This window comes from Cryptomeria japonica, chromosome 10 (assembly GCF_030272615.1).
Source record: "Cryptomeria japonica chromosome 10, Sugi_1.0, whole genome shotgun sequence".
Classification (NCBI taxonomy): Eukaryota; Viridiplantae; Streptophyta; class Pinopsida; order Cupressales; family Cupressaceae; genus Cryptomeria; species Cryptomeria japonica.
This window is the reverse complement of record NC_081414.1, coordinates 823,463,332-823,535,420: the sequence shown is the minus strand read 5'-3', so window position 1 is coordinate 823,535,420 and position 72,089 is coordinate 823,463,332.

The following is a 72,089-nucleotide window of genomic DNA, read 5'->3' as shown; positions in this document are numbered from 1 at the left end:
GGAGGATATGATTGGTGTCTTCCTCATCTTCCTTGCAAAGAGGGCATCTACTAGGGCCCTCACACCCCATTCTTTTAAATTTGTCCATAGTTAGGAGCTTGTTCTGAACTGCAAGCCAAGAGAAGATACCTTCCTTAGGCAGACAATATTTATCCCAGCAAAGTTTCAAGGGAAGCTCAGTCATAGGTGTTATAAATGATTTCAAGATGAGAGAGTACCTATCCTTTGAGTTGTATTCTCCACTTAGGGAGCCATCCCAGATGAGCTTGTCCTCAACCTAACCTAAGGCAATGTTCCTTGATTTAAGAATTGCCATAAGTTTTTGTTTATCTATTACCGAGATATTGTCATCTTCCTTCTCGATCCACTGCCAACAAGCCCCATCCTCTGAAGGGGAGATATAGTTGTTTAATAGGGGTCCTCTATGAGATTCAAGAAGGATACGAGTAGCAGCAAAGTCATGGATATTATCAATAGCCTTATATCCACCCCATGAATCCGACCAAAAATGAGTATTCCCAAAGCACCAAAGTCATGGATATTATCAATTATGTCAAAGCATTCCTTATATGAAGTGAACCACCTACTTATTGAAATCGATGGTTTAAAATTGGGGAGAAGAATGAAGACTATAGAATTAATCGCTTAAATTTTATTAATTTTAAATAAGAGATCTTTTATAATAAAACTAAAATATATATATTTTAATATCATTTATTAGGAGTTAATTTTTCATTAAGTTGAAAATTTATTTCAATTAATTATGTCTTTTTATAATAATTAAAAATTATTATAATTTAATCTATAATTATTTGTCTTATTAAAATTTTAATAATGATAGTTTATAATTATATTTTGAATTAAAGTCTTTCTTTTCTTACTAATTTATTTTAATATTATCTTCTTTTATTATATATTCTATTATTTTTTTATTTATTCTAATTTTTCTACTTCTTCTTTTAAGGGTTGATTTTTTATAAAGCTTAAATTGTATTCTAATTATTTGTGTTTTTTAATGGAATTAAAAATAATAATTAAAAGATATTAGAATTATACATTTTCTCTTATTTAAATTTTACTTATTATAGAATAATTATATTTAAATCTTATTCTAATTTATCTAATAAAATAAATTTTAACTTAGCACCTAAATTAAATGTGTAGAGTGAGAGAGAAAGAAAGAGTAACTAACTTTTGATTACTCATTTCATGCCAATAATTTAAGGATATCATATGTCCTTGGAGAGTTATGTTGATGGCAACATGTAATTTGATTATTATCACCATCTCCATCTCTCTCCTTTATCTATATCTCCCTATGTCTCTCTCTTCTCCCCTTCTATCATTTCCACTCTCTCTCTCTCTCTCTCTCTCTCTCTCTCTCTCTCTCTCTCTCTCTCTCCTTCTCACTCCCTATTATTTATATCTCTCTACTTCAATATCATCTCTCTCCCTCTCCCCCTATCTATTTTTTGTATATTTCTTCCTCTTTATATCTATCTCTATATATCTTTTACTCACACACATTTTGTCTTAAACTCCCTTCAAATCTTTATATCTATATCTCGCTCACTCACACAAATACATACTCCAATCTATTTCTCCATCCCTATCTCTATTGTATCTAACTATCTCTAGATATTACACACTCATCTTCCTTCATTTCTCTCACTCTCTCCATATCCCTCTCTACCTCTCCATATATCACTTACTATATCTTTATCTTTCTATCTCTCTATCTCTCCCTCTCTAATTATCACCATCTTTCTCTCTCTATTTCTCACTCTCCCCCTTTTTCTCACCTTCCATCTCTCCCTTTTTCTCCTCCCCTCTATATTTTATAAATTATATTTACTCTTTACATCCTTTCGATCCCTATATCTATCTCTTTATATCCTTATATATTACTTCTCTCCCTATCTCCCCATTGGTCCCGCTTTTTATATTTTTCTAATTCTTCTATCTAATGTATATACACACACTCCATGTTTTTCCCTCTCTCTTTCTCTATCTCTATATCTCTATGTTCCCCCTCTTTATCTCTCCCCCTCTCTCTAAATTGTAAACCTTTCTCTCTCTATTACTTGTCTTTGTCAACTCATTTCCCTCACTCTTGGATCCCTCTCTCATTTTCTCCAAATCTCTTGCACAAATATATTTTTTTTCTATATTTCTCTCCATTTCTTTTCATCTTGTTTATCTATCTCTTCTAGAAATATATCTCCATCTCTCTCTCTTTGTATCCGTCTCTATCTATCTATATTTTCCTCTATCTACATCAACTTCGCCCACTCTCTCTCTTGGCCATCCCTCTCTTTATCTTATCCTCCTCACTATTTCTCTCCATATCTCCCTCCCTCATTCCCTCCTTATCTCCCTATTTATCTATTTATATCTCTACCTCTCTCAATTTTTATTCCTTTATATCTCTATATCTCTCTCTTTCTCTTCATATATATATATATATATATTTATGTCATCCTCTCTCTAGTTCTATTTGTCCATTTATTTATCTCTCTCCCTCTTCCCATCTTTGTATATCCCTGTCTCCCTTGCTCTATCTTTTTTGACTCCTGTTTTTCTCTATCTTCATTTCTCCCCCTAATCTCTAGACATGCCTCCTTCTATCCATCCATCTCTCTTTCATTCTCCCTCTTTTTGGACCTATATATCTATATCTCTTTTCTTCTCTATATCTATTTCTCCCTATCACTTCTTTCATCTATCCCTCTATCTCTATCTCTCTCTACCACTATATCTCTCCCTCTCTCTATATCATTTCATTTCTATATCTTTATCTTTCTATATATGCACCTCTCTCCAACTATTTATTTTTCCCTTCCATATCTATATATTCCTCTCCCCTCTCTGTGTCTCTCTTATATGTCTCTTCTTCTCTCCATCTTCCTCTCCCCATTCTCCATCTCTATCTTTGACTCCATCTATATCTTCATCTTCTTCTCTATCTCTATATCTATCTCTTTACCAATTTCTATCTCACTCTTACCCCTCTATGTATCCCTCTTTATAGCCCTATTTCAACCTCACTTTTGCGCTCACCCTATTGCAAAGATAATATGGACCTGTTGCTAATAAAACTTGATTATCTTCTCAATTCAAAGGTTTTTTTTTCAGTTATGATCTTAAATCCTTTTAAGTGGATGCATAGTTGATTTTAAGCTATCACCTCTCAATTAAGTCCTTTTTTGTACAAACAACATCATGGCCACAAATTGACATCATGCAATACAAAAATTTATCCAAAAATGTAGACCAAAATTTCCCCAATGGACCTTCCACGCCTCTTTGGCATACCTAGTGCACACCAAAATGCAATTGCTAGTTTACATTAATTTACTAAAATAATATTTGTAGTTAATATTACATAAATATTATTATTCTCATATAATTTTAAAATAACAATGATTCTAAAATACAATAATTAGAAATTAGAACAAATATTTTTATTACAATACTATGATGGCAAGTACTCGCCACTACCTAACACTTGTTTTTTATATAATTTTCTTTCACAAGTTGTATAAATTTTAATTATTGGAAATACGTAATAATCATCTCTTTCATCAAATATGTCATAAGATTTTAATATATTTTCATGATTAAATTTATGTTAATTTTTTTTTACAATTAATAGATATGTATATAAATTTAATGATTAATAATATTATTTTATTTAAACTGGGGTTATTCTCATGCAATTTAATAATATTAAATTATGATGATAAAATAATATTATTTATATAATAATTAAAATAATAATCAACTTTTTAGTATTATATTATATTATAGTATTATTATTATTATTTCATATTTTTAAATTATTATTACTTAAAAAAATTATAATTATTATTATTAAATTACTATATCTCATTGTGAACTATTATTTCTTTTATTAAATTATTATTATTAGTATTTTATAAATTCTTGAATACTTATCCAAAATAATTGTAAAAGTGGTAAATAAATGTTAGTGGTTTAAAAACACTCATTAAATCAATTTCATGTTATCTTAATATACTACTTATTAATTATTTGTTAACCACTTATCAGATAATTTTTTGTTTAAATATTTATCAATAGTGTAGATATATCTATGTACATACATACATACATACATGCATACATACATACATGTATATATATACACATGTGCATATGAGTATATGTATGTATGTATGTATGTATCAAAATGAGGGAGAGAGAGAGAGGGGGGATTGGTTTACTAAAAGTGATGAAGAGAGAGGGGCTAACGTGGATGGATGAAGAGATAGGGATATAGGCCTAAATCTTACAAGAGAAAGAATGAGATGAAAGGATATGTAGAGAAAGGGTAACAAATGGAGAGGTTTGTAGACATATAAAGATAGAGAAAAGTAGAAAAATATATAGATGAAGAGAATTCTAAAGAGGGACAAAGAGAGATGGAGTATCAGTATATAGAGAGGGAGAGGTGAGATGAAGAGATTTAGAGAGAGATATAGAGGGATAGGCAGAGAAAAAGAGAAGTAGAGAGGGAAGGAGGTATGGAGGGAGATGTGGAAAGAGATCATTTTAAATTAAAAAAATAGGATCATATGTTATAACCATAGATAACTTTAAGAAACCCACCTGGGTAAAGGTATAAAATCCTGGAAAATCTTTCATTATTTTGGGAGAAATATTACTTTTTTGGCTTATTTTTTTTAATAATGAAAAATATTAAATTTTGTTGGGGAATTTTTCTGAGTTGCATAAGAATGGTACAAAAATTAAGGTGTATTTTTCATTGCTTTTAGGAAAAAAATTAATTTTGTTGGCGAATGTTTTCTTATTGTGTGAAAATTTTAGAAAAATAAAGGAGAATCTTTCATTATTTTTGCCAGAAAACAATAATTACATCGGTGAAGGTCTTTCAATCGCACAAAAATTGTAGAATAATTAAGGAAAATATTTCATTACTCATTGCAGAAAAAAACAAATATAACAAACACATCACATCTTCACTATAAGTGTAATGCATATGCGTATGAAATATTTTAGAAACCTGTTTTTTGCACATATGAAATCTTGATCTAAGATTCTAATCTATCCTTTTGCATAGAAAACACTGCGCCTATCAGAGGAAGCAAAATAAAAAGGATAGCATATATTTAATATTCAATGAGAAGCTACCAATATTAATCTGTGTTCAAGTTTGTAAGTCATGTACAGGTGTCAAGACTATTGGAATGAAAGATTGCTTTGTTATATATTTTATATCAGGAAATGGCATGACCCATAAGGTAGTTGGCATTCACAAAAGCCTTCATGTATACTAGCCTGGTAGCTTTACTTCAAGACAAAATAGAGGCAAGGAGTTTTGTAGGTAAAAAGAGGGTCACATGAAATTTTGTAAATGGCTGGTAGCTTTTTACGTTTATTACAATTATAAAAGGAATACCTAGGCCATAAAGAAGGATTCTAAATTTTTCTTATGTCCGACGAGAGTAGAAACATGGGTTTGTCTTGTCTATTGTGTATAGTGGTTTCATGGTGAAAGAAATTATAAAGCACACTTTCTCTCAGTAGATTTTTAATTACTTCATGAATAGACTACTATATTGTTGCTAATATTGTCTACATTTGTACTTTCAAATGTTACATGAATGATGAATCATAATGTTTAGGATATTTTATTTTGTCTTGGGATATCTTTTTCTTTTTTTTTCTTCAACAAAACATTTACAAGTAATTTAAAAAAAATGCAAAACTTAAAAAAGAGAAATTAAAGAATTTCTCACATAGAAAATATAATTTTTAAATGTTTTTTACCAAAAATCGTACCATATGCCCAAATGGGCAAATTTTTTCCCCATGGCCCAAAATGCACTTTTCACCAAATATAGGTAGATTTATACTCAAAATTCATGGAAATGTCCTCCCAAACACAACAGTGAGGTCGAAATTGCCATAGGATATCCCCAGAATGCATAGCTCCTTAGATCCAAAAATTGAATGCTACAAAAGCTCTAAAAAATGACTACTCAATGGAGCCCCAATGACTTTGATACCATGTCAGAATTTGTCAAAGATAGATAAGATCTAGGGGACAATGAAAAGCATAAAGAGATAAAATAGATTTGATAAGGATAAATTATATTCTAATCAATTAGTAAATACTATCAACTGGATCATTACATGCAATATAGATGAGCCTTCTTATAAAGGAAAGGACATATGGATATGTGAGCACACAATCATGACATGTGGCTCAATGAGAGACAAGGGTGGGTGAGGGTAGGTAGGATAAATAATAAAATATTCCAAAAAAGGTGGATCACCCACCGAAGGTGGAATGTAACAATAAGATAAGACCACAAATGTGGAATTTCTCCTACATACATTATCCCTATGTGCACACTTCCCTAAGTGTCTCATATCCAAACTACTATGAAATGCATTACCCTAAGTCAACTTAATTAAAGTCTAATTATGAGACATAATTTACATCAACAACTCACAAATTTTAATTAAGTCATATTACCATCACTATATTGTTATTTAGTTACTTAAGCTATTCTAAGGCTTATATTTTCTTATCTAAGTTAGTCAAGGTGTTATCCTAGGCATAAGTAGCATATATATCTAGGTGGTGAGTCTAGGTATTTTGATGGTTGATGGTTTTTAGTATTGTTGTAGAGTGGTATATAATCTCCTCTCAAAAGTTCGGCCTAATTTTTAAGACCAAATAGCACTGATTTTCCTTGGTCCTCCCAATGTTTTTGTTGTACAAGATGACTTGTGCATCATTGTTGACTATACAAACTTTTTTGAGTATGCCGCTGCACTTGTTTCTTGCACACAAACAAAGGAAAAGATATTGGGGATAGGGGTGTGGCTTAGGTCAAGCCTTGATTTTGGAATTAACTGTGAATGAAATAATGCAAATACTAAAATAGATATTAAGGAGATATACCTCAAATCTACAATTGCTGATGATAAAATTCTCTTTTAATGTAATGGTATGACAAACACATGGACATGAAAAATCCTTATCAGACACAATGCTTGCATGGAGATTGAAGTAACTTCACTCCACAATTCTTGAATGATGAATATGTAACTTTGAGTCTTCGAATGCTTCATAAATGCATGAATACTATGGATGGAGTTTTAGATCTAATTTTTCCACTTCTTGTTTTAAGGGTTGATTTTTTATTAAGCCAAAAATTATATTCTAATTATTTGTGTTTTTTAATGGAATTACATATAGTAAATAAAAGATATTAGAATTATACATTTTCTCTTATTTTTAAATATTACTTATTATAGAATAATTATATATAATTTTTTTTCTAATTTATATAATAAAATAAATTTTAACTTGGCACCTAAATTAAATGTGTAGAGTGAGAGAGAAAGAAAGAGCAACTAACTTTTGATTACTCATTTCATGCCAATAATTTAAGGATATATCATATGTCCTTGGAGAGTTATGTTGATGGTAACATGTAATTCGATTATTATCTCCATCTCCATCTGTCTCCTTTATCTATATCTCCTTACCTCTCCCTCTATCTCTATCTTCTCCCCTTCTATCCTCTCCACTCTATCTAGCTCTGTATCTCTCTTTCTCTTTATCCATCTCTCTCTCCCCTTCTCACTCCCTCTTTTCATATCTCTCTACTCCAATATCATTTGTCTCCCACTCGCCCCTCTCCATTTTTTTAATATATTTCTTCTTCTTTATATCTATCTCTATATATCTTTTACTTACACACATTTTGTCTTAAACTCCCTTCAAATCTTTATATCTATATCTCTCTCACTCACACAAATACATACTCCAGACTATTTCTCCCTCCCTATCTCTATTCTATCTCAGTATCTCTAGATATTATACACTCCTCTTCCTTCATCTCTCTCACTCTCTGCATACCCCTCTCTACCTCTCCATATATCACTTACTATATCTTTATCTTTCTATCTCTCTATCTCACCCTTTCGAATTCTGACCATCTTTCTATCTCTATTTCTTGCTCTCCCCCTTTTTCTCTCCTTCCATGTATCCCTCTTGCTCATCTCCTCTATATTTTATAAATTATATTTACTCTTTAGATCCTATCCATCCTTATATCTATCTCTTTATATACTTATATATCGCTTCTCTCCCTATCTCCCCAACTGTCCCTCTTTTTATATTTCTCTAGTTATTCTCTCTAATGTATATACACACACTCCATGTTTTTCCCTCTCTCTTTCTCTATCTCTACATCTCTATGTTTCCCCCTCTTTATCCCTCTCCCTCTCTCTAAATTATATACCTTTCTCTCTCCATTACTTGTCTTTGTCAACTCATTTCTCTCACTTTTGCCCGCCTCTCTCTCATTTTCTCCAAATCTCTCGCACAAATATATCTTTTTCTATATTTCTCTCTATTTCTTTTCAGCTCATTTATCTATCTCTTTCTATACATATATCTTTATCTCTCTCTATCTTTCTATCGCTCTCTGTCTATCTATATTTTCCTCTATCTACATCAATTTCCTCCACTCTCTCTCTTTGGGCCATCCCTCTCTTTATTTAATTCTCCTCTCTATTTCTCCCCACCTCTCCCTCCCTCATTCCCTCCTTATCCCCCTATTTATCTATTTATATCTCTACCTCTCTCCATTTTTATCCCTTTATATCTCTATATCTCTCTCTCTTTCTCTTCCAATATATATATATATATGTCCTATATTTCTCTCACCCTCTCTCTAGTTCTATTTGTCCATTTATTTATCTCTCTCCCTCTTCCCATCTCTATATATCCCCCTTTCCCTTGCTCTATCTTTTTTGCCTCCTTTTTTTCCTTATCTTCATCTCCCCCCCTAATCTCTATACATGCCTCCTTCTATCCATCCATCTCTCTATCATTCTCCCTCTTTTGGACTTATATTGATAACCTTAGGGTTTACCGACTAGGTTCTTTGCTTGATGACATAGTACAGTATTAAACAATATATTTAGGATATCAAAAGAATCAAAACAACATGATCTCATCATTGTCTAACTCGGTAGTAGTTGCCCATTGAATAACTCATTTCTCCCCTTTATTATTATATTATTTCGGTGTCACTTACCGACTTCTTAATACTCATCAAAACATACTTCTTAAGACATGGCAACATCATACTGAATCAGAAAATCAATCTCTTGACATCAATGAAAAAATAATATTATTGAGATAGTTATCATCCTTCTTTAGTTATATCAATAATCTCCAACAGCCTTCTCAATATCCTTTTTGAAATGCCAACAATCTGTCTTTCTACTGTAATGCGAACAATCTCCCCCTTTGGCATTAATTGCAAAACCAACTTGATTCAGATTGTTGTATCAACTTCTTCATTCTGAAATCTTCTCTGAAGTCTTCTCCCCCTATTAGTAGACTTTTGTTACTATATCAACTTCATTTAGTCCATTTAGACTTCTCCCCCTTTGACAACAATGCCAAAAAGTAAAAGAACTAAATCATGATTTCTTCCTCTATGAAGTGATTTGCCTTGTTGTGTATCATCTTAGTCTTGGTCAGAGCAACTTGTCTCTATTCACTATTTCTTGAACACCTTTAGAAAACCTTCTAAAGTGCATAAATCAACATCAATCCACACATAATATTCTTTTGATTCATTGAATTGATGCTTTTACCAAACTCTGTCAGTGAGTAGAAGATAGGGGTAGGACCCCTAACTTGCTTCTGAGATACTCAAAAGTGTCCCTTGGCAGTGGCTTTGTGAAGATGTCTGCGATTTGCTCCTTTGAACTGATATATTCCAGCATAACATTCTTCTCTTGAACTTCTTCTCTGAGATAATGATACTTTATAGAGATATGCTTTGTCTTAGAGTGCATTACTAGGTTGTTTGAAATGTTAATGGCACTAGTATTATCACAAAATATAGTTACTGGCTTGGTAACTTTTTCATTTATACCTTCCAATAGTTGTTTTATCCATGCTATATTTGTGTTATTCAATGTTGCAACAACATATTCAGATTCTGCTGTTGACTGTGAAATACATCCTTGTTTCTTGCTAAGCCAACTTACTAGTATTTCTCCTAAAAAGAAAGCTCCACCACTTGTGCTTTTCCTATCATCTATGTTGCCTACCCAATCAGCATCAGTATAAACTTTTAAATAAAAATCATTTCTCTTTTCATATACTAAGCCATAATCCTCTGTGCCTCTTAGGTATCTAAAAATTCTCTTGATTTCTGTCATATGGGTTTCCTTGGGATCTACAGAAAATCTTGCAACAATACCTACTGCATGTGCTATATCTGGTCTACTATGCACAACATATTGCAACTTTCCAATCATAGATTGGTAAAGTGTCTCATCAACAGATGCAGATTCATCATTCTTTGATAGTTTATAGTTAGTAGTCATAGGATTACTTACTGGCTTAGAATCCTCCATTCCAAATTTCTTCAAGATTTCTTTTATGTACTTGATTTGAGTAATGAAAATCTCATCTTTCATTTGCAGTATCTATAAACATATAAAATACTTTATCTCACCGATTAATGACATCTCAAATTCTTTGCTTATTTCATTTCCAAAGCTCTTGCATAAGGAGTCATTAACACAAAATATAATATCATCAACAAATATAAGTGAGATCAGTATTCCATTGTCCTCATCACTCTTCATGTACATGTTGTTGTTTTCACCTATCCTTATAAAACCAATCTTGATCAAATAAGAGTGTAGTCTTTCATACCATGCTCTAGGTGCTTGTTTCAGACCATATAAAGCTTTGTTTAGTTTACATACCTGATCTTTATTCTTGTCTTCAACAAATCCTTCAGGTTGTTCAATGTAAACTTCTTCTAGTATACCATTCAAAAATACAGATTTAACATCCATTTGATATACCTTGAAATTTTTGAAAGCAGCATATACCAACAATGTTCTTACTCCCTCAAGTCTAGCCACATGTGCAAAAGTTTCACCATAATCTATTCCTTCTTCTCAAGCATAACCTTTGCAAACTAGTCTTTCTTTGTTGCGAATGACCTCACCTTTTTCATTTAGCTTGTTTCTGAAAATCCACTTTGTACCAATTACATTTTTGTCCTTTAGTCTTGGAATCAGTGTCCATGTTTCATTCTTCTTGATTTGATCAATTTCTTCTATCATAGCATTTACCCAATCTTCACTATCAAATGCCTCTTTTACTATTCTTAGTTCAAATTCAGATATTAGACATGTGTTCTATCTTAGTTTGTTCCTTGTCATCATTGGATCATCCTTATCTCCTATAATCTGACTTGATGCATGATGTCTTCTGACATATTTGGCTAATATAGGCTCGGTAGGTTCTGTATGATCTTCTTCATCATTCGGTAATTGGACATTCTCTTCATCTTCTTCAGTAGCTTTCTTGGTAGGACTTCTCAGTTGAACATAAACAAATTCTTCATAATCTTCTGGTTCTTTGGAATTTCCTTCATCATTTCTTTCTACAAATTCATCAATTTTTACATTTGCACTTTCTACTATTTTGTTAGATGATTTGATCAGACATTTAAATGCTTTACTTCTAGAAGAATAACCTAGAAATGTTCCTCACTTTTCTGATCAAACTTTCCATTTCTGTCATCTTTGTGAACATAGCATCTACTTCCAAAGATTTTAAAATAACTTACATTAGGTTTCTTGCCATACTAGATCTCATATGGTGTCTTCATAGTTCCCTTCTTTAGTTGAACTCGGTTTAGGGTGTAAACAACAATGCTTATTGCTTCTCTCCAAAATGTTTGAGGTACCCTCTTTTCTATCATCAGGGTTCTGACACAATCTACAATTGATCTATTTCTTCTCTCAGCTATCCCATTTTGCTGAGGTGTTCTCGGTGCAGACACTTGCCTTTTTATACCATGATCATTGTAGAATAAGTTAAATTCATCGGAAGTGAACACTCCCCCTCTATCAGATCTAAGACATTTCAGTTGTCTTCCTGTTTCATTTTCAACTCTTGCCTTGTACCATTTAAACATTTTAAAAGCTTCTAATTTCTCTTTTAAAAACATTACTGACATCATCCTTGAGTAATCATCCATAAATAATATGAAATATTTATCACCATAATAACTCTGAACTTTCATAGGGCCACATAGATCAGTGTGTACTAGATCTAAAATTCCTTTAGAAGTGTAGGACTTACTTGTAAAGCTTGATCTTGTCATCTTACCCATCTGGCATCCTCGACACATAGCATTCTCAGGTTTTTCTAGACTCAGTAGACCTCTTACTCGACACTTCTTACTTATTTTGATCAGATTATCAAAATTTACATGACAAAACCTTTTATGCCATAACCAGGTTTCTTCTATCTTATCATATAGACATTTTTCCTAAGTTGAGTCAAGATGAAATGTATTACCTCTTGTTTGAGTCCTGGTAGAAACTAATTTTCCTTGTTTGTCATGAACTTTGACAATTCCTTTTTGAAATTCTATTCGGTAACCTGTATTGTTTAGCTATGCTACACTCAACAAATTGTATTTCAATCCTTCAACCCAGTATACATCATTACATTTACCATTGTCAAGAAGTGTGATAGAACCTTTACCTTTCACTGGACATGGGGCATCATTACCAAATCTTACATAACCTCCATCATAATCTTCAAGTTTTACAAACTTGTGTTTATCACCTGCCATGTTATGAGAGCATCCACTATCTCTGATCCAAGAATCATTAGTGTTTATGTGAGATACTAGGGTTTTCTCCTCATACCTTTCTTCATCAGATCCATCTTTAATAGCCACATAAACAACTTCCTCAGTATCAGTTTCATCAGATTTGTCATCGTTGCATTCCTCATCAGCAACTAGGCATGTCTTTCTATCTCTCCTTCTAAAGTCTCGGTGTCCTCTATAGTGGTTGTCTTTCTGTCTATCTTCTCAGTAATCTCTCTTTTCACTAGATTCTCTATTTAGACAGTTAGAAGCTATATGTCCTATTTTATCACAATTGAAACATTTCAAAGGTAGCTTTCCTTTATACTTACCTTTGCCTCTCGGTAACCTTCTGGCTAATAGTGCTTCAAACTCTTCTTTCTTTTTGATTTCCTCATATAGTTTGTGAACTTCTTCCATGTTTTTATGAAATATTTCACTTGCTCCATTATGATTTCCTTCAGAATACTTATTCGTTCTATCATTATAATCATTAGATTCACCAAGATGAAAAGAACTGAATACATATTCAACTTTATTTACCGAAGACCCACTGTTATCAAAATTACTTAACTCAAATGCATGTAGCTTACCAATAGTAGCATCCAAGGAAACTAGCATGTTAGGTACAGACCTCAGTTCATTGATTGCAGAGACTCAAATAGCATAAGCTAGTAGAAGGGTTCTCAACAACTTACTTGTTACATCCTTTTCTTCAATAGTTCCACCTGCTCCTTTAATTTGATTGACAATCTCTTTCAACCTTGTACTGTATTGTGTTATGTTTTCTCCTTCATTCATCCTCATGGATTCATGTTGTCCTCTTAGACTATCTACCTTTTCTCTTTGGACATGTTCATCACCACCATACATAGATATAAGCCTAGACCACATTGCCTTTGCATCATTATAGCCTTCTAGATCACTAAACTCTAAGTCGGTCAGTGCTGATGTTATTTCAATCATAGCTTGAATATGTTCTTGCTTTGCCTTTATGTTTTCCAAGGTCATCGGGTTGGTTCTCAGTGCAATGTAATCAATCTCTAGATAATATGTTGCATATTCTCCAATTCCTAATAGATGCAGCTTCATCCTTTTCTGCCATGTGGAGAAACTTGACTTGTTCAGCTTTGGTGCATCCCTTTAATACATCTTCGAATCTTTGCCTCAAGTACCTTTAAACTTTTCTTCCAGAGTCCAAAGCTCTAATACCCATTGTTAAGTTCTGATACTAAACGTAAAGTACTAATGCCAATAGCTAACAAGATGAGAGGGGGGGCTGAATCATACAAAATTAATCTTCCATAAAATCAACAAATTCAACCTCGATAACATATACTTCAACAATATAACTAGAAACTACTAAACATGAAAACTCATAAACACATAATCATCATAACACATATAACACCAGATTTAACATGGAAACCCAAATAGGGAAAAACCACTGTGGGATTTCAGACCCACTAAGAAATATACTCTTCTAGAGTATGCTCGGTTAAAAGAAAATCCTGTTAAAGATTACAAACACATTGCTAGATGTGACTCGGTTAAGGGATTTCCCTCATATCTGTTAGGATCTTCACTTTGTTAGAAGTGACCTTGTTAAAGGATTTCAAACACTCATTTAGAATGTCACCTTGTTGGAGGGTTTACAAATAAGACTGTTATGTCCACTTGGTTAAGAGATTTTCTGTCACTTACAAAATAACAGTAATAAAAATATATTTGCAACTTTACATCTAAAATGCTAAAGCAGATTCTTATTTGCTCAAAACAATCTAGTTATAAGACTTATCTATTCTTCTGCTGGGCTCCTTATTCTGTTATTCAAATAGGTCTTCAAGCTTCTATGCTCGGTAATCACTACGTAGCATCCCTGTGCTTACACTTGCCCACATACATTGTTCATCAACAATTTCTTATTTATAAACAATTCTCGCCGCTTAATCTCCTTGATCACATTTCCCATGATCAATCTTAGCCATTAGATCTTCACACTTGACCAGGTTCAATGTATCCTTCGATCTAAAAATTTTTTACCTTGCCTCGGGACTTGCATTCCTTTCTTGGAACTTGCACAAGGTTATTGCAGTTCAATCTGAGCTGTAATCTTCCTGTCGATCTTCCATTGCCATAGATCCATAACAAACTTCATGTGCAGCATTGCAATCATTAAATCAACTCCATCTCATCATTGTCCTTCATTAAATAATGCTTGTATTCATCCAATATGATCTATTGTAACTCGGTTGTTACTCCATTAACACTGAACTTCACTCAATAGACATTCTGTCTTCATTAACCGATATCGATAACCTTAGGGTTTACCGACTAGGTTCTTTGCTCGATGACATAGTATGGTATTAAATAATGTATTTAGGATATCAAAACAATAAAAAAAACATAATCTCATCATTGTCTAACTCAGTAGTAGTTGCCCATTGAATAACTCATTTCTCCCCTTTATTATCATTTTCTTTCTGTGTCACTTATCGACTTCTTAATACTCATCAAAACATACTTCTTAAGATATGGCAACATCATACTGAATCAGAAAATCAATCTCTTGACATCAATGACAAAATAATATTATTGAGATAGTTATCATCCTTCTTCAGTTATATCAATAATCTCCAACAACCTTCTCAATATCCTTTTTGAAATGCCAACAATCTGTCTTTCTACTATAATCCCAACATAGATAAATTTAAGAAACCCCCTTCAGTAAAGGAATAAAATCCTGGAAATCTTTCATTATTTTGGGGGAAATATTACTTTTTGGCTATTTTTTTTAATAATGAAAAAATATTAAATTTTGTTGGCGAATTTTTCTAAGTTGCATAAGAATTGTACAAAAATTAAGGTGAATTTTTCATTGTTTTTGGAAAAAAAAATTAATTTTGTTGGCGAATGTTTTCTTATTGTGTGAAAATTTTAAAAAAATAAAGGCAAATCTTTCATTATTTTTGGTAGAAAACAATAATTACATTGGTGAATATTTTTCAATTGCACAAAAATTGTCGAATAATTAAGGAAAATATTTCATTACTCATTGCAAAAAAAAAGTAATATAACAAACACATCACATCTTCACTGTAAGTGTCATGCATATGCATATGAAATATTTTAGAAACCTCTTTTTGTGCACATATGAAATCTTGATCTAAGATTCTAATCTATCCTTTTGTATAGAAAATACTCTACCTATCAGAGGAAGAAAAATATGGATGACAACATAGATTTAATATTCAATGAGAAGCTACCAATATTAATATGTGTTGAGGTTTGTGAGTCATGTACAGGTGTCAGGACTATTGGAATGAAAGATTGCTTGTGATATATTTTATATCAGGAAATGGCAGAAAAGTCCATCTGACACAGATTAATTACAATATGTGGAATAATCTAAAGTATAGACCTCATAGTCAGTTTTCGACACTTCACAAATTGGTAAATATGGTCATTAGTCATTTCCAATTAACACTCCTTAGCAAAATAGATATATTATTTGCATGTTGCATTTCACAATGTAGGAGATAAAGATATTTATAGAGATAAGCTTTTGGGAAGTTTTATTACCTTGCTTCTAGAGGTTTTAAAATGAAGTGCATAGAAGGTGCAGCTGAATTTTGGCATAAGGAGATATTTTTGAATGTTTCTAGATGCCATGAAGTAAAGTATCTTGATGACTTGCCTTGTAGCTAGAGGGGTACTAAAATAACCAGAGGTAACACAATGGGTATTAAAAGGATTGAATACAACTACAAGCTTCAGCTACAGTTGCAAATAATTTTGATCTCTTTCCCAACACACCATTTCCCCCTTATAATGGGTAGAATGCAGAGAGGAAGTTGGGTGAAGGTAGATGAGATGTGGTTTTCGAGTCAAGCATCCTTGCTTGATAAAAACTCTTAAAGTTGTCTTTTAGGAAATGTAATGAGAATCTTGTATCCTGGTATTCTCTACATCATTAACCACAAATGTGTGATAGTGGCATGACCCATAAGGTAGTTGGAATTCATGAAAGCCTTCATGTATACTAGCTTGTTAGTTTTGCTTCAAGACAAAATAGAGACAAGGAGTTTTGTGGGTAAAAAGAGGGTCAGATGTAATTTTGTAAATGGTTGGTAGCATTTTGCATTCATTACAATTATAAAAGGAATAGCAGGGCCGTAAAGAAGGATTCTAAATTTTTCTTCTCTCTGAGGAGAGTAGAAACATGGATTTGTCTTTTCTATTATGTACGATGGTTTCATGGTGAAAGAAATTAGAATTCACACTTTCTCTTAGTAGTTTTTAAATTACTTCATGAATAGACTACTTGCTAAGATTGTCTCCATTTGTACTTTCAAATGTTACATGAATGCTGAATCATAATATTAAGGATATTTTATTTTGTCTTGGGATATGTTTTTCTTTAATAAAACATTTACAAGTAATTTAAAAAAAATGAAAAAAATTAAAAAGAGAAATTAAAATATTTCTCACATTCAAAAAATAATTTTAAAATTTTTTTTACCAAAAAACACACCGTTTGCCCAAATGGGCAAATTTTTTCCCCAAGGCCCAAAATGCACTTTTCACCAAATATAGGTGGATTTATACTCAAAATTCATGGAAACAACCTCCCAAACGTAACAGTGAGGTCGAAATTGCAATAGGTTATCCCTAAAATGGATAGCTCCTTAGATCCAAAAATTGAATGCTCCAAAAGCTCTAAAAATGACTACTCAATGGAGCCCCAATGACTCTCATACTATGTAAGAATTTGTCAAATAGAGACAAGATCTAGGGGAAAATGAATAGCATAATAGATAAAATAGATTTGATAAGAAAATATTGCATTCTAATCAATTAGTAAATACTATCAACTAGATCATTCCATGCAATATAGATGAGATTTCTTATAAAGGCAAGGCCCTATGGATATGTGAGTAGACAATCATGACATGTGGCTCGATGAGACACAAGGGTGGGTGACGGTAGGTAAGATAAATAATAAAATATTTCAAAAGAGGTGGATCACCCACCGAAGGTGGAATATAACAACAAGATAAGACCACAAAAGATGGAATTTCTCCTACATACATTATCCCTATGTGCACAATTCCCTAAGTGTCTCATATCCAAACTACTATGAAATGCATTACCCTAAGTCAACTTAAGTAAAGTGTAATTGTGAGACATAATTTACACCAACAACTCATAAATTTTAATTAAGTCATATTACTATCATTATATTGTTATTTAGTTACTTAAGCTATTCTAAGGCTTATATTTTCTTATCTAAGTTAGTCAAGGTGTTATCCTAGGCCTAATTAGCATATATATCTAGGTAGTCAGTCTAGGTGTTTTGATGGTTGATGGTTTTTAGTATTGTTATAGAGTAATTAATTTATTTTTATAATTTGATTGATCTATTTAAGAAGGTCTAGATTGATTCACCCCCCATCTCAGTCCTATTGTGGGTTTATTAATTGGTATCAAAGTAGGTATATTTTAGATGTAGAAAATATTGCAAAAAAGGAAGTTAGTTGGAGTATATTTATCAAAGAATAAGTTCCAAATATTTTTACTAAAGCATTGGTGAGGGATACCTTTGAGTATCTCAAGCTGAAAATAGGGGTCATCTACCCTTCTTTCTCTAACTGGATTCATAGATGAGATGAATCCTTCTATGGAGAGATTCAAGTTTTATTCTTTTACTCGTAAATTGATGTTGTTGCCGCTCTTAGGGTGAGTAGTAGAGTATGTGTTGTTTTTGTTGTTTTTTTTCTTTGGGGGGGGGGGCGGGGGGGGGTGGTTGAGTGTTGGAGAGTAGTGTTAGAAGGAATGATGAAAATATTAGTATATCATGCTATGCCCTTTTCCTTTCATGTCAAAGGGGGAGAAAATTTTTTATGGGGGAGAGAAATATTGATATATTTATGAGGGAAAACATTTTTTATTACTATCCTTATAGTTGAAGTGTTGCATCAATAAAAAAGGGGGAGATTGTTGGATATCTATGTTATGTTTTCATTAATGCCAAACTTGGTGTTTTAGATGGAGTTTGGCCTAGATATCATCTTGTACTATTGAAAGTTTCTCTATCTAGTGTTGTTGTTGAGTTGATGGTGTTGTTTTTGAATTTTTGTTGGTGATGTATCTTTAGAAAGTTAGATTTTTTGTAAGTTCAATATTTAAAAAATAATATTTAATTCCCGAGTGGTAGAATGCTTTGCATTTCTTTGGATGTTGACGATTATTTTATGTGGTTCTAAATATATAACATCCATGCTATACTAATGTTGTATTGATTGGTTTTTTCATTCGTGAATTGTAGAAGTTTGTTGTTACTAATATGTAATAGTATGGGCATCTATCAAAGTATTCTAAAAAGTGGTCAGTGGCCTCTAGATATGTTGAATCTTGTGTTGTAGTTTTGTTGATATGTTTATTTGGTTCATTCAGTGTTTTGATTCTGCATGTTAGTTATGCTAATTTTTCTAATGGTTGGAAATTTTAAATAAGGGTTTCAACAAATAAAAGTGCTAACTAACCAAATTAAACTTACATTGAAATAGGGGGCTAAATCCAATAGCTCTATCTAGAGTTTGATTAGAAAAAGGACCGAGAATACTGATCAGATTTACCAATTTTTTGGTGTGTGCCTGTCTCCTTCCTGTTAAGTTTAATTTAGAATGTAGTTAAAGTGATCTGCTATAAATAGTAAGCTACAGATGTCAAATAGAGACACCAACTTAGATCGAGGGAAAATAAGATGTATATAATCTCCTCTCAAAAGTTTAGCTGAATTTTTTAAGACCAAGTAGCACTAATTTTCCCTGGTGCTCCCAATTTTTTTGTTGTCAAAATATGACTTGTGCATCATTGTGGACTATACCAACTTTTTTTAGTACTCCGCTACACTTGTTGCTTGCACACAAAAAGAAAGAAAAATATATTGGGGATAGGGGTGTGGCTTAGGTCAAGTCTCAATTTTGGAATTAATTGTTAATGAAATAATGAAAATACTAAAATAAATATTAAGGAGATATACCTCAAGTTTACAATTGTTGATGATACAATGTTCTTTTAATGTAATGGTATGACAAACACATGGACTTGAAAAATGCTAATCACACACAATTCTTGCATAAAGATTGATGTAACTTCACTCCATCATGCTTGAATGATGAATATGTAACTTTGAGTCTTTGAATGCTGCACAAATGCATGAATACTATGGATGGAGTTTTAGATCTAAAATAAATTGATAAGATGCCTTTATATAGGGTTCACTAGGTAATTTACCAATTAGGTTGACCTCCAATGGCCATTTGTAGACCTTGAATCAAATGTTATTGGTGAGATATAACACCTACCCCATTTTAAATTAGGGCCCATTTGAGAGAGACTAGGGCAATCTGGGGCACCCTGGTCCAAACTAGGGCATTACACACCCTATTCCTTCTACAAATAGGACCTGAATAAGTAGCTAGGGAGGAGGGTATCCTATAGTAGGACCCACCAAAGGGTTTATATGACATAAAAGATTTTATAATAGGGTCAAAATGGACCTAGAGAGGGTATGATGATAGAACACACTAAATTAGGTGAACAAACATAAGGTGTAAATTGGATCAGTGACAATTTATGATGCTACATTTAGCTTTGAATTAAATGGGAGTATCAATCTATGCAAATAATTATAGTAAATTTGAAAGATGAGAGAGAAATGAGCAATTAGGAGCAAGATCACAAGGAGATAAGATATCACTAACTCTAAGGAACCAAGGCCCCAATCATAGGATCTTAACTCACAAAATATTATGCAAGGATACACAAAATAAGACAAAGACAAAAAGATGGAAAAAGACAAAAGGCACACAACACAAGAAGATAAAAGATGCTCCAAGTAAACTAGTTGAAGAGATGTCAATAATCAAAAGGTATGAACCGCTCATATCATTCTTGGAATTATATCACAAGAACACAAGTGATCACATAAAGAGAGTAGGATCATGTATCAAATGATGAGCTATGATATACCAATAGAAAAGATATGAACTCATGAGGAAAGAGAAAAGAGAGAGGACATGGATGCCATGGCTAGTTGTGTTTTTCTAGTCGATCCATGTTGGGGAAGAGAGTGAGAATATTCTCTCTATGTTCTGCTAGTTCCACTCATCATACTACAAATGTTACTATCTATTTTCAAGAATTAAGCATCTCGTAAAATAATTTTTATTTTTTTGGTTTCGAGAATACAACAACCTGTATAAGACATGAAATGAAAATACAAATGTGTCTAGTTTTGGTTATGAAGAATCTCCTATAAGACTTTATTTTCTCTAGCTTCGAGAATGAGCACCCCATGTAAGACATGCAAAATATAGTACAATATAGTACAAAGCGAATTATATGTAATGCCCCCCTCATTAAGATGTCAACATAGACCTATTTTGATGTCTTAAGGAATATAGAAACAAGGATAGACACCTTCAACACCAAGGAGATATCCTTTTAGGAAACAGTGTTCATAAATCCAAGCTAAAGAGGTATTACTCTTATAAGGAAGGAAAAGATAGTTGAAAAAGAGATATCTTGCACTAAGTGTAAGGGTAAGTCTTTGTGGGGAAGATATGTTTTTTCAAAGACATCTACATCCAAGAGGATAGTTTGAACAAAAACACCATCGACCGAAAGAGAGGAAGGAGAAAAAGAATTCAAATCTCCCCCCTATTACTAGGTAAAAGAAGTTTTTGATGAAAGATGAAACACTATTGACCCAAAGTGAAGGGTTAGTTTATAATAGATATAAATTACCAAGTGTAGAAGAGGTTGTGACCAAGGATACACACCTCTTGCATAAGAGAGAATCCTTGAGCAAAAAACCAACTTCATACAAGGAATGGAATCGTATCATAAGAAAACACCACTTGAAAAGGAAAAGTGGATCATTAGAAAGGGTAAGAAAGATCAATTCCTCCCAAGTATAAGGAAAGTGAGAAGGATTACACAACCTCTAAGGAGATATTTATTCATAAGAGATGTACTATTTCAAGCAAGGAAAAGGTCCTACCCAAGGAACACACATGTACTCACAAGAAGGATCATTTTATGCAAGAAAGGAGATCACATTATGAAAAATGTAACACAAAACAATAGGTTATCTTCAAAAAGGAGAGAGAGAGAGAGAGAGAGAGAGAGAGAGAGAGAGAGAGAGAGAGAGAGAGAGAGAGAGAGAGAGAGAGAGAGATCCATCAATTGAGGAAATAAGGAAGAATTATGTTGCTGCCCCAAGATGATTGTTATTGAAAAATCATCACCACTCATGACAAAGAGCCCCAAATCAAGTTAAATACTACTATCATAGGGTGAGGAGAAACATGATAAGGTGAATGGAGTGTTAAGACACTATCTCTTCAACAAGAAAAAGTGTAAGATCAGTTGTAAGAGCTGTGTGAGCTCGATCATATTGGTCTTGACCAAATTCTTTAAAGGCTTTACAATTTCCAAGGGAATGAGAATAACCACAATGAAAAAGACAATGTTCATCACCATAACTTTAAAAAAGGGAAAACAACATTCTTATCATATTTCAATATAGAAAAGATTTTGACTTCGAGTAACTCTAAACTAGGTTTTTGATGATAAAACTTGTATTTAAGGAGTGTGTATGTATGAGTTGTATTTTTCATAAAGTGTGAATTGATGTGAAGTGTATGCAAATAATGTGCAACTAGATTTGATACTGTGTGTGTGAGAAAGTCAGTTTGTGAAGAGCTTTCAAGGTGGTATATTTTTAGTGTGATAGTGTGCCAAAAAAGCGGTAGATGTCATAAATGTTTTCCATGATATTGGTCCCTTGACATAGACCTTTAAGGATAATTTTTTCATCAGAAGATTCTACTCATATCAGTTCTGTTACTATTTTTGTCACCATAAGATAGTGAGTCTCTTGGTAGCACTTTGTATGCTGTCTTGAAGCAGTGTGTCTTTGTTGTAAAAGTCCATGTATATTGCTGTAAGGTACTACACCTTAGTCTTGCAAGCCTATTAGGTGCATTATGCTACTTGGCTGTAGGCCTAAAACATTGTAATCATTTTATATATATTATGATCATGATTTTGATAATGGTTTTTCCCTATTAGATTTTCCATGTAAATCTGGTGTTCATATGTTGATGGTTGATTTTTTTAGTATTTTTGTAGAACAATTATATATTGATGGAAAATTTAGATGTTAAATCAACATAAAAATTATATATTAATATAAAAAATTTAGTCATTGAGATGCATAAAAAATGGTATCATGGTTGCCATCTAGTCCACAACTTGATTTTCATTATATAATAACATTGCATAGAATGTCAAGCTTTGTTGTTGTTAATTATTCAAAGTTTCTATGTATTTATCAAGAGGTGATTTCTTGTGTACTTTGTCCACCCTACATCTTAAATCATTTGAGTTGAAATAAGTAGATTGTGTAACTCACCCTAGTTTGAGACTAGTTCACATTATGTGACCAAAATTGGAGAAATCGAAAAAAATCTCACACACCTAAAGTTCAACTCTTTCACAAAATTAGTGTTTACCCCAATTATACATAGTCAAATAGTTCAAATTAATGACTATTGTCATGTATTTAAGAGTAATTCCTAGGTCATTTAAAACAATCCACCAATCAATCCAAGGGTCACCCAAAGACAAACCCAATTTAATAGAATTCAATGCTAAAGAGTTTTATTTAGACACTTCACCAATCCAACATTTTTAGACAAGATCAATATATTTATTAAGTTTTCTTGTGTATACAATAATTTGTTCTCTACTTAAAAGTTTATTACTATTAAAATAAGACAAGGACCTTTCGTTCATCTTAAAGCGAATCTCAAAGTGGTTCTAAGCACAACCAATATATGAATGATAAATGTTTGAAGATAAAAAGACCTTAGATTCTGTAAAAATAAAAAAATATGCTAATAGATAATGTGGGTGTACTATACAGAATAAACTATACAATACAACTGTGTAAAAAACAACATAAACTTATTACTAGAAAACTTGACCCCAGTACATATACCAAAAGACATACGAAGAATTTGACACCATGTGGCGGGAAACACGCAGCGTAAGGGATAAAAATTGGGTAGAATGTGCTACATCCTACGGCGGGATGTTTTCCGCAGGAGAAGTGATTTGGAGGGTCCAGGCAGAACATACGAGGTCGATAAGCAAATCCATCAAGGCGATGATATTCACCTTTGGACTGGGCAGAAATACACGATGAAAGAATATTGTCTTGTTATCTAGTCCATCAAATCTTTTAAGTTTCGTGAATTAGAGGTTAATATCTTGTCATGTGGTCCACAAAATTTTTTAAGTTTATTGAACTAAATACTAATATCCTGTCATCTAGTCCTCTAAATTTTATGATCTAGTTTACTAAATGACAAGATATTGCCGTCCAGACCGCAATACAGGATGTTGTGGACAGTTGTCGGTGATATTTAGATTTAAGGCTTTATTCCATATCTATCGTAATCAATTAAATAGTTGGTTGCCACAAGTGCTACTCCATTGAAAAGTTGGTGGCCACAAGGGCTACTCCAACTTTTTTTAATTTATCATGATTTTTTTTAATGCTTGCTTTAAACATTTTTCTTAGCTTTTTTATTTCATTTATAATAATTGTTAGTATTTGTTCTTAGGTTGGCATTATATTTGTTTCTCCTAACTCATTATTATGCAATTGATTCTCCACCAATTGACTCAAATGATAGATTTTTTTTTTCTCAATTTAAGTTAAGATGTGTGATTTTAAGTTTCTAAATGATAGATTTTTTTTTCTCAATTTAATTGACTCAAAAAAGTTACATGTTTTTGTCGATTTGATTGTCTCATTATTAACCTTTCATATTTTTTTATTTATTAGTACTTTCCTAGGCAATACTATTGCATTGAATGAAGTTGTTTTATTCAATTAGTATACAACAATCAAAAGTGATTATTATTTTTTCTTAAAGAAAACACTTGCTTTTTGTAAAGTTAAGATTTATATTTTAAAATTTAGGATACTGTAAAAATTATTTATCTACACTATGATTGGTTTAAAAAAATTGGTGTTATAGGAGCAAGTTTTTAAGGATGCCAGATTGTTTAGGGGGATTTTTGGATTTCTTTGTATTTTAAAAAGTGAAATGTCTATTTTAAATAGTTTATTTTGTATTTTTAATCATTTATAATATTGTAAATCAAATATTTTTTCTCAATAAAAATATAAATTTTAATAATTATTTTTTTATCTTAAAATATAGATAATAAAAAAAATTATAAGGATTCCATTTAGCTTAAATGAAATTAAATGAAAAATTAAATATAAATATTTCTATTAAAAAAAACCTAATTATTATATTATTCTTTATAGTTATATTTAATATATTTTGAAATCATTCTTTTTTTTAATAAATTTTTAAATCATTTTAATATATACAAAATAATTTAATAACTTTTATTCATAAATTTAAATATTTTTCTATAAGATCTTTAAAAAATGTTTATTTTCACTTTTATAGTTATTAATAGTTATTTTACTAAAAATAATTATAATTAATATTACATAAATAAAAATAATAATATAATATTATACTACAAATTAGTAATTATATTTGAGATTAATTTCAGTATTATAAATATAACTATATAATGTTTTAAAATTAAATTAAGATTATGCTCTTAAGAAAAAATATATTTTCACTATAAAATTTGTATTATATTATAATTTTTTTTTTATCGCTAAAAGGCCGAGGCCAAAGAATTTTATTACTTTAAAAAATAGATAGATTTACATTTATACCTCCATTCGGTGTGGGCACTGGTAGGAAATAATGGAGGGAAGAAAACCTCCAGTCTAGCCCAGATCCCTCAAGGATAAAAAAAAATTAAGAATGCGATACAAAATGGAGATGTAAGATCACAAAGGGAACTTGTCCAAAATAATGAAGATTGTATGTAGAAATCCTTTGTGTAAAGTTGAGTAGCAGATTGCCCATCTCTTGGGGTGATGCTGCCATTTGTGGGCGACAATTCTTACTATTCTTGAAACACAGGGTTAAGCATGCTTTGCTCCTTATGCTACACAAAATATTCAGAAAAACTCTCACCAAAATGTTAGGAAAAGGAAATCCGAACAAGTCAACTTATACAATATATCATACCCGCCTAGATGGTCACCCTGTTAGGATACACAACTCAAAATATTAGTCTCAAAAAATCTCCAAAAACATAATATGAGAGTGATTACCCATTGAAGAGCATAAACTCAATAAATATTAATGAGACAAATTCCATAAATATTCTTGCAAAGAGATTGTGGGGAGCTACCATCTTAAAGAATATGGTTCGAGAGCCTTCCAGGCCCTTATTGAGTGTCATGGGAAAGCTTTAAGTGAGATAAAATTTTATCAGGTCAACCCTTAATCTAATAATATGATGCTAGAGATTACTGAGAAGAAAGAGGAAAATTGGCATATGCATCTAAGACTGATTTAACTTAAAACTAAGAGAACAGGCAGGAAAATAGGAAACTATATATGAATATGATTATATAGATGTCAGTCTGAACAAAATCCTAATATATAATTTGAATGATGATAAGGTATATAGAAATATAAATACAAATATATATATATATATATATATATATATATATATATATATATATATATATTGCAACCATGGAAGGCCTAGAAAGCCTGAAGGTGGTTGGGACCGATCATACACAGGGAAGAGGATGACGCATAGCATATACATAGCTTAACAAAATTACGAAGCTAAGTTAAAGCAACCTAGAGACATTAAAGCCTGAAAGCTTCTTAAGAACAGAACAAGAGACAAAACATCAAGAATATAGGGGACCGAAAAGGTAAAATAGAGATGAGGATAGCCAGGTAAGTGTTAGTCCTATAAGAAGGCAATATATACGTAAATAATAATACCTATATATCCATGATCACGTATATGTGGGAGCAAGATATGCCAGAACATTTATATACCTATGCTCATTAATGTAAGGTATTGCGTCCTTCTAGTCTTAAAGATTATCTTAGCAGAGCAGCAAGACTGAAAAAGCTAAATTTAGGAGTGATCAAATATAAGGATGAAATACTTAAACATCTGAGTCTAAGATGGATAAATCTGAATAAGAAAATGAAAATGGTTATATAATCATCATTTTCATTAATACCATGGTAGCCCATAAGTCATCAAGTGGGTGTAAAAGCATCCTATTAAGATATCTGGGTTCAAATAATATCGATGAGACCCAACAATGTCTCATTGATATAAAAGGGCCATCGAAAAAAGGAAGCATCGATGAACTTCAGAAAATACTCATTAAAGATAGTAATTCCATCAAGAAAAGATATCGAGGAAAGCAGAGATGGTTTTCATCGATGGAAAAAGGTCTTCGAGGAGACAATACCATCGGTGCAACATAAGAAGAACTGATCGAAAGGAATGTTCTCATCGAAAGAATAGTGTTGATCAAGCAAAAGGAAGCTACATCAATAAAAGATATCAATGAGGAAATAGGCTTCGAGGAAACTAAAAGGCATGCCTCTGATATGCATGGCTTCACCGATGCGACTTATCAGTGGAAGATGATAAGAGAGGATAAAGAAAGGCTTTGGTGAGACAATAGATCCATTCACTGACAAGGCATGATGATTTTGATGGAAGAAGTGTTTTAGCAGAAAAAATAAAGCAGGTCACCGAAGCCCGAGGTTTCTTCAACATAAAAACCAATGGATATCAGATAGGTATTGGTGAGGAAACAACCATAGTGATTGAATAAAGTATTTCGATGAAAGAAGGAAATACTTGATTGAAGTAATATTCAAAATAAAAGTATCATCGGTGGAAACAGGATTGGGTATGTGTTGTGGTACCAAAAGGGGGTCTTAAGATGCCACTTTTTTTCTGAAATTAGCAAAGTCTGAACTTCAACAACAAATTGAAGATAGTTACACTCCAAATTTGAAGATGAAACAAGAACAAGAGTCAGAGTGCTTCAAGTCTACTTTCTAAACTACTAATTTTTTTTGAAAATGGTGGAGATTAAGGGCTTCAAAAAGGTGGGCCACAAAAAGTGGTCATGTTTTTATGTAAAAAACATAACATAGCGTCTTTTGTGGCCCCCCTAAAATGTTAACTTTTTTTTTGAATTTTTGAAATTGCTTCAGTGAGAAATTAGCTAACACCTTGTAGTTTATGCTAGATTTTTCAGCTAATTTTTTAATGAGTATATGATTTTTTACTCATTTTCGAAGTGGACACATCCTGAAAAATAGAAATTTGAGTGTGCTCCCCCCTAAAATCATTGAAAACTAATAAAAAATTAATTTATTTTTTTTAAATTATGTATAATTGAGTCTAGTTTCTAAAAATGTAAGTTTTTTCAAAATCTGATGAACGTGTAAAAATCTATACCCAAAATAGTGCATGTTGGTTTTTGACAAAAAATGGACACACTAACAAAAGAAATTATAGATGAAAGACTTAACGAAATCAAAATTTGAAATAAATTACGTTGTTGGATAGCTAAGAGGAAGCTCAAGTTTACCATGATATTTTTTTTAACTTCATTGAAACACATGCAAACTTGACGGAGAGCATGACAAAAAATATGTCAAAATTTTCAATGTTTTGATAAAAACATGTCTCTAGCCTAAAATGGTCGTCCAAACCTTTGGGTTGGATGCCCAAGGCAAATCCAACCCATAGGTTTGGTGTTTCCCAATGCGGGCCATTTGGCTCACGCCAAATATGGCGCTCACCCTATTTGGCATGTGCCAAATGTGATGAATGGATTTTTGCATTTGGCACGTGCCAAATGGAAAAGTCCATTCATCACATTTGGCACATGCCAAATAGGGAGAGCACCAAATGTGTACATAGAAACCCCCATCTCGTAGTTCCATCTCTCTCTATGAACTAGATCTCATATTCTCTATGTCCCCTTGCCTCTTCTCGAGCTCTTCATTCTTATAGATACATACTCTTCTTTGTCCCTCCCCTCTCTAGCTCTCACAATTCCCTTATTCTCCTATCCCTCAAACTATCTCCCTCTTCATCCTTACACACATCTAATTCCCTCTCTCACCTCTTTCCCTTAGTTTCTTCCTCACTCCCTCCTCTCTCTAGGTCCTAAGGGGTCATAGGACACCATATGACCCCTAACCACACCTAAGGGGTCATATGGTGTCCTAAGGAGTCATAAGACACCAAATGACCTCTTAGGTTACCATAGGACCCATAACGACACCATATTCTATCCGAAGTGGTCATAGGACACCATATGACCCCTCAGGACATCATACAACCCATAACAATACCATATGGTGTCTTAATAGGTCATAGGATACCATATGACGCCTTAGGTGTCGTTAGGGGTCATATTGTGTCCTAAGGGGTTATATGGTGTCCTATGACCCCTTAGGACACCATATGACCCCTTAGTACACCATATGGTGTCAGTATGGTTGGGATGGTGTCCTATGACCCCTTAGGACACCATATGAGCCCCTAGTACACCATATGGGGTCAGTATGGTCTTATCATGTGCGATGATCCCTTAGGACACCATATGACCCCTTAAGACACCATACGACCCATAATGACAACATAAGGTGTCCTAAGGGGTCATATGGTGTCTTAAGGGGTCATAACACACCATATGACCCGTTAAGACACAATATGATCCCTAAGGACACCCAAGGGGTCATATGGTGTCATATGACCCCATAAGAGACTATATGACCCCTTAGGACACCATACGACCCATAACAACACCATATTGTGTCCTAAGGGGTCATATGGTGTCCTAAGTATTCATAGGACACCATATGACCCCTTACGATACCATACAACACATAACGACACCATATTGTGTCTTAATGGGTCATATGGTGTCTTAAGGGGTCATAAGACACTACATGACCCCTTAGGACACCATATAGTGTTGTTATGGGTCATATGGTTGTTGGCATTATGTGAACCGATATAAGGACATAATGACATTGTATGTTGTCATTGATGTCAATATGTTGAAGAGGAGAGAACCAACATATGTGCGAACCGGTATAACACTATGAACCGGCATTCGTGCGAAAGTGAAGTGGTGTGTTTGTTCAAGGTGAATTGACATATAGTTATGGGAACCGGTACATGGAAGCATTGTATGACTACGGTTGGAAGTTTTTACTTCAGGGTTTCTGGTTGAAGTGCTTCAAGCCTGTGTGGCTCAATTGGTGACTTTGTGTGATGAGTTAACATGGTAACAGATTGTGTTGCCACATAAGGCTTGTGCACATGAAGGATATTGCATGAAGGAGATTGTTCCTATCTACCTTGGGAATGTGCGAAGTTTGTAAACGGTGATAATGTGTGATGGGTTATCAGCCGCCATGAAATAGTGGAAAATGGATGATGGAGAAAGTCTTGAGATTGGATCAAGAATTGTTGCATTTAATGCAGTATGCTCAATGGTTAGGATTGAACCATTTGAATTCCTTAACCTAACAGGTTCAGGGTTTAGGTTTTATGCTATCGACCTATCTATTTTCCTCTAAGGTCAATGTTGTGTCTCTTTCTGAGGTTGTTGGCAAACATTGTGTGTGTGTATCCATGAGAAGGGATACGTGATTCTTGCCAGACCAGAGGAGAGAAGTGTTACCTACAGAGTGTAAGTGTAGAAGGTGAAGAGGAGCTTAAGAAAATCTGCATTGGCATTTAGTGCTATTACCAGATCATTGTAATACATGTTGATCTCTAACCACTTCAACAATTGAGAAATCCCTTAACATGGTAGCTTTAACCGACTTGCTATAAATCCTTTAACAGGGTGACTCAAAACCATTGAGTTCTTGAAATCCTCTAACAAGGTAGCCTTTAATAGGGTTTAACCCTTAACTAGGTATTCTAGCCATCCCTTAACTAGGTGATCCCTAATAGGATCAGTTCCTAACAAAACCTATTGTATTAGTCTTTAACTGGACAAGGCTCCTAACAGAGCGGACTTCTAAAGAGTTCAAAAACAAGCTTTTGGGTATTCATCCCCACCGTGGTTTTTCCCAGTTGGGTTTCCACGTGAAAAATGAGTGTGTCATGTGTGTTGTCTTCTTCATGTGATGCTATGTTGTTTTCTGTCAAGCAGTGAATCATGTTGATCTAGTTGCTTATCTGTATATCTTTGAAGGTAGATTACTTGTTCATGCATTAGGGTGAAATGGAAATAAAGTGTTAAATTGTAGGAGAAGATACGTGTCAACTGGTTTATGTTTGTCTTTGTTATTCTGGGTCTTGCCGGTTGTACTCTGTTTTAGGACCAGTGTTACTGTTTGTCTGTTAATGCACAGTATCTACTGACAAACTGGTTTAAGAGTGTGCTTTTGCCTATACTGATTCACCCTCCCCCTCTCAGTACTAGTTTGGTACTATCCGTTCATCATTGATTTATCAATTGGTATCAGAGCATCCTCCAAGTCCTCTATGTTATAAGCTTAACCACTTGAGGTAAAGATCCCAGTCTAATGATGAAGAGGGAAGGTCCAAATTTTAACATGGAAAATTTTAGTTTATGGAAAGACAGAATGCAGATATACATCAGAAGGATGGGTGCTCAACACTGGACCTATGTGGCCCCTACTGGTACTCTCACCAATGACCAAAAGAGAGAGATGCGGGCGAATGGGCAAGTCATGGAAGCCCTAATTAGTAGTTTATCTGACATTGAGTTTATTGATGTCCAAGATAAGGTAAATCCCAAAGAGGTATGGCATACTCTTGAAAATATCTATGGCGGTGATGAGCATATAAAATAGGCTTAGGAAGAAAGCCTTAGAGAGAAGTTTGAAGACATGTGGATGGTTGAAGGTGAGACTATTCAATAGCATGGAGTAAGAATCAAAACTATTGTTGGTGATATCAAGAGTGCAGGTGGTAAAATAGAAGATTCCACTGTGGTAAGAAGAGTCCTGAGCTCCATATTATTGATCTATGCAATAAGGGTTGCTGCTATTCAGGAGCTAAGATCAATAGACAAGACTAAGGTATCCCTAGACTCCATCATTGCAAAGTTGACAGCCTATGAGCTAAATAGTTTTGATGGTAGTGTTCAAAAGACTGAATCAGCTTTTAAAGCTTCTGCTATACCATCCAAGAAAGGAAAAGAAGCTAGAACTAGTGGTGAACCAAGATAGAGCAGAGAAATGGATGATGAGGAGATTCTGATGGCATTTGAAGTTCTCCTTGCCAAGAAAATTCATAAAGGAACTGACAAATATAGAGGTAAGCTTCCTTTGAAATGCTTTTCTTGTAACCAGATATGACATATTGCTGTAAACTGTCCTAATGGCGACAACAAGGACAAACCGGAAAGGTTCAAGAAATTCAAAGGAGGAAACCGAAGAAACTATTTTGTGGCAGTTGATGAAGGTGTCACAGATGAGGAATCAGAGGATGAAGAAATGAAGATATTATGTTTGTTGCTATCAAGGAAGATGTGTCAGACAAGAAGGCTCTTGTCTCTTGGTTTGATAATTCCAATGAGTGGATCATTGATAGTGGCTGTTCTCACCATATGACTAGTGACCGGAGCAAGTTTCTATCTTTGGAAGAGTATGATGGTGGTGTGGTTCTCTTTTGTAATGATGCACCATGTATGGTCAAAGGCAGAGGGTCAATCTCTCTGAATGGAAAGAGTAGTGATCACAATGTGTATTGGGTTGATGGTCTCAAACACGATCTTTTGAGTGTTGCCTAGCTGAATGACAGTGGTCTCACTCTCGAATTCAAGAATGGAGTGTGCAGAATCAAAGGAAAGAATGGGGAATTGGTGGCCACTTGCATGCAGATCAAAGGTAACCTATTTCAGCTGAATGCAAATATAAGTACATGTCTTATGGCTAAATTTGATGATAGTAGATATGGCATAGGAGACTCTGCCATGTAAACTTTGATAACATTGTGAAGGCTAGTAAGATCAAGGTAGTTAGAGGGTTGCTAGTGCTAAGGAAACTAGATAATACCTTGTGCAGAGAGTGTCAATTGGGGAAAATGTCTTCCTCAACCTTTAAAGGTAAATCTTTCACTGCTGACAACTTGCTTGATCTTGTGCATATTGATTTGTGTGGTCCTATGAAAACTAGAAGTGTGCAGGGTGATAGGTACTTCATGATTCTCACTAATGACTACTCAAGAATGATGTGGGTCACATTGTTGAAAGACAAGTCTAAAGCCTTTGTAAAGTTCAAAGCTTTCAGAGCATTAGTGGAGAAGGAAAGCGGTAAAAGGATCAAGTGCCTGAGAACTGATCGAGGGGAATTCACCTCCGATGAATTCAACAAGTACTGTGAAGAACATGGCATCAAGAGACAACTATCTGCCCCCTAGACTCCATAGTAGAATGGCCTAGCAAAGATAACTGGACTATGGTTGAAGTAGCTAGAACCATGTTGATTCAAGGTAAGGTAGCTCACACCTTTTAGAGAGAAGCGGTGAGCACTGTAGTCTACACAATGAACTGGGTACTCATCAAGAAAGGTAAGGATAAAACTCCTTATGAGTATTGGACCAGTAAGACACCTATGGCTAGCTACTTTAGAGTGTTTGGTAGCAAATGTTACATCAAGAGGAGTGAGCACCAGAGAAAATTTGATGCAAAATGTGATGAGGGAATATTCCTAGGGTATTTCAGCAAGAGCAAAGCTCTCAAGTGTTTCAATAATAGGACTCAGAGAATCATAGAAAGCATCAATGTAAGAGTTGATGAAACCTCTGAGAAAACTGAGGAAACTCGCAGTAAGCAAGCGGTAAATGAACTGGTTGTAACCTTCTAGGAATCGGTTGTCAGTCAACCAAGTACCAGTAATAGTGTTCCTACACTGGTAGATGTTGATGCTGATATTGATGGAGATGAGGATGAAGAAGAAAAGCAAGAGGAATCCATCAAGACCATTCCTCGGCATGTCAAGCTGAATCATGATCCTAAGCAGATCATAGGAGATAAGAATGCAAGAATCCTTACAAGAAGAAAGGTCAAAGAAAACTCATGTATGATCTCTGAATTTGAGCCCAAATCATTCAAAAAGTCACATAAAGATGAAGATTGGATCAAGGCAATGGAGGAAGAACTTGACCAAATAGAGAAAAATGGTACATGGTCTTTGGTACCCAAACTGGAGCATAAAAATATCATTGGTACCAAATGGGTTTTCAGAAATAAGCTGAATGAGGATGGCACAATGATTAGGAACAAAGCCAGATTAGTGTGCAAAGGATATGCTCAAGAATAAGGAGAAGACTATGGAGAAACCTTTGCTCCTGTAGCTAGATTGGAAGGAGTTCGTATGCTTCTTGCATATGCAGATTTTAAAAGTTTCAAAGTATATCAAATGGATGTAAAATTTGCATTCCTAAATGGTGTACTTGAAGAGGAGGTGTACATAGAGCAACCAGATGGGTTTTCCCTATCTGAAGACAGTGACATGGTATGTAGGCTACATAAAGCCTTATATGGTCTAAAGCAGGTACCTAGAGCTTGGTATGAACATGTGCAGTCCCATCTTGTGAAGATTGGATTTGAGAGAACAAGTGAAGATAGCAATATCTACTTGAAGTTTGAAGGAGATCAGATCCTGATCTGTGAGGCATTTGTTGATGACATTATCTTTGGTGGAGATGACAAGATGAGTCATGAGTTTGTAGATGAGATGGAGAAAAAGTTTGAGATGTCACTCATCGGGGAGATTAAGTTCTTCATTGGACTATAGATCCAACAGATGAAAGATGGAATCTTTATCACTCAGTCCAAGTATGTCAAAGAGGTGTTGAAGACCTTTGGCATGGAAGATAGCAAACTAGTTGGTACTCTGATGGTGATTGGTTGTAAACTATCCAAAGAAGATGACTCAGCATTGGTTGATGAGAACGAATACCAATCAATGATTGGTAAGTTGCATTATGTAGTGCATAGCAGACCGGATATTGCACATGTAGTTGGCATTACTACAAGATTCCAGAAAAGCCCAAGAGAATCCCACTTGGTTGCAGTCAAGCGAATTCTTAGGTATCTAAAGAGAACTGTTGACTATGGATTGTGGTATCCATATAGCAAGAACTTCAACTTGAAATTTTACACAGATGCTGATTGGGCAGGCAATGTAGATGACTAGAAAAGCACAACCGGTGGTGTATTCTTTCTCGGTGGTAGACTGGTCTCATGGATGAGTAAGAAGCAGAGTTGTATCTCTCAGTCTACAATGGAAGCAGAATATGTTGCAGCTTTCATGAACTGCACTCAGACAATTTGGATGAAGCATGTATTAAATGGCTTCAAAGTTCCTATATTTGAACCAGTAAGTATATTTTGTGACAATACTAGTGCAATTAACATCTCCAAGAATCCGGTTTTACATTCTACAACCAAGCACTTTGAGCTTAAGTATCATTTCTTGAGGGAAAAGGTTCAGAACAAAGAGATTGCACTGGAACATGTTTCCAGTCAAGAGCAGTTAGCAGACATATTCACCAAACCTCTCCCAAAGGCTACATTTATGTACTTAAGAGGTAAATTAGGGGCGTTTCCCCTTCAGGAGGTAAACTAAAGGTATATGCTCCACATCAGTCAGGTATTGCATAGTCAATTTTTTTTAGGATTGATGTGTTGAAGGATGCTACTCCCCAGGGGGAGCAACATAATAGAACAAGGAAGCTTGTGCCTCCACTTTGGCATTGTTGTCAAAGGGGGAGAAGATGTGAAGTGGAGAAGATATCAGCAGAAATTGGGGGAGAAGATGTGAAGTGAAGAGATATCTTTGTATATTGCCATCAATGCCAAACAGGGAGATTGTTGGCATTATGTGAACCGGTATAAGGAGATAATGACATTGTATGTTGTCATTGATGTCAATATGCTGAAGAGGAGAGAACTGGCATATGTGCGAACCGGTATAACACTGTGAACCAGCATTTGTGCCAAAGTGAAGTGGTATGTTTGTTCAAGGTGAACATGCATATAGTTATGGGAACTGGCACATGGAAGCATTAAATGACTACCGGTTGGAAGTTTCCACTTCAGGGTTTCTAGTTGAAGTGCTTCAAGCCTGTGTGGCTCAACCAGTGACTTTGTGTGATGAGTTAACATGGTAACGAAGAATAGATTGTGTTGCCATGCAAGCCTTGTGCGCGTGAAGGATCTTGCATGAAGGAGATTGTTCCTATCTACCTCAGGAATGTGTGAAGTCTGTAAACGGTGATAATGTGTGATGGGTTATCAGCCGCCATGAAATCAGTGTAAAATGGATGATGGAGAAAGTCTTGAGATTGGATCAAGAATTGTTGCATTTAATGTAGTATGCTCAATGGTCAGGATTGAACTGTTTGAATTCCTTAACCTAACAGGTTCAGGGTTTAGGGTTTACACTATCAACCTATCTATTTTCCTATAAGGTCGATGTTGTGTCTCTTTTTGAGGTTGTTGGCAAAAGTTGTGTGTGTATATCCATGACAAGGGATACGTGATTCTTGCCAGACCAGAGGAGAGAAGTGTTACCTGCAGAGTGTAAGTACAGAAGGTGAAGAGGAGCTTAAGTGGATCTGCATTAGCATTGAGTGTTGTTAACAGATCATTGTAATACCTCTTGATCTCTAACCAATTCAACAGTTCAGAAATCCCTTAACAGGGTAGCTTTAACTAGCTTGCTATAAATCCTTTAACATGGTGATTCAAAACCATTGAGTTCTTGAAATCCTCTAACAAGGTAGCCTTTAACAGGGTTTAACCCTTAACTAGGTATTCTAGCCATCCCTTAACTGGGTGATCCCTAACAGGATTGGTTCCTAATAGAACCTATTGTATCAGTCTTTAACCAGACAAGGCTCCTATAGAGTAGACTTCTAAAGAGTTCAAAAACAAGCTTGTGGGTATTCTTCCCCACCATTGTTTTTACCAGTTGGGTTTCCACGTGAAAAATGAGTGTGTCATGTGTGTTGTCTTCTTCATGTGATGCTATGTTGTTTTCTTTCAAGTAGTGAATCATGTTGATCTAGTTGCTTATATGTATATCTTTGATGGTAGATTACTTATTCATGCATTAGGGTGAAATGGAAATGAAGTGTTAAATAGTATGAGAAGATACGTGTCAACCAGTTTATGCTTGTCTTTGTTATTCTGGGTCTTGCCGGTTCTACTCTATTTTAGGACTAGTCTTACTGTTTGTCTGTTAACGCACAGTATCTACTGACAAACTAGTTTAAGAGTGTGCTTTTGCCTGTACTGATTCACCCCCCCTCTCAGTACCAGTTTGGTACTATCCGTTCATCATTGATTTATCAATGGCATCCTAAGGGGTCATATGGTATCCTAACGGGTTATATAATTTCCTATGACCCCTTAGGATACCACATAACCCCCTACATTTCGTTAGGGTTCACATTGTGTCTTAAGGGGTGATATGGTGTCCTATGACCCCTTGGGACACTATATGACCCCTTAGGACAAAATATGGTGTCATTATAGGTTGTATGGTATCCTAAGTGGTCATTAGGTGTCTTATGATCCCATAGGACACCATATGACCCATAATGACAACATAAGGTGTCCTAAGGGGTCATATTGTGTCTTAAGGGTTCATAACACACCATATGACCCGTTAAGACATAATATGATCCCTAATGATACCTAAGGGTTCATATGGTGTCCTATGACCCCATAGGCCACCATATGACCCATAACAACACCATATTGTATCCTAAGGGGTCATATGGTGTCCTAAGGGGTCATAGGACACCATATGACCCCTTATGACACCATGTGACCCCTTAGAACACCATATAGTGTCGTTATGGGTCATATTGTGTCCTAAGGGGTCATATGGTGTCCTAACATGTCATATAGTGTCCTATGACCCCTTAGGATACCATATAACCCCATTCGTGTCTCTAGGATTCACATTATGTCCTAATGGGTCATATGGTGTTCTATGACCCCTTAGGACACTATATGACCCCTTAGAATACCATATGGTGTCATTATGTGTCGTATGGTGTCCTAAGGGGTCATATGGTGTCTTAAGGGGTCATAACACATCATATGACCCATTAAGACACAATATGATTCGTAATGACACCTAAGGGGTCACATGGTGTCCTATGGCCCCATAGGACACCATATGACCCCTTAGGACACCATACGACCCATAACGACACCATATTGTGTCCTAAAGGGTCATAGGACACCATATGACCCCTTAGGACACCATACGACCCATAATGACACCATATTGTTTCCTAAGGGGTCATATGGTGTTCTAAGGGGTCATAGAATACTATATGACCCCTTACAACACCATACGACCCATAACAACACCATATTGTGTCCTAAGGGGTCATATGGTCTCCCAAGGGGTCCTAGGACACCAGATGATCCCTTAGGACACCATGTGACCCCTTAGAACACCATATAGTGTCATTATGGGTCATATGGTGTCCTAATGGGTCATCTGGTGTCCTAACAGGTCATATAGTGTCCTATGACACCTTAGGACACAATATAACCCCTTACGTGTCATTGGGGTTCACATTATGTCCTAAGGGGTCATATGGTGTCATATGACCCCTTAGGACACTCTATGACCCCTTAGGACACCATATGGTGTCATTATGTGTCGTATGGTGTCCGAAGGGGTCATATGGTGTCTTAAGGGGTCATAACACACCATATGACCCGTTAAGACACAATATGATCCTTAACGACACCTAAGGGGTCATATGGTGTCCTATGGCCCCATACGACCCATAACAACACCATATTGTGTCCTAAGGGGTCATAGGACACCATATGACCCCTTATGACACGATACTACCCATAACGACACCATATTATGTCCTAAGGGGTCATATGGTGTCCTAAGGGGTCATAGGATACCATATGACCCCCTATGACACCATGTGACCCCTTAGAACACCATATAGTGTTGTTATGGGTCATATAGTGTCCTAAGAGGTCATATGGTGTCCTAATGGGTCATATAGTGTCCTATGACCCCTTACAATACCATATAACCCCTTGCATGTCGTTAGAGTTCCCATTGTTTCCTAAGGGGTCATATAGTGTCCTATGATCCCTTAGGACACTATATGACCCCTTAGGACACCATATGGTGTCATTATGGGTCATATTGTGTCCTAAGGGGTCATATGATGTCTTAAGGGGTAATAACACACCATATGAGTTGTTAAGACACAATATGATCTGTAACGACACCTAAGGAGTCATATGGTGTCCTATGGCCCCATAGGACACCACATGACCCCTTAGGACACCATTTGACCCATAACGACATCATATTGTGTCCTAAGGGGTCATATGAATTTCTAAGGGGTCATAGGACACCATATGACCCCTTAGGATACCATACGACCCATAACGACACCATATTGTGTCATAAGGGGTCATCTGGTTTTCTAAGGGGTCATATAATGTTGTAACAGGTCATATAGTGTCCTATGATGCCTTATGATATGATATAACCCCTTACATGTCTTTAGAGTTCACATTGTGTCCTAAGGGGTCATATGGTGTCCTATGACCCCTTATGACACTATATGACCCCTTATGACACCATATGGTGTCATTATGGGTTGTATGGTGTCCTAAGGGGTCATATGGTGTCTTAAGGGGTCATAACACACCATATGACCGGTTAAGACACAATATGATCCTTAATGACACCTAATGGGTCATATGGTCTATTATGGCCCCATAGGACACCATATGACCCCTTAGGATACCATACGACCCATAACGACACCATATGACCCCTTAGGATACCATACGACCCATAACGACACCTTATTGTGTCCTAAGGGGTTATATGGTGTTGTAAAGGGTCATAGGACACCATATGACCCCTTAAGACACTATATGACCCATAACGACACCATATTGTGTCCTAAGGGGTCATATGGTGTCCTAAGGGGTCATATGGTGTCCTAGGACTCCTTAGGATACCATATAACCCCTTACATGTCGTTAGGGTTCCCATTGTGTCCTAAGGTGTCATATGGTGTCCTATGACCCCTTAGGACACTATATGACCCCTGAAGACACCACATGGTGTCATTATGGGTCATATGGTGTCCTAAGGGGTCATATGATGTCTTAAGGGGTAATAACGCAGCATATGACTTGTTAAGACACAATATGATCCGTAATGACACCTAAGGGGTCATATGGTGTCCTATGGCCCCATAGGACACCATATGACCCCTTAGGACACCATACGGCACATAACAACATCATATTGTGTCCTAAGGGGTCATATGAATTCTTAAGGGGTCATAAGGCACCATATGACCCCTTAGGACACCATACGACCCATAACGACACCATATTGTGTCCTAAGGGGTCATATGGTGTCCTAAGAGGTCATATAATGTTATAATAGGTCATATAGTGTCCTACGACCCCTTAGGATACCATATAACCCCTTACATGTCATTAGGGTTCACATTGTGTCCTTGGGGTCATATGGTGTCCTATTACCCCTTAGGACACTATATGACCCCTTGGGACACCATATGGTGTCATTATGGGTCATATGGTGTCCTAAGGGGTCATATGGTGTCTTAAGGGGCATAACACACCATATAACCTGTTAAGACACAATATGATCCCTCACGACACCTAAGGAGTCATATGGTGTTGTATGGCCCCATAGGACACCATATGACCCCTTAGGACACCATACGACCCATAATGCCACCTTATTATGTCCTAAGGGGTCATATGGTGTCCTATGACCCTGTAGGACACCATATGACCCCTTAGGACACCATACGACCCATAACGACACCATATTATGTCCTAAGATACGACACCATATGACCCCATACGACACCGTGTGAGCCCTTAGAACACCATATAGTGTCCTATGGGGCCATATGGTGTCCTAAGGGGTCATAGGATGCATAACGACACCATATTGTCTCCTAAGGGGTCATATGGATTCCTAAGGGGTCATAGGACACCATATGACCCCTTAGGATACCATACGACCCATAACATATTGTGTCCTAAGGGGTCATATGGTGTGCTAAGGGGTCATAAGATACCATATGACCCCTTATGATACCATATGACCCATAACAACACCATATTGTGTCCTAAGGTGTCATATGGTGTCCTAAGGGATCATATGGTGTCCTAATGGGTCATATAGTGTCCTATGACCCCTCAGGATACCATATAACCCCTTACATGTCATTAGGGTTCACATTGTGTCGTAAGGGGTCATATGGTGTCCTATGACCCCTTAGGACACCATATGGTGTCATTATGGGTTGTATGGTGTCCTAAGGGGTCATATGGTGTCTTAAGGGGTCATAATACACCATATGACCCATTAGGACACAATATGATCCCTAACGACACCTAAGGGGTCATATGGTGTCCTATGGCCCCATAGGATACCATATGACCCCTAAGAACATCATACAACCCATTACGACACCATATTGTGTCCTAAGGAGTCATATGGTATCCTAAGGGGTCATAGGACACCATATGACCCCTTAGGACACATTGTGAACCCTAACGACATGTAAGGGGTTATATGGTATTGTAAGGGGTCAGAAGACACTATATGACCTGTTACAACACCATATGACCCCTTAGGACACCATATGACCCCTTAGGGAACAATATGGTGTCGTTATTGGTTGTATGGTGTCCTAAGGGGTCATATGGTGTCCTGTGACCCCTTAGGACACCATACAACCCATAACAACACCATATTGTTTCCTAAGGGGTCATATGGTGTCGTAACAGGTTATATAGTGTCCTATGACCCCTTTGGATACCATATGACCCCTTAGGACACCATGTGACCCCTTAGAACACCATATAGTGTCGTTATTGGTCATATGGTGTCCTAAGGGGTCATAGGACACCATATGACCCTTAGGACACCATGTGACCCCTTAGAACACCATATAGTGTTGTTATGGGTCATATGGTGTCCTAAGGGGTCATATGGTCTCCTAATGGGTCATACAATGTCCTCTGACCCCTTAGGATACCATTTAACCCCTTACATGTCGTTAGGGTTCACATTATGTCCTAAGGGGTCATATGGTGTCCTAGGGGGTAATATGGTGTCCTAAGGGGTCATAGGACACCATATGACCCTTTAGGATACCATACAACCCATAACGATCTCATATGGTTTAGCATATTGGGTTGTAGGGTCTATGGTTATTGTATAGGATTGAGGATTTAGCATATTTGGTCATATGATCTAGGCTATTTGTTATAGGTTTGAAATGGTTTAATTTTTATGGTAGTGGCTATCAAACTATAGAGTATAGAGTATAGATTATAGGGTATAAAGTATAAATTTATCAAAGGTTAAAAAATTTCAATGGAAGTCATTTGGTGCTAGCCAAATGAGCTACACTAAAAAATGGTTATATGGGACCCTTGACTCATGATCAAAGCCCACATTCTCTCATAAGGTACATGCCTTATAAGGCGCACGCACTATAGGGCATGCGCCTTATAGGCTTGGTGTGCCAAGCCTTAGGCTTGGCACACCAATCCTATAAGGCAGGCACAATATGGTGTCCTAAGGGGTCATAGGACACCATATGACCCCTTAGGATACCATACAACCCATAACGACCTCATATGGTTTAGCATATTGGGTTGTAGGGTCTATGGTTATTGTATAGGGTCGAAGATTTAGCATATTTGGTCATACGATCTAGGGTATTTGTTATAGTTTGAAATGGTTTAATTTTTATGGTAGTGGCTATCAAACTATAGAGTATAGAGTATAGATTATAGGGTATAAAGTATAAATTTATCAAAGGTTAAAAAATTTCAATGGAAGTTATTTGGCTAGTGCTATATTTGGCGCTAGCCAAATGAGCTACACTAAAAAATGGTTATATGGGACCCTTGACCCATGATCCAAGCTGGTGCACGCACTATAAGGCACATGCCCTATAGTGCGCGCATCTTATAAGGCATTTTTCATTTTTTTTGAAGTGTGGCACCTTTTTGGTACCACAACTTTGTGCATATACCCGAGTTTGATGATGAGAGGAATCGAGTAGTGGCAGAATTGGATCAGGACAAAGACTTGTCAATTTGTGTTAAACATATTCCGTCCAATTATTTCCAGACAGAGAATGAAATGAAGATAAAGATGATAAGATAAGTTGATATTAAGGGATGAAAGATTAGTAAACTTCAAGAGACTCATCAATACCATGGTAGCCCACAAGTCATCAAGCAGGTGTAATAGCATTCTATTAAGATATCCGGTTTCAAATAATATTGATGAGAACCAATGATGTCTCATTGATATAGAAAAGACTCATCGAAGATAGTAATTCCATCAACAAAAGATATTGAGGAAAGAAGTGTTACTACTTACTAAGTTGCCATTAGTTTTATGTCGAAAGTCATTCTATATACTCTAGTCGGTTACTATTACCGAAATATTTAGTCGGTATGCACAGAGCAGTCGGTTATAGAAGAAAGTAGTCACAGAGCCTAGTATACACTGAGTTGTCTACCAAGTAATACTCTATGTCTACCGAGCAACAAAAATGATATACCGAGTTAACACACATTGAGTGAAACGTGTTAGCAGATTCATTGAACCTAGACACATATGGGAAACATGTTACAAAGATCAAGGAACAAAGAACTGTTATCACATTGGAAATTACACTTAAAGATTTTGTATGATCTTGAGGTCATCTATCCAATGAAATGTTTTGTATGGTTATTCATTTGATAAATCATGTTTAGAAGATCAAAGAAATGAATAGATCACCGACATAAGAGATCTATTTATACAACATGGATTAAGGATAAAAATATGAAAAAATAGAGATATATGAAGGAAGACATATGTGATAGATAAGGAAGCACTGAGTATTGTGACTGTCAGAGACATAGAGGTCACCAAGAAGGATTTCAGAGAACAGTCAAGGAATAGAGTAAATAGAAGGGTTTACTGAGTTAATCTATGGATTACCAAGGTATGTTATAAGCAAGGTAATATCATTTTGAGCACATAGAATCTACTATAACATTTTAGATGTGAAGTTGTAGATATTTGTAAAGATTTTATTGGAATATTTTGATTTGTAAGAGAAACCTTTAACAGGGTAAAAGACTCTAACAAAGTCTATAAATTGTAAAGCCTTTAACCAGGTGCAACATTTAGAATAAGTGTTGTAAAATCCTTTAGCAAGGTAGATCTAACGATCTTTATACTCCTAACACGGTAAGCTATCAGAAATAGCTAAACATGTAGCTCTAACCAAGCAACCTTTATTATTGCAGTAGTGAAGTTGTGGGTGCCATCCCCACCGCAGTTTTTCTCTCTAACCAAGAGTTTCTACGTAACCAAATTATATGTGTTATGGAGTGAATCATGTATGATTGTTATTTATTTGTTTTAGCTTTATGTTATGTTACGGCAGTTTTTGGTTTATGCAAAACAGTAAATTTATTGTTGAACAAAGGATTTGAAGTACTGATTCACCCCTCCCCTCTCAGTACATTAGCTTTCCATATTGGGCCTAACAATTGGTATCAGAGCTTCAATCTTGGAAAAGGATTTAACAGCCTAAAGAGAAAGATCTTATCAATGGAAGGGTGCAGACAATCTCGGAGAATTGTGAATCTTCAAAATTAATTGGATCATGCTAATCAAGTGATTGCGGACATGCAAAGACAAATGCAAAAATCTCTGAAAGTTAGAAGAAGATTATCTAATGATTTATAGGACTCTCAAGAGTTAGTAGAACAAATTGAGACATCATCTGAGAATAGTATATCTGAAGAGACTGAAGAGATGATTGGAGAACTGAAGGAAAAGAACAAAGAACTGACTGATCAGCTAAAAGCAATGAAAAGAGGACATGAACATTTCAGCACATAGATGACTAAAAATCTTGACGCATTGAGGACAACCAAGGATAAAGTAAGAGATCTAGAAAGAGAAAAACAATAGCTTAAAGCATTAGTATCTGAAAAGAATGATGAAGTCATAAGGTTGACTAGGATTCAACAAAATCTGTCAGATCAATTGGGTTATGCACATCATGAAGCAAATATGAAAGATGATGAGAATCAAGCATTGAAACTTGAAGTATCAAGATTGACCGATGAACTTGAAACAAAGAAAAAATCCAAAGAAACACTGAAAAAGAGTTATGAAGCATCAAAGATGTTGGATGAGCAACTTAATACAAAAAGACCCAACAAAGTTGCAAGACTCGGTTACAAAGGAAAAGACTCTACCGAGAAGGGAATCCACACTACCGAGAGAGGAGAATCATGAAAGCAAGCTGGAAACAAGAAGAGAATCAAAGGAAAGAAGCCTATTTGCAACTACTGTGGAAAACAAGGACATACTGCTAACATGTGCCAAATCAGAAAAGGTTAGCAACTGAATGTCACTAGGTCTAATGGTTCTTGTCACAATTGCAATAAATATGGTCACACATCTAACCAATGCAGAACAAAGTCTGCTAGCAATTATCAGAAGGAAAAATTCAAAGGGTTTTATAAAAACTGCAATAGATATGGATATAGTACTGAGAAGTGTTGGTTTAAGCAAAAGAACTATATGTGGTCTGCACATTGAGCAAATACTAGAGGCTACCAAACTCACACAGATCCTAACTGATAGTATTATGTAGTACCATGGGATTACAATACAAGGATATGGTGCGAATGCTATGGAAGATATGGACATATAAGTGCCAACTGCTTTATAAGGTTTGGAATGAATAACCGAAGATCATGGAGAAATCCTGGTATGGCATGTTTTCATTGTCACAAAGTTGGACACTTGGCTAGAGATTGCAAAGATCAACCTAGAGGAGACACTGAGGAAATAAAAGGCAAATTACAGATGATTTGGAAAAAGAAGGAAATTGTGTCAAATGAAGAAAGCACCTTATCTACCGAGTTAGGTGCACCTATTCCAAATTAATTAATGAAGGTATGAAAGGACTGCATTCTCTCAAAGGTTAAATCTTAACAGTTCCTATTTTATCATGTACTTAATTCAAAATCTGCATAACTAAAGATAAATTAGGAAATTTGAAATTTTATCAAGTATTTTGGAAGCCTGTCTAGCCGGTAAATACAAGAAATCTGGTTACTCGGTAAAAGCATAAAAAGGAAGTGGTACCAAGTGCATTTAATGTTTTCTGACCTAACTCCATGAAGCCCGATAAGGTATATTGTGTACTTAAAGCTTTTGCGTGGTCATTTTACACTTACCAAGTTTTCAAGAAAGCAGAGAAAAGCGATTCAAAGGCGATCAAACCTCCTCAGAAGCGAAATTCAAGGTATTAACATCAATCACAACACATTGTCAAGCTAGTTTACCGATTATATTAGTTGTGAATATCAGTTTTATATTTGCTAAGTGAAAGCGTCTGCCATTTAAAAGTCTTCAAACCCTAAGGATCTTTTGTTAATATTTATCCGAAATCTGCAATGGCACCTAAGATCCAGAAGCCCGTTGTTGTTGAGATCATTGAAAAGCCCTCACTGAAATACTCTCTAACTCCCAAAGTTGCATCTGAACCGGATGATAAAGCTGCATTTTCACTCATTCTGGATAGAGTTTTACTAGTTGAGGATGTCAGATTCTTCACTAAGTGTCATGTTGAGGAACTAGGTCATGTTGAGATCAAGTACACATATGATGAATTGTGTACCGATGGGAAATTAGATAGCAAGTATGAACACATTAAAATCAAGGGATTGACCGAAACCCTAACCTATCCTCGTGTATTCAAACCCCAATGGGTCAAGTTTGTTCTGAGCAAAGTTCATGATGATTTCATGTGGTTAGAGGAGCAACCATTCAAAATCACCAAGGAAATTATTCATTTGATCATTGGTTACCCTATTTTTGATCATGCCCGAGCTTAGAAAATGATATCACAAAAGGAATTGATCACTTTAACTGGAGTTGAATCTGATTGCAGAGGACTGAAATTGAACAATGTCATAGATGCAAAGCTAAAGTTTGCCATTAGAGTAATAGGTTATTGTTTCTTTCAATCGGCAAGGGAAAATAGTGTACCCTGTGCAGAAGTCGATTTAGCATATAAAATTGTGAAGAAAGGAATGAAAATTGATCTATGCGAAGTATTGCTCAAAAACCTATTTGAGAATCTAAACACCATAAGGAAGCCAAAGAAGAACAACTCAGCTAACACACTGAAGTTTGGATCACTTTTGGTATGCATGTTTTTCTATTTTGAGAAATTCTTTCCATCAGTCGGTAATGTAGTTTGGGAGCTACACCGACCAATCACCCATCAAATCAATGACTTCATCAAAAAGCTAGGTAATAACTTCAATGATATTATTGATGATTAATTTAGCAAGTTTCAAGAAAAGATGCATAATGGGTATAGAATTCCACCCAAGTTAATGGAGAAATACAAGGATGACATATGCTTTGAAGTGGACACCGACTACTACTATGTCAATGCTATAGAACCAAGAACTCAATCTTTGCCACCTATGGGTTATGAGATTGATTTTGACATCACACAACATCAGATAGATTCTTTTCTTACATTACCAAGGCATGCTACCAAGCTGAGATACGGTACATTTGAAGAAGTTAAAGAGAAAGTTAAGATGAGCATTGTAGTACCCAAGGCTACAAGGAAAGCAACAAAAATTATCAAGGCATTAATAGAGAAATTTGGAGAAGGTTCTTCCTCCACACCTATCAAGGGCACTCTACCGAGGAGGAATCTGAAGCCCACGAGGCAGCTATTACATTGAGCACTGAGTTGCCTAAAGGGAAAGTTTTGGAAAGGAAGAAACAAGATACATCAAAGGTATCACTGACTCCTTTAGTAAAGTGCCCAAACACAAGATCATCTACACCATCACTAAGTAAGAAACCAAAGAATGTTGCCACACCAAAGGTAACAAAAACTTATAAGAAATGTACTCGGAGACTCATTTTGACAAAAGAGTCTAGTGACACCGAATTTGAAGACAAAAGTAAATTTCAGATTGTCAAGAGTAAAAAGGAAGATGTACACAGTGTTGATAATTTTTCTGCTAATCTAAAGCAATATGGTGGATTTGGATCATTTAGACATGTTAAGTATGAATCTAGAAATGATGCAGAAAAGAGACAAATTGAAGAAGCTGTAATCTACACTCTTTTGAAATTCCAATTGGTCCCATTGGAAGTAACTAATTCTCTTCCAAAAGAATTGTATTTGCATATTGATAACAGGTGGACATATGCCATGGACACGGAAAAGCAGATGAGAGAAAGAAATCTGGTACATCTCTTTCCAGACATTTCAGTAGATGAGATCACTGAACATGTGAAAAACTACCACAAAAACATCCTAGTCAAGCAAAGAGCCTTAAAATTGATGAATGGCCTTTATTTGGATGTAGAGAATGAGACCAAAGAAAAGTGGCAGGAAATATTTCGAATCAAGAATGCTAGTGAGCAAGCTGAAGTTGAAATAGTTGATGTCACCGAGCAAGATCTTGATATCACCGAGCAAGACCCTGCTAACACTATACAAATTGATGAGGATATCATGGATACTGAGGCACTAGAACAGGAAATGATAGAAGGGAATGCATATGCCAAATTGGCATCCAGTGAGTCAGTTTTGGAACAAGTTCAGCCCTATCCTCTAATCACTTAGCCTATTTCAACTGAGGCTCCTCAGGATACTGAACAAGGAACAGAGGGTCACAAGTCTATAGAAGGATAAGCTGCTTCTCAAGCTCCTTCTAGCACTGAAAATGTTACAACTGAGACCCCAAGCAAGGATTCACTGAAGGCTACATCAGAGGTTCAAGAAATTGACAAAAGTGTTGCCTCTACCGAGCAACCTACCAAGAGTCAACAAACCTCCCAAGCCATTGTATTAGTTCAACTGGTGAAAGGTAAAGAAAAGAAAATGAAAAAGTATAGTTTCAAATTAGATTTGTCAAAACCAATAGTGTTGTCAAATGTAGATACTGTTACTACTTATCAAATTGCCATTAATTTTTATATTCAAAGTCATACTATATATTCTAGTTGGTTAGCACTACCAAATCATGCAGTCGGTATACATAGAGAAGTCGGTATGCACAGTCTAGTCGGTTACAGAAGGAAAGCAGTCACAGAACGCAGTATACACCGAGCTGTCTACTGAGTATCTTTTTATGTCTACCAAGCAGTAAAGATGACACACCGAGTTGACATACACTAAGTGAAACGTGTTACCAGATACATTGAACCTAGACATGCATATGAAAACGTGTTACAAGATCGAGGCACATCTAACCATTATCACATTGGAAATTGCACCAGAAGATTGTGTATGATTTTGAGGTCATTTGACCAATGAAATTATTTGTTTGGTTATTCATTCAATAAATCATGTTTGTAAGATCGAAGCAAGGAATTGGATCACCGTCATAAGAGATCTATTTATATAGCACGAGTTATGTATGTATATATGAGTATGAGAAGACTATTATAGAGACACAGAGGTCACCAAGAAGGTTTTTAGAGAATAGTCGAAGAACAGAGTAAACATAAGGGTTTACCGAGTTACTATATGGGTTACTGAGGTATGCTATAAGAAAGGTAATCTTATTCTAAGCACATAGAATCTGCTATAACATTTCAGATGTAAAGTTGCAGATATTTGTAATGATTTTATTGTAATATTGTGAAGTTGAAAGAGAAACCTTTAACAGGGTAAAAGACTCTAATCAAGTCTATACATTGTAAAGCCTCTAACCAGGTGCAACATTTAGATTAAGTGTTGTGAAATCCTTTAACAAGGTAGATCTAACAGATCTTAATACTCCTAACAAGGTAAGCTATCAGAAATAGCTAAAATGTAGCTCTAACCGAGCATCTTTACTATTGCAGTAGTGAAGTTGTGGGTGCCATCCCCACCACAGTTTTTCTCTCTAACCAAGAGTTTCTGCGTAACCAAAACATATGTGTTATGGAGTGAATCATGTATGATTGTTATCTATTTATTTTAACTTTACGTTATGTTATTGCACTATTTGGTTTATGCATAACAGTTAAGTTATTATTGAAGAAATGTTTTGAAGTACTGACTAACAATTGGTATCAGAGCTTGAATCTTGGAAAAGGGTTTAACTACCTAAAGAGAAAGATCTTAGCAATGGAAGGCTACAAACAATCTCGGAGGATTGTGTATCTGCAAGAAGAGTTGGATCATGCTAATCAACTGATTGTAGACATGCAAAGGCAAATGCGAAAATCTCTGAAAGTAAGAAGAAGATTATCTGATGACTTGTAGGACTCTCAAGAGTTAGTGGAACAAATTGAGACATCATCTGAGAACAGTATATCTGAAGAAACTGAAGAAATGATTGAAGTATTGAAAGAAAAGAACAAAGCACTGGCTGATCAAATAAAAGCAATGAAAAGAGAACAAGAACATTTCGATACACAGATGACTGAAAACCTAGATGCATTGAGGACAACTCAGGATAAAGCAAGAGATCTACAAAGAGAGAAACAACAACTTGAAGTCTTGGTGTCTAATAAAAATGATGAAATCACAAGGTTGACTGGGATTCAACAAAATATGACAGATCAACTAGGTTATGCACATCATGAAGCAATTCTGAAGAATGATGAAAATCAAGCATTGAGAGTTGAAGTATCAAGGTTGACCGATGAACTTGAAACAGAGAAGAAATCTAAAGAAACACTGAAGAAAAGTTATGAAGCATCAAAGATGTTGGATGAGCAACTGAATACAAGAACACCTAACAAAGATGCAGGACTCGGTTACAAAGGAAAAGACTCTACAGAGAAAGGGATATGTACTACCAAGAGAGGAGAATCATCAAAGCAAGCTGAAGAAAAGAATAACATCAAAAGAAAGAAGCCTATTTGCTACCACTATGGAAATCAAGGTCATACTGCCAACATATGCCAAATCAGAAAAGGTAAGCAACTGAATGTCACTAAGTCCAATGATTATTGTTACAATTGCAATAAATATGGTCATACATCTAATCAATGTAGGAAAAAGTCTGTTAACAACTATCAGAAGGCAAAATTCAAATGGTTTTGTAGAAACTGCAATAGATATGGACATAGTACTAAGAAGTGCTGGCTTAAGCAAAAGAACCACAAATGGTATGCACACCGAGCAATTACTAGAGGTTACCAAACTCACATAGATCCTTACCGACAATATGCAGTAGTACCATGGGATTAGAATACAAGGATATGGTGTGAATGTTGTGGAAGATATGGACATATAAGTGCCAACTGTTTTATAAGGTTTGGGATGAACAACTGAAGATCATGGAGAAACCCTGGTATGGTATGTTTTCATTGTCACAAAGTTGGACATTTAGCTAGAGATTGCAGAGATTAACCTAGAAGAGACACTGAAGAAGTAAAAGAAATATTCAAGATGATTTGGAAAAAGAAGGAAATCATGTTAGATGAAGAAAGCACCTTACCTACCGAGTTAGGTGCACCTATTCCAAATTAATCAGCAAAGGTATGAAAGGACTGCATTCTCTAAAGGTTAAAATCATAATAGTTCCTATTTTATTATGTACTAAATTCAAAATCTGCATAGTTAAGATGCATTAGTAGGTTTAAAATTCTATCAAAAGTACTTTATAGGAAACCTTTTAAGTTGGTGTATACAGGAAGCCTGTCAAGTTGGTAAATGAAGGAAATTTGGTTACTTAGTTAAAAAGAAACAAAAAAGAGGAAATCGGTTAAAGGTAAACTGAGTGCATTTAATGTTTTGACCTAACCCGCACGGAGCCCGATAAGGTATTTTGTGTACTTAAAGGTATTTTTGTGATCATTTTCATTTACCAAGTTTTCAAGAGAGAAGAGTAGAGAGAATCAAGGTGATCAAACTTCATTCAAAGTGAATCCAAGGTATTTACATCAAATCTAATCGCATTGTCAAGCTGGTTTTCCGATCTTGTCAAATTGCTATTATCTACCCAGTGTGAAACATCTGCCATTTGTAAACTGTCAAACCCTAAGGAAAGTTTGCTAAGTTTTATTTGGAATTTACAAATGGCACCCAAGATCCAAGATCTCGTAGTTGTCAAGAATATGGAGAAGCCCTCACTGAAATACACTTTGACTCCTAAAGTTGCCTCTAAACCGGTTGACAAAACTACCTTTTCACTCATCCCAGATCGAGTCTTGTTAGTCGAAGATGTTAGATTCTTCACCAAATGCCATATTGAAGAACTCAGTCATGTTGAGATAAGTGACACATATGATGAGCTATGTATCGATGGCAAAATGGATAGCAAGTACGAGCATATCAAAATCAAGGGATTAACTGAAGCCCTAGCCTATCCCCATGTGTTCAAACCCCAGTGGGTTAAGTTTGTTTTGAGCAGAATTCATGATGATTTCATGTGGCTAGAAGAGAAACCATTCAAAATCACCAAGGAAATCATTCATGTGATCACCGGTTATCCTTTCTATGATCATGCACAAGCTCAAAAGATGATATCATAGAAGGAGTTAATCAGTTTAACTAGAGTAGAATCTAACTACAAAGGACTGAAACTGAACAATGTCACTGGTGCAGAACTTAAATTTGCAATTAGAGTAATTGGTTACTGTTTCTTCCAATCAGTAAGGGAAAACAATGTACCCTGTGCAATAGTTGACTTGGCCTATAAAATTGTGAAAAAGGGAATGAAGATTGACTTATGTGAAGTGTTGTTGAAAAACTTGTTTGAGAACCTGAACACAATCAGGAAGCCAAAGAAAAACAACTCGGCAAATACACTGAAGTTTGGTTCACTTCTTGTATGCATGTTTTTCTACTTTGAGAAGTTCTTTCCCTCAGTTGGTAAAGTATTTTGGGAGCTACACCGACCAATCACCCATCAAATTCATGACTTTATCAAGAAATTGGGAGATAATTTTAATGATATCATGGATGACTACTTCAACAAATTTTAAGAAAAGATGCACAACAGGTATCGGATTCCACCACAGCTGGTAGAGAAATATAAGGATGATATATGCTTTGAGGTAGACACTGATTACTGTTATGTGAATGCTGTGGAACCAAGGACTCAATCTTTTCCACCAATGGGTTACGAGATTGACTATGATATCACACAACAACAAATTGATGCATATCTCACATTACTAAGGCATGCTACTGAACTGAGATATGGAACCTATGAAGAAGTTAAGGAAAAAGTTAAAACGAGCATTGTAGTACCTAAAGCTACAAGGAAGGCAACTAAAATGATTAAGGCATTGACAGAGAAATTCAGAGAAGAATCTACCTCTACACTTGTCAAAGGCACTCTTGCCATCACCGCAGAGGAATCAGAAGCTCAAGAGGCAACAATCACACTGAGTACTGAATTGCCTAAGGGAAAAGTTTTGAAAAGAAAGAAACTAGACATTACAAAGGCCCTACCGACCACTCCACCAAAGAGACCTAACACTAGAGCATCAGCTGCATCACCAAGTAAGAAACAAAAGAGTGTTACTGCTCCCAAGGTAACAAAAACATACAAGAAATCTACTCAAAGACTCATTTTGGAAAAAGAGTCTAGTGATACAAAGTTTGAGGATGCAAACAAATTCCAGATTGTAAAAAGCCAAAAGGTAAATATACATAGTGTAGAAAACTTCTATGCAAATCTGAAAGAATATGGTGGATTTAGTTCATTTAGATTTGTTAAGTATGAAACCAGGAACAATGATGAGAAGAGACAAATTAAAGAAGTTGTCATCTGCATGCTTCTAAAGTTTCGGTTAACTCCATTATAGCTAGCAAAGTCACTTCCAGATGAACTTTATTTGCATATTGATAATAGGTGGAAGTATGAAATGGACTCAAAGAAACAAATCAGAGAAAGAAGTATAGTCCATCTCTTTCCTAATATGTCAGTAGCTAAAATAAAGGAAAATCTGACAACCTACAATTCAAGGTTTCTTGTCAAACAAAGAGCCTTAAAACTAATGAATGGGCTATACATTGACGTAGAAAATGAGACAAAAGAAAAGTGGCAAGAAATTTTCAAAATCAAGGATGTCGGTGAACAATCTCAAGTTGAAATTGTTGATGTCATCGAGCACAATCTTGATGTCACCGAGCAAGGTCTTGATGCTACCGAGCAAGACCTAGCTGACACTATTCAAATTGATGAAGATGTCATGGATACAGAAGCACCAGAGCAGGAAATGATAGATGACACTACCTATGCAAAACTTGTATCTAGTAAATCCATTTTAGTACAAGTTCATCCTTATCCACCAGTTAATCTACCTGTCTCTACCGAAGCTCCTCAGGATACTACACAAGGCACCGAAGGTCACCAGTCTGAAGCAGCAGAAGGTACAACTCAAGAAAAGACCTCTCAAGCACCGTCAAGCACTGAAAATGTTACAGCTGAGACCCCCAGTACTGAAACACCCAAGGACACCACAATGGCTACAGGAACAGACCAAAGTGTTGCATCTACCGAGCAACCTACCAAGGGTCAGCAAGCCTCACAAGCTATTGTCTTGGTCCAACCGACTAAAGGTAAAGAGAAGAAAGTGAAAAAGCATAGTTTTAAAGTTGATTTAACTAAACCAATAGTGTTTCCCAATGTGGATATCTCAAAATTAAAGGGGCAAGCACTTATTGATTTTGATGAACTATGCAAAATAAAGGCCGAACAAGAAAAATAGATGGCCATTCAAAAGAAGAATAAAGTACTACAGAAGGTGAAGACACTACTGACCGAAATGCTACCTTCAGCTACAGTGTCAACTGATGTAGCCATCCACATTCAACTGGATGAACTCCTTAATCAAATAGAAACATCTGGAGTTGATGCATCTGAGTACTTGAGCAAGCTAAAAGATAAAGAGCTTACTGCAAAAATGATAGAAGAGGTACAAAAAGCTCTAGCTATAGGAAAAGTCAAGCTTGTCAAATTCATTGCTGAGTTGTCCCCTCAACTCAAGCATATTCTTTATTTATTTCAGAAACTTTGTACATTTTCCTTATTCTTTAAAGATATCAAGAATAAAACTGATGCAATTGAGAAAGAGATCACCAATCTCTCAACTAAGTTGACCACAGAGCCAAATTTTGTTCAAAATTTTTATACAAGGTTACAATAGCTCATGGCTCAATAGTTAGAACTCAAAAATGAAGAGCATAAGATTAGGATGGATATAATGACACTCCAGACACTATTCCTTCCTCATCTTTCATCCGTTCAAGAACAGATCAACTGAGCTACACGCCTTTCTACTACAGAAGAGGGAAGCACGCTTGATGGTTTAATATCACTATTGGGTGATATTCAAGCACAAAATTCTTTAATGGAAAGTGTAAGGGATGCACTCTCTATCACTCTCACCGACGCCCAGAAAAAGTATAAATCTATTTTTGATCAGTTGCCACCTCCAAATGGTAACTAAATTTTGATGTTTGTCAAAAAGGGGGAGTGCATAGTATTCAAAGTATCATCCAATAGGAGTGTAAATACACAGGGGGAGCATACCATGCAGTGAATAGAAGAGCAGTATACCAAGCAGATATTTGGGGAGTGATACAGTTTTGATATAGTATTCAGAGTATTGTATATAGGGGACTATACTGAGCAGAGTATGCAGAGCAAGTAAAGCACACAAGCCACAGAACCGAGCATGCAAAATCAAAGTTATGTACAATATAATGATAAGGGGAATATATCTAAATATACTATTTCATTGACTATTGTATATATTGTCAAGTATAGTCATTTTGTGAGCACATAGATTTTTGACTTATGACTTTGAAAGTAGTTTTTGTCAAACATCTCAACTAATGTCAAAAGGGGAGATTGTTACTACTTATCAAATTGCCATTAGTTTTTATATTCAAAGTCATACTATATATTCTAGTCGGTTAGCACTACCGAATCATGTAGTTGGTATACACAGAGAAGTCGATATGCACAGTCTAGTTGGTTACAGAAGGAAAGTAGTCATAGAATGTAGTATACACTAAGCTATCTACTGAGTATCTTTTTATGTCTACCGAGTAGAAAAGATGACACACCAAGTTGACATACATAGATTGAAACGTGTTACCAGATACATTGAACCTGGACATGCATACAAAAACATGTTACAAGATCGAGGCACATCTAACCGTTATCACATTGGAAATTGCACCAGAAGATTGTGTATGATTTCATGGTCATCTAACCAATGAAATTATTTTTTTGGTTATTCATTCAATAAATCATGTTTGTAAGATCGAAGCAAGGAATTGGATCACCGTCATAAGAGATCTATTTATATAGCATGAGTTATGTATGTATATATGAGTATGAGAAGACTATTACAGAGACACAAAGGTCACAGAGAAGGTTTTCAGAGAACAGTCGAAGAACAGAGTAAACATAAGGGTTTACCGAGTTACTATGTGGGTTACCGAGGTATGCTATAAGCAAGGTAATCTTATTCTGAACACATAGAATCTGCTATAACATTTCAGATGTAAAGTTGTAGATATTTGTAATGATTTTATTATAATATTGTGAAGTTGAAAGAGAAACCTTTAACAGGGTAAAAGACTCTAATCAAGTCTATAAATTGTAAAGCCTCTAACCAGGTGCAGCATTTAGATTAAGTGTTGTAAAATCCTTTAACAAGGTAGATCTAACATATCTTAATACTCCTAATAGGGTAAGCTATCAGAAATAGCTAAAATGTAGCTCTAACCGAGCATCTTTATTATTGCAGTAGTGAAGTTGTGGGTGCCATCCCCACCACAGTTTTTCTCTCTAACCAAGAGTTTCTGCGTAACCAAAACATATGTGTTATGGAGTGAATCATGTATGATTGTTATCTATTTGTTTTAACTTTACGTTATGTTATTACACTATTCGGTTTATGCATAACAGTTAAGTTATTATTGAAGAAATGTTTTGAAGTACTGATTCACCCCTCCCCTCTCAGTACATTAGCTTTCCATATTGGGCCTAATAGATATATCCAAATTAAAAGGGTAAGCACTCATTAAATTTGGTGAACTATGAAAAGCCAAAGCTGAATAGGAAAAACAAATGGCTATTAAAAAGAAAAAGAAAGTACTTCATAAGGTGAAAGCACTATTAACAGATATGCTACCTAAAGCTACAGTGTCAAAAGATGCAGCCATCCATATTCAACTGGATGAACTCCTAACTAAAATAGAGACATCTGGAGTAGACACATCTGAATATTTGAGCAAGTTAAAGGACAAAGAGCTCACTGCTAAAATGATTGAAGAGGTACAGAAAATCATTACTATTGGCAAAGTAAAACTTGTCAAATTTGTTGCTGAGTTGTCCTGTCAACTCAAGCATATTCTTTATTTATTTCAGAAAGTCTGTACATTCTCTTTATTCATTAAAGATATAAAAAATAAAACAAAAGTGATTGAGAAAGAGATCACCGATCTCTCAAATAAGTTGACCCCTGAGTCAAATTCTATTCAACATTTCTATACACAGCTACAAAAGCTCATGGCTCAACAATTGGAACTTAGGAATGAAGAGCACCAAATAAGGATGGACATTATGACTCTTCAAACCTTATTTATTCCACACTTGTCCTTTATTCAAGAGAAGATCAACAAGGCTACCTCCCTATCCACTTAGCCAGAGGGAAGCACCTTAGATGGACTAATTTCACTATTAGCTGACATTACAGCTCATAATTCACTCTCTGTCACTCTTACCGATGCAAGGACAAAGTACAAATCCATTTTTGATCAGTTGCCTCCACCGAATGGTAACTAAGTTTTGATGTTTGTCAAAAAGCAGGAATATATATAGTATCAAAGTATCAAACAGTGGAGTGTAGTATACAGGGGGAGTATACCGAGCAAAACAGAGTCTCAAATGCACAATTAATTTTGACAGTGAACCGAGCAGTGAACCGAGCAGTGAACCAAGCATTTAATATAGAATATTGATCATAGCGCATGCATAATTAGAATTTTGTACAATATATTGATAAGGGGAAGATATCTAAATATACTATTTTATTGACAAATGTATATACTGTCTGATTAGTCAAATTTTGTTAGTATATAGATTTTTGAGTAATGACTTTGAAAGAATTTTTGTCAAACATCTCAACTAATGTCAAAAGGAGAGATTGTTACTACTTACTAAGTTGCCATTAGTTTTATGTCCAAAGTCATTCTATATACTCTAGTCGGTTACTACTACCAAAATATTCAATTGGTAAGCACAGCGCAGTCGGTTATAGAAGAAAGTAGTCACATAGCCTAGTATACACCAAGCTCTCTACCGAGTAACACTCTATGTCTACCGAGCAAAAAAAATGATATATCGAGTTAACACACATTGAGTGAAACATGTTACCAGATTCATTGAACCTAGACACATGGAAAATGTGTTACAAAGATCAAGGAACAAAAAACCATTATCACATTGGAAATTGCACTTAAAGATTTTGTATGATCTTGAGGTCATCTATCCAATGAAATGTTTTTTATGGTTCTCATTTGATAAATCATGTTTGTAAGATCGAAGCAATGAACAGATCACTGACATAAGAGATCTATTTATACAACATGGATTAAGGATAAAAATATGGAAAAATAGAGATATATGAAGCAAGACATATATGATAGATAAGGAAGCACTTAGTATTGTGACTGTCAGAGACATAGAGGTCACTAAGAAGGTTTTCAGAGAACAATCAAGGAATAGAGTAAATAGAAGGGTTTACCGAGTTAATCTATGGATTACCAAGGTATGCTATAAGCAAGGTAATCTCATTTTGAGCACATAGAATCTGCTATAACATTTCAGATGTGAAGTTGTAGATATTTGTAAAGATTTTATTGTAATATTTTGAGTTGTAAGAGAAACCTCTAACAGGGTAAAAGACTCTAACAGAGTCTATATATTGTAAAGCCTTTAACCAGGTTCAAAATTTAGAATAAGTGTTGTAAAATCCTTTAGCAAGGTAGATCTAATGATCTTGATACTCCTAATAGGGTAAGCTATCAGAAATAGCTAAACATGTAGCTCTAACCGAGCAACCTTTATTATTGTAGTAGTGAAGTTGTGGGTGCCATCCCCACCACAGTTTTTCTCTCTAACCAAGAGTTTTTGCGTAACCAAAATATATGTGTTATGGAGTGAATCATGTATGATTGTTATTTATTTGTTTTAGCTTTATGTTATGTTACAATAGTTTTTGGTTTATGCATAACAGTAAATTTATTGTTGAACAAAGGTTTTTAAGTACTGATTCACCCCTCCCCTCTTAGTATATTAGCTTTCCATATTGGGCCTAACAAGCAGACATGGTTTTCATCGGCGGGAAAAGGTCTTCGAGGAGATAATACCATCGGTGATACATAAAGAGGACTCACTGAAAAGAATATTCTCATCGAAAGAATAATGTCGATCAAGAAAAAGGTAGTTACATCGATAAAAGATATCGATGAGGAAATATGTTTCGAGGAAGCTAAAAGGCATGCCTTTGAAACGCATGGTTTCATCGATGAGACTTTATCGGTGGGAGATGATAAGGGAGTATAAATAAAGGGTTTGGTGAGACAATAGATCCATTCACCAACAGGGCATGATGATTTTGATGAAAGAAGTGTTTCGGTGGAGAAAATAAAGTAGGTCACCGAAGCCCAAGGTTTCTTCGACATAAAAACCTAATAGATATCAGATAGGTATCAGTGAGGAAACAACCATAGTGACTGAATACAGTATTTCAATGAAAGAAGGAAATACTTGATCGAAGTAATATTCAAAATAAAAGTATCGTCGATAGAAACAGGAGTTCAATGATGAGAAGAATCGAGCAGTGGCAAAACTGGATCGGGACAAAGTTTTGTCAATTTGTGCTAACCATATTTTGTCCAATTATATCTAGATAGAGAACGGCATGAAGATATAAACCAGTGATGTTGTGATGTATAAAAATGATAATTTAAGCTAATATTCAAGGATGAAAGATCAGCAAACTTCAAGAGACTCATTAATACCATGGTCACCCACAAGTCATCAAGTGGGTGTAATACCATCGTATTAAGATATCTGGGTTCAAATAATATCGATGAGACCCAAAGATGTCTCATCGATATAGAAGGGCCATTGAAGAAAGGAAGCACCGATGAACTTTAGAAAAGATTCATCGAAGATAGTAATTCGATCGACAAAAGATATTGAGGAAAGCAGAGATGGTTTTCATCGGCGAGAAAAGGTCTTAGAGGAGATAATACCATTGGTGAAACATAAAAGGACTCACTGAAAGGAATGTTCTCATCGAAAGAATAATGTTGATTAGAAAAAAGGAAGCTACATTGATAAAAGATATCGATGAGGAAATAGGTTTCGATGAAGCTAAAAGGCATGCCTCCAATACGCATGGTTTCACCAATGTGAATTTATCGGTGGAAGATGAAAAGGGAGGATAAAGAAAGGCTTCGGTTCAATAGATCCAATCACTGACATGGCATGGTGATTTTGATGGAAGAAGTGTTTCGGTGGAAAAAATAAAGGAGGTCACCGAAGCTCGAGGTTTCTTCAACATAAAAACCCAATGAATATCAGATGGGTATTGGTGAGGAAACAACCATAGTGACCGAATACAGTATTTCAATGAAATAAGGAGATACTTGATTGAAGTAATATTCAAAATAAAAGTATCGTCGGTGGAAACAGGAGTCCGATGATGAGAAGAATCGAGCAGAGGCAAAACTGGATTGGGACAAAGACTTGTCAATTTGTGTTAACCATATTCTGTCCAATTATTTCCAGACAGAGAACGACATGAAGATATTAAACAGTAATGTTGTGATGCATAAAGATGATTTGTTAAGCTGATGTTCAAGGATGAAAGATCATTAAACTTCAAGAGACTAATAAGAATATATATAAATAAATAAATATATATATAATAATAAAAATAAAAATATATCAATATATATATATATATATATAAATGTATATATATATATATGTATATATATAAATGTATATATATAAATATGAATATATATGACTATATATATATATATATACTTGCAAATGTGAATCAAGGATCTAACTTAATATAGGTGTTAAGATAGATATATGTATGGATGTATATATATGTGTGTGTGTGTGTGTGTGTGTGTGTGTGTGTGTGTGTGTGTGTGTGTGTGTGTGTGTGTGTGTGTGTGAAATGCCTATATATCTGTAAAGAGAAAATTATTACATGCATTGAGAGTGCTTATCTATCCCAGATAATTCATGAAAGGGTCCTAGGTGGTGAGAATGTTAGATAAAACCTGCATATATATATATGCCGATGAGAGGCTGAATATGAGGATGGATGATTGAATCAAGGTGAGGGTCTGATAATGAAAGTTCCCAGATAAGTATATACAAAAATATTAGATGAGGGGCCTCTCCTTGGGCTAAAGGATGGAAGACTAAATGGGTATGAAGGAGAGGAATAAAAATATATGATTGAGATTTGTGTTTTAATGATTATATCCAACCATGGATTGAGCCTAACTACCTAAGTAAAGTTTGGGAGAATAGATATATGGGCATATTTAAACTAAATGTTTGTCTGAGTATCTATACGTAAATACAAGGGAAAAGAAGAGGAATAAATAAGGGGGTTAAAACATAGTCTGGGCAAGAGAAACATAAGGGGATGAAAGGAGAAACATTCTAATGACCACTTAGGACATGGAAAACAAAAGAGGGGGTCACCTTAAGGTGGCATAGATAGGAGATTGATGCCATCGGCTCCCAAGTTGGCCAATTCATCTGCTCTATTATTGCCCTCCCTATAAATATGATTGAATGTGAACCTATCAAAACCTCTACATAAGTCAAGAACTTTTGACAGCAAAGTATTTAGTCTCAAATTAGGCATACTACCTTTCCTTAGAGCATTGACATTTATAGCCGAATCCCCTTCAATTTCCAAGTTCTTAACTCCTAGTTTCCCGCATAAATGCAAACCCTCCACCAGGGCCATAAGTTCCACCCAATTGTTTGTGTTGATGCCAACTGGAGAGGCAAGGGTTGCTAGTTCCTTGCCTTCCCTATTATGAACAACACATCCTATCCCTGCTTTCCCTGGGTTGCCACGGGATGCCCCATGAAAGTTTAGCTTCATCCAACCTTTGCCTAGGGGCTGCCATCTGCACACATCCCTTGATCGAAGACTTGCAATAGGACCATCTCCTACAAAGGAGGAAAGGATAAGCCTTCCCAATGTTTTATCATCTTTTCATCCCAATAAGTGATAGAGGCATTCTTCAATGTGCTTGATGATAGTCGGTTGTTCATGAGCTCAGTGATAGCTGACTCTATCCTGTTAATGATTCTAGGAACCTCTAGTTTTTCATTCTTAAAGAGACATCTATTTCTCTCTTTCCATAGTTCCCACATAATGGAAGAAGGAAGAGTTGTCCATAAACCTTCAAAGAGATAGCCATGCCTAAGGAGAGGCCATGCCTTGAGCATTCCAAAGATGGTGTGGGGGAAGGACGCAGACCATTCAAGTTTGTTGGTGAGCCAGATCCAACTTTTGTGAGCAAAGGGGCAGTTAAGGAGGATATGATTGGTGTCTTCCTCATCTTCCTTGCAAAGAGGGCATCTACTAGGGCCCTCACAGCCCATTCTTTTAAATTTGTCCATAGTTAGGAGCTTGTTCTGAACTGCAAGCCAAGAGAAGATACCTTCCTTAGGCAGACAATATTTATCCCAGCAAAGTTTCAAGGGAAGCTCAGTCATAGGTGTTATAAATGATTTCAAGATGAGAGAGTACCTATCCTTTGAGTTGTATTCTCCACTTAGGGAGCCGTCCCAGATGAGCTTGTCCTCAACCTAACCTAAGGCAATGTTCCTTGATTTAAGAATTGCCATAAGTTTTTGTTTATCTATTACCGAGATATTGTCATCTTCCTTCTCGATCCACTGCCAACAAGCCCCATCCTCTGAAGGGGAGATATAGTTGTTTAATAGGGGTCCTCTATGAGATTCAAGAAGGATACGAGTAGCAGCAAAGTCATGGATATTATCAATAGCCTTATATCCACCCCATGAATCCGACCAAAAATGAGTATTCCCAAAGCACCAAAGTCATGGATATTATCAATTATGTCAAAGCATTCCTTATATGAAGTGAACCACCTACTTATTGAAATCGATGGTTTAAAATTGGGGAGAAGAATGAAGACTATAGAATTAATCGCTTAAATTTTATTAATTTTAAATAAGAGATCTTTTATAATAAAACTAAAATATATATATTTTAATATCATTTATTAGGAGTTAATTTTTCATTAAGTTGAAAATTTATTTCAATTAATTATGTCTTTTTATAATAATTAAAAATTATTATAATTTAATCTATAATTATTTGTCCTATTAAAATTTTAATAATGATAGTTCATAATTATATTTTGAATTAAAGTCTTTCTTTTCTTACTAATTTATTTTAATATTATCTTCTTTTATTATATATTCTATTATTTTTTTATTTATTCTAATTTTTCTACTTCTTCTTTTAAGGGTTGATTTTTTATAAAGCTTAAATTGTATTCTAATTATTTGTGTTTTTTAATGGAATTAAAAATAATAATTAAAAGATATTAGAATTATACATTTTCTCTTATTTAAATTTTACTTATTATAGAATAATTATATTTAAATCTTATTCTAATTTATATAATAAAATAAATTTTAACTTAGCACCTAAATTAAATGTGTAGAGTGAGAGAGAAAGAAAGAGTAACTAACTTTTGATTACTCATTTCATGCCAATAATTTAAGGATATCATATGTCCTTGGAGAGTTATGTTGATGGCAACATGTAATTTGATTATTATCACCATCTCCATCTCTCTCCTTTATCTATATCTCCCTATGTCTCTCTCTTCTCCCCTTCTATCATTTCCACTCTCTCTCTCTCTCTCTCTCTCTCTCTCTCTCTCTCTCTCCCCTTCTCACTCCCTATTATTTATATCTCTCTACTTCAATATCATCTCTCTCCCTCTCCCCCTATCTATTTTTTGTATATTTCTTCCTCTTTATATCTATCTCTATATATCTTTTACTCACACACATTTTGTCTTAAACTCCCTTCAAATCTTTATATCTATATCTCGCTCACTCACACAAATACATACTCCAATCTATTTCTCCATCCCTATCTCTAGATATTACACACTCATCTTCCTTCATTTCTCTCACTCTCTCCATATCCCTCTCTACCTCTCCATATATCACTTACTATATCTTTATCTTTCTATCTCTCTATCTCTCCCTCTCTAATTATCACCATCTTTCTCTCTCTATTTCTCACTCTCCCCCTTTTTCTCACCTTCCATCTCTCCCTCTTTCTCCTCCCCTCTATATTTTATAAATTATATTTACTCTTTACATCCTTTCGATCCCTATATCTATCTCTTTATATCCTTATATATTACTTCTCTCCCTATCTCCCCATTGGTCCCGCTTTTTATATTTTTCTAATTCTTCTATCTAATGTATATACACACACTCCATGTTTTTCCCTCTCTCTTTCTCTATCTCTATATCTCTATGTTCCCCCTCTTTATCTCTCCCCCTCTCTCTAAATTGTAAACCTTTCTCTCTCTATTACTTGTCTTTGTCAACTAATTTCCCTCACTCTTGGATCCCTCTCTCATTTTCTCCAAATCTCTTGCACAAATATATTTTTTTTCTATATTTCTCTCCATTTCTTTTCATCTTGTTTATCTATCTCTTCTAGAAATATATCTCCATCTCTCTCTCTTTGTATCCGTCTCTATCTATCTATATTTTCCTCTATCTACATCAACTTCGCCCACTCTCTCTCTTGGCCATCCCTCTCTTTATCTTATCCTCCTCACTATTTCTCTCCATATCTCCCTCCCTCATTCCCTCCTTATCTCCCTATTTATCTATTTATATCTCTACCTCTCTCAATTTTTATTCCTTTATATCTCTATATCTCTCTCTTTCTCTTCATATATATATATATATATATTTATGTCATCCTCTCTCTAGTTCTATTTGTCCATTTATTTATCTCTCTCCCTCTTCCCATCTTTGTATATCCCTGTCTCCCTTGCTCTATCTTTTTTGACTCCTGTTTTTCTCTATCTTCATTTCTCCCCCTAATCTCTAGACATGCCTCCTTCTATCCATCCATCTCTCTTTCATTCTCCCTCTTTTGGACCTATATACCTATATCTCTTTTCCTCTCTATATCTATTTCTCCCTATCACTTCTTTCATCTATCCCTCTATCTCTATCTCTCTCTACCACTATATCTCTCCCTCTCTCTATATCATTTCATTTCTATATCTTTATCTTTCTATATATGCACCTCTCTCCAACTATTTATTTTTCCCTTCCATATCTATATATTCCTCTCCCCTCTCCGTGTCTCTCTTATATGTCTCTTCTTCTCTCCATCTTCCTCTCCCCATTCTCCATCTCTATCTTTGACTCCATCTATATCTTCATCTTCTTCTCTATCTCTATATCTATCTCTTTACCAATTTCTATCTCACTCTTACCCCTCTATGTATCCCTCTTTATAGCCCTATTTCAACCTCACTTTTGCGCTCACCCTATTGCAAAGATAATATGGACCTGTTGCTAATAAAACTTGATTATCTTCTCAATTCAAAGGTTTTTTTTTCAGTTATGATCTTAAATCCTTTTAAGTGGATGCATAGTTGATTTTAAGCTATCACCTCTCAATTAAGTCCTTTTTTGTACAAACAACATCATGGCCACAAATTGACATCATGCAATACAAAAATTTATCCAAAAATGTAGACCAAAATTTCCCCAATGGACCTTCCACGCCTCTTTGGCATACCTAGTGCACACCAAAATGCAATTGCTAGTTTACATTAATTTACTAAAATAATATTTGTAGTTAATATTACATAAATATTATTATTCTCATATAATTTTAAAATAACAATGATTCTAAAATACAATAATTAGAAATTAGAACAAATATTTTTATTACAATACTATGATGGCAAGTACTCGCCACTACCTAACACTTGTTTTTTATATAATTTTCTTTCACAAGTTGTATAAATTTTAATTATTGGAAATACGTAATAATCATCTCTTTCATCAAATATGTCATAAGATTTTAATATATTTTCATGATTAAATTTATGTTAATTTTTTTTTACAATTAATAGATATGTATATAAATTTAATGATTAATAATATTATTTTATTTAAACTAGGGTTATTCTCATGCAATTTAATAATATTAAATTATGATGATAAAATAATATTATTTATATAATAATTAAAATAATAATCAACTTTTTAGTATTATATTATATTATAGTATTATTATTATTATTTCATATTTTTAAATTATTATTACTTAAAAAAATTATAATAATTATTATTAAATTACTATATCTCATTGTGAACTATTATTTCTTTTATTAAATTATTATTATTAGTATTTTATAAATTCTTGAATACTTATCCAAAATAATTGTAAAAGTGGTAAATAAATGTTAGTGGTTTAAAAACACTCATTAAATCAATTTCATGTTATCTTAATATACTACTTATTAATTATTTGTTAACCACTTATCAGATAATTTTTTGTTTAAATATTTATCAATAGTGTAGATATATCTATGTACATACATACATACATACATGCATACATACATACATGTATATATATACACATGTGCATATGAGTATATGTATGTATGTATGTATGTATCAAAATGAGGGAGAGAGAGAGAGGGGGGATTGGTTTACTAAAAGTGATGAAGAGAGAGGGGCTAACGTGGATGGATGAAGAGATAGGGATATAGGCCTAAATCTTACAAGAGAAAGAATGAGATGAAAGGATATGTAGAGAAAGGGTAACAAATGGAGAGGTTTGTAGACATATAAAGATAGAGAAAAGTAGAAAAATATATAGATGAAGAGAATTATAAAGAGGGACAAAGAGAGATGGAGTATCAGTATATAGAGAGGGAGAGGTGAGATGAAGAGATTTAGAGAGAGATATAGAGGGATAGGCAGAGAAAAAGAGAAGTAGAGAGGGAAGGAGGTATGGAGGGAGATGTGGAAAGAGATCATTTTAAATTAAAAAAATAGGATCATATGTTATAACCATAGATAACTTTAAGAAACCCACCTGGGTAAAGGTATAAAATCCTGGAAAATCTTTCATTATTTTGGGAGAAATATTACTTTTTTGGCTTATTTTTTTTAATAATGAAAAATATTAAATTTTGTTGGGGAATTTTTCTGAGTTGCATAAGAATGGTACAAAAATTAAGGTGAATTTTTCATTGCTTTTAGGAAAAAAATTAATTTTGTTGGCGAATGTTTTCTTATTGTGTGAAAATTTTAGAAAAATAAAGGTGAATCTTTCATTATTTTTGCCAGAAAACAATAATTACATCGGTGAAGGTCTTTCAATCGCACAAAAATTGTAGAATAATTAAGGAAAATATTTCATTACTCATTGCAGAAAAAAACAAATATAACAAACACATCACATCTTCACTATAAGTGTAATGCATATGCGTATGAAATATTTTAGAAACCTGTTTTTTGCACATATGAAATCTTTATCTAAGATTCTAATCTATCCTTTTGCATAGAAAACACTGCGCCTATCAGAGGAAGCAAAATAAAAAGGATAGCATATATTTAATATTCAATGAGAAGCTACCAATATTAATTTGTGTTCAGGTTTGTAAGTCATGTATAGGTGTCAAGACTATTGGAATGAAAGATTGCTTTGTTATATATTTTATATCAGGAAATGGCATGACCCATAAGGTAGTTGGCATTCACAAAAGCCTTCATGTATACTAGCCTGGTAGCTTTACTTCAAGACAAAATAGAGGCAAGGAGTTTTGTAGGTAAAAAGAGGGTCACATGAAATTTTGTAAATGGCTGGTAGTTTTTTACGTTTATTACAATTATAAAAGGAATACCTAGGCCATAAAGAAGGATTCTAAATTTTTCTTATCTCCGACGAGAGTAGAAACATGGGTTTGTCTTGTCTATTGTGTATAGTGGTTTCATGGTGAAAGAAATTATAAAGCACACTTTCTCTCAGTAGATTTTTAATTACTTCATGAATAGACTACTATATTGTTGCTAATATTGTCTACATTTGTACTTTCAAATGTTACATGAATGATGAATCATAATGTTTAGGATATTTTATTTTGTCTTGGGATATCTTTTTCTTTTTTTTTCTTCAACAAAACATTTACAAGTAATTTAAAAAAAATGCAAAACTTAAAAAAGAGAAATTAAAGTATTTCTCACATAAAAAAAATAATTTTTAAATGTTTTTTACCAAAAATCGTACCATATGCCCAAATGGGCAAATTTTTTCCCCATGGCCCAAAATGCACTTTTCACCAAATATAGGTAGATTTATACTCAAAATTCATGGAAATGTCCTCCCAAACACAACAGTGAGGTCGAAATTGCCATAGGATATCCCCAGAATGCATAGCTCCTTAGATCCAAAAATTGAATGCTACAAAAGCTCTAAAAAATGACTACTCAATGGAGCCCCAATTACTTTGATATCATGTAAGAATTTGTCAAAGATAGATAAGATCTAGGGGACAATGAAAAGCATAAAGAGATAAAATAGATTTGATAAGGATAAATTATATTCTAATCAATTAGTAAATACTATCAACTGGATCATTACATGCAATATAGATGAGCCTTCTTATAAAGGAAAGGACATATGGATATGTGAGCACACAATCATGACATGTGGCTCAATGAGAGACAAGGGTGGGTGAGGGTAGGTAGGATAAATAATAAAATATTCCAAAAAAGGTGGATCACCCACCGAAGGTGGAATGTAACAATAAGATAAGACCACAAATGTGGAATTTCTCCTACATACATTATCCCTATGTGCACACTTCCCTAAGTGTCTCATATCCAAACTACTATGAAATGCATTACCCTAAGTCAACTTAATTAAAGTCTAATTATGAGACATAATTTACATCAACAACTCACAAATTTTAATTAAGTCATATTACCATCACTATATTGTTATTTAGTTACTTAAGCTATTCTAAGGCTTATATTTTCTTATCTAAGTTAGTCAAGGTGTTATCCTAGGCATAAGTAGCATATATATCTAGGTGGTGAGTCTAGGTATTTTGATGGTTGATGGTTTTTGGTATTGTTGTAGAGTGGTATATAATCTCCTCTCAAAAGTTCGGCCTAATTTTTTAAGACCAAATAGCACTGATTTTCCTTGGTCCTCCCAATGTTTTTGTTGTACAAGATGACTTGTGCATCATTGTTGACTATACAAACTTTTTTGAGTATGTCGCTGCACTTGTTTCTTGCACACAAACAAAGGAAAAGATATTGGGGATAGGGGTGTGGCTTAGGTCAAGCCTTGATTTTGGAATTAACTGTGAATGAAATAATGCAAATACTAAAATAGATATTAAGGAGATATACCTCAAATCTACAATTGCTGATGATAAAATTCTCTTTTAATGTAATGGTATGACAAACACATGGACATGAAAAATCCTTATCAGACACAATGCTTGCATGGAGATTGAAGTAACTTCACTCCACAATTCTTGAATGATGAATATGTAACTTTGAGTCTTCGAATGCTTCATAAATGCATGAATACTATGGATGGAGTTTTAGATCTAATTTTTCCACTTCTTGTTTTAAGGGTTGATTTTTTATTAAGCCAAAAATTATATTCTAATTATTTGTGTTTTTTAATGGAATTACATATAGTAAATAAAAGATATTAGAATTATACATTTTCTCTTATTTTTAAATATTACTTATTATAGAATAATTATATATAATTTTTTTTCTAATTTATATAATAAAATAAATTTTAACTTGGCACCTAAATTAAATGTGTAGAGTGAGAGAGAAAGAAAGAGCAACTAACTTTTGATTACTCATTTCATGCCAATAATTTAAGGATATATCATATGTCCTTGGAGAGTTATGTTGATGGTAACATGTAATTCGATTATTATCTCCATCTCCATCTGTCTCCTTTATCTATATCTCCTTACCTCTCCCTCTATCTCTATCTTCTCCCCTTCTATCCTCTCCACTCTATCTAGCTCTGTATCTCTCTTTCTCTCTATCCATCTCTCTCTCCCCTTCTCACTCCCTCTTTTCATATCTCTCTACTCCAATATCATTTGTCTCCCACTCACCCCTCTCCATTTTTTTAATATATTTCTTCTTCTTTATATCTATCTCTATATATCTTTTACTTACACACATTTTGTCTTAAACTCCCTTCAAATCTTTATATCTATATCTCTCTCACTCACACAAATACATACTCCAGACTATTTCTCCCTCCCTATCTCTATTCTATCTCAGTATCTCTAGATATTATACACTCCTCTTCCTTCATCTCTCTCACTCTCTGCATACCCCTCTCTACCTCTCCATATATCACTTACTATATCTTTATCTTTCTATCTCTCTATCTCACCCTTTCGAATTCTGACCATCTTTCTATCTCTATTTCTTGCTCTCCCCCTTTTTCTCTCCTTCCATGTATCCCTCTTGCTCATCTCCTCTATATTTTATAAATTATATTTACTCTTTAGATCCTATCCATCCCTATATCTATCTCTTTATATACTTATATATCGCTTCTCTCCCTATCTCCCCAACTGTCCCTCTTTTTATATTTCTCTAGTTATTCTCTCTAATGTATATACACACACTCCATGTTTTTCCCTCTCTCTTTCTCTATCTCTACATCTCTATGTTTCCCCCTCTTTATCCCTCTCCCTCTCTCTAAATTATATACCTTTCTCTCTCCATTACTTGTCTTTGTCAACTCATTTCTCTCACTTTTGCCCGCCTCTCTCTCATTTTCTCCAAATCTCTCGCACAAATATATCTTTTTCTATATTTCTCTCTATTTCTTTTCAGCTCATTTATCTATCTCTTTCTATACATATATCTTTATCTCTCTCTATCTTTCTATCGCTCTCTGTCTATCTATATTTTCCTCTATCTACATCAATTTCCTCCACTCTCTCTCTTTGGGCCATCCCTCTCTTTATTTAATTCTCCTCTCTATTTCTCCCCACCTCTCCCTCCCTCATTCCCTCCTTATCCCCCTATTTATCTATTTATATCTCTACCTCTCTCCATTTTTATCCCTTTATATCTCTATATCTCTCTCTCTTTCTCTTCCAATATATATATATATATATGTCCTATATTTCTCTCACCCTCTCTCTAGTTCTATTTGTCCATTTATTTATCTCTCTCCCTCTTCCCATCTCTATATATCCCCCTTTCCCTTGCTCTATCTTTTTTGCCTCCTCTTTTTCTCTATCTTCATCTCCCCCCCTAATCTCTATACATGCCTCCTTCTATCCATCCATCTCTCTATCATTCTCCCTCTTTTGGACTTATATATCTATATCTCTTTACCTCTCTATATCTATTTCTCCCTATCTCTTCTTTCATCTATCCCTCTATCTCTAGCTCTCTCAACCACTATATCTCTCCTTCTCTCTATATATCACTTCATTTATCTATCTTTATCTTTCTATATATTCATCTCTCTCCAACTATTTATTTTTCCCTTCCATATCTATATATTCCTCTCCCCTCTCTCTTTCTCTCTCATATCTCTCTCTCCTTCTCTCCATCTTCCTCTCCCCATTCTCCATCTCTATCTTTGACTCCATCTATATCTTCATCTTCTTATCTATCTCTATATCTATCTCTTTACCAATATCTCTCTCACTCTTACCCCTCTATGTATCCCTCTTTATAGCCCTATCTCAACCTCACTCTCGTCCTCACCCTATTGCAAAGATAATATGACCCCATCGTTAATAAAAATTTATTATCTTCTCAATTCAAAGGTTTTACTTCAGTTATGATCTTAAATCCTTTTAAGTGGATGCATAGTTGATTTTAAGTTATCACCTCTCAATTAAGTCCCTTTTTGTACAAACAACATGATGGCCACAAATTGACATCATGCAATACAAAAATTTATCCAAAAAAATAGACCAAAATTTCCCCAATTGACCTTCCACGCCTCTTTGGCATACCCATTGCACACCAAAATGGAATTGCTAGTTTACATTAATTTATTAAAACAATATTTGTAGTTAATGTTACATAAATATTATTATTCTAATATAATTTTAAAATAATAATGA